Source organism: Oxyura jamaicensis, chromosome 14, assembly GCF_011077185.1.
Source record: "Oxyura jamaicensis isolate SHBP4307 breed ruddy duck chromosome 14, BPBGC_Ojam_1.0, whole genome shotgun sequence".
NCBI lineage: Eukaryota > Metazoa > Chordata > Aves > Anseriformes > Anatidae > Oxyura > Oxyura jamaicensis.
Genome location: NC_048906.1, coordinates 1,820,491 through 1,889,762, shown reverse-complemented (window position 1 = coordinate 1,889,762; position 69,272 = coordinate 1,820,491). Strand labels below are relative to the sequence as shown.

The 69,272-nt window shown below is 50.2% G+C and overlaps 2 protein-coding genes and 1 long non-coding RNA gene across 11 annotated transcripts in view; all 3 read left to right on the top strand.

Annotated features, from left to right (window-relative positions):
- The window catches only part of LMF1 (lipase maturation factor 1), a 181,113-nt gene extending 168,738 nt beyond the window's left edge, over positions 1-12,375 (top strand). For all 3 annotated transcript variants that reach the window (XM_035339731.1, XM_035339732.1, XM_035339733.1), the window contains one exon: positions 9,919-12,375. In XM_035339731.1, the coding sequence (XP_035195622.1) occupies positions 9,919-10,093 (175 nt within the window). In that variant the 3' untranslated portion in view covers positions 10,094-12,375. The remainder of the gene's footprint in view (positions 1-9,918) is intronic.
- Positions 12,376-30,889: 18,514 nt separating this feature from the next.
- LOC118174424 lies at positions 30,890-41,716 on the top strand. 3 transcript variants are annotated; one of them, XR_004754648.1, is made up of 5 exons: positions 30,890-32,335; positions 32,685-32,953; positions 33,413-33,529; positions 35,953-37,715; positions 38,139-41,716. It is a non-coding gene; the product is annotated as an uncharacterized LOC118174424 (long non-coding RNA). The 3 variants fall into 3 exon arrangements; XR_004754649.1 differs by having other exon boundaries at positions 32,581-32,953; positions 35,953-41,716; XR_004754647.1 differs by having other exon boundaries at positions 30,896-32,335; positions 35,953-41,716.
- A 1,736-nt stretch (positions 41,717-43,452) lies between these two features.
- LOC118174257 lies at positions 43,453-67,790 on the top strand. Of its 5 annotated transcripts, none has more exons than XM_035339490.1 (20): positions 43,453-43,457; positions 53,967-54,098; positions 54,342-54,471; positions 54,633-54,726; positions 55,577-55,727; positions 56,088-56,250; positions 56,696-56,821; positions 58,008-58,070; positions 59,149-59,271; positions 59,610-59,765; positions 60,454-60,507; positions 60,757-60,974; positions 61,268-61,344; positions 62,059-62,169; positions 62,494-62,580; positions 63,443-63,550; positions 63,734-63,855; positions 65,028-65,150; positions 66,522-66,564; positions 66,728-67,790. In XM_035339490.1, exons 2-20 carry the CDS (start codon positions 53,996-53,998, stop codon positions 66,803-66,805), a joined length of 2,130 nt encoding a protein of 709 aa, XP_035195381.1. In that variant the 5' UTR covers positions 43,453-43,457; positions 53,967-53,995; the 3' UTR covers positions 66,806-67,790. The 5 variants fall into 5 exon arrangements, with proteins under 5 accessions (XP_035195381.1, XP_035195376.1, XP_035195377.1 ...); XM_035339485.1 differs by lacking the exon at positions 43,453-43,457 and adding an exon at positions 53,440-53,543; XM_035339486.1 differs by lacking the exon at positions 43,453-43,457 and adding an exon at positions 53,446-53,543 and having other exon boundaries at positions 53,964-54,098.
- The last annotated feature ends 1,482 nt before the right edge of the window (positions 67,791-69,272 follow it).

Genomic DNA, 69,272 nt, shown 5'->3' with positions numbered 1-69,272 from the left:
CATTAAGAATTTCCACCTTTTACCAAGGTGCTTCCTTTAGGACATGCCATTCAGTGGCTGATACACTGAGGTGAATGTTTCTGCGTACATTCTGCAGAAAACCAGCAGGCTCACAGCTTGGGATGCAAACTCTGAAGTGACCTTCCCACCGTGGCATTTGAGTATTTCCTATAACCACGTTTCCGGGGTTCCCCAGGCATCCCAAATAGTCTTCTAGCGCACAGGTCACATATCGGAGTGCTGGTCCATGCTGATGGTAACGAGTTCCCTCCAAACACGGGAGCCAAGGCTGCAGGAACAGCAGAAATTTGGGGCCGCACGTATTCTCAGAGCCCGTTTCCCCTCGGCGCAGCCCTCCCGGTGCGTGGAGCAGGAGGCTGCCCCTAGCCCAGAGACTCCCCACCGCGCTGGCGTTCCCGTAAATCGGGGTTTATTGTGCAGCTTGGCTTATGGGGCTGTGCCGTGGCTTGTTGGGTCTGGTACACACAAATAATTACGTCTTGGCTCGGGTCCAGGAGGGACCTCAGGATCCTGTATTAATTACTGCTACAAAAAGGCGTGCTGGGAGATAGCAGCATGTCCCTTGCCACGGATGGATACGGCTTTAATAACGTTTATGGAGGGGTTTAGCTCTGCTTAGCTCTGCTTGCCTTGGTTAGGAGCAGAGCGGAGGTGCTGCGCGAGGGGGCTCGTGCCGGGACCTGCAGGGCCGCGTCTTTATGGAGCTTGTCATGGGATCGTGTCGGGCTATAATTTGTGAGGCTGAGCTGAAATAGCTGCTGGAGACCTGTACGATGCTGGCTCTGTGTCAAGTGGGGGGATTTACTGTCCGAGTCTCCCCAGACTTTGCTGATATCCCCGAGGCTCGGGGCTGTAAATTCACTGAGCGGCGTCCTTTGTGGGGAGTTCCCGTGCCTTGCTTTCTTTTTAAAGTCAGCCCTGAGTGCTGGCTGACCCCGGGGGGTTCAGCAGAACCCGGACCTTTAGACACCGAGTCACCAGTTTGAATTAGGTGTCCCCTGGTGCCAGCAACCAAAAGTCATTACCATCTGGTGGCTGCTGGCTGTAAACGGCTCTCGCGGTTCGCCGAGTGACAGAAGCATTTGATAATCCCAGAGCTGTTTATTACCGCCTGTCCCCCAGTGCCATAAACATCACTGCTGCTACTCACCACGACTGAAACTGAAAACAAGACATCATAGCAGATTAAAACTCAAGATGTGTATCGCATCTCGCCTTGCGAGGCTTTGCCATGGGTTGCATCTCTTGTATATTTTCTGGCATCGGTGGTGTTAAAAACATAAAGTAGATGAATACAGGAACTCATTTAAAAATGAAAATAATGCAGCAGGGGTAACACTACATAGTTCCGGGTGTGAATAGGTTTTTTGTCGTGTTCTGTAACAGGTAAGGAAATTGAATGTTCAGGAACTTAAAGCAAAAGCAAAAGAAATCTTCATCTTCGTAGCGTTTATAGGATAACGGTTGCCTAGAGGACAGAGGGGTACAAGCAGTTCCGATAGCTGTGGCGCAGCATGGATGCTGTGTTGAACACACAGCTATATATATTGTTGAACAGGGTCTTGATTCATGCGGTACCTTGGTTTTACCAAAGCACAGACTCTGTTTTCACTCTTTAGCAGCTAGTTTATAGTAGGAAAAGATCAGGATCCAGTGCTGGTTTTATGTGTCAGCTGCCTTTGCTCTGGCATTAGTTTTGCTTTAAAAGTGTTTCATGGGTCTAGTGTATTTTTGGGTGGCTTAAAATAAAAATAACAATTTACAAATGCTCATTTTGGCTCAAACCAAAGTCCAACACACCATTTAACCCTAGATCCCAGTTTGTTGGTCACGTTTCTGGTTTTAGCGAGCCAAACCCAAATACCTGGTACCTTGGCCCCATCTGTATTTTACCCAGGTGTGAAGGGAAGGGCTGCAAGGATGCAGGACCTGGACCACAGTGGGGTTGCCATTTAGTTACCAATTCCTGTTGTTATTTACACTTTTTTGGCTGTTGTTTGCTGGTAGCACTTCCCTTGCATAGCCTGCATATGGAAACTGGAGCAATCATTTACCTTTTTTTTTTTTTTTTCCCAGTTTTTATGCCCCATCCCAGTTCTGCTGAGTTGACACTTCTGGCATTTGCGGCTGGCACGTTCACAGCAGCTCTGTCAGCTCCTTTGGATCCAGCATTCGTTCTGCTCAGGCGGGCTCGCCTGCCTGGCTAGCTGTGGCTTTTTTCTTTAAATTTAAAAAAATTGCCATTTCTCTGCTGGATTTCAGGCAGTCCCTTGTTGCACTTGGAAGTGGGGTCCCTCCTGCGCCTGCTGAGCCCCATCTGCCCGGGAGAGCTGCCCACAGCCAGGGACACTTCCCTGGGCTCCTGGGCCTGGGAGGGAGCAGAGGCAGCGGTGGGAGATGAGCAGATGAGCAGGACACCCCTGTTTGGATTCAGACCCTGAGCAATATTTAGCGGCGCGCTGCATGCACAGATCCCCAGCACTGGCATTTGCCTTTTTGGTGTTACAATTTCATTTCGGTTGTAAGCAAAAACCTTAAATTTGGGTCCTAACAGTAGCATCTGGAAAGAAGAGCAAATTATAGGGGTGTGGAGCCGTGGTGGTGCCCGGAGGCTGCCCATGAGCCGGCTGCTGCGAGCCTCCAGCGCGGCGCGGTGCCACCTCCCAGCTCTCTGCCGCGCTCCCCTTCGGTAGCTGCCTGGAAAAAGGGCTAATTTTCCTACCAGATCCCCCCCTCCACTCTAAAGGGAATTTTGAGACTTAATTATTTTCATTCCCTGCTAGACTAAATAATTAGGGGAAGGGACTGTTTTCCATAAGAACATTACGCTCCATACTCCACGGAGTTTATTCTGTTAATGGAAACTCTACACCTTAAATAGCCAAGGGACTTTCAAAATGAGTTAATGCCTTCGAAATGAAATTTCTGAGACCAAAGTTTGTAGGTTTCTTTACAACTCTAGAAATTATAGTATTTTTTCAAGTGTGATAAACTTAAAATGAGAAACAGGTGACTGATTAAAAATGAGGGCATTGTTGAGCACCCAGCCTAGCTGAGTGTGAAGCTTTACTTCAAGCAAAGTGATGTTTGTGGAATGTAGATTTACAAAATATTATTGTGCAGCGGATAGTTCATAAAACACCCGCCATCATAAATCTGAATGGTAGGGCTTTGGCTGAGAAATTAATAAGTGTTTAACACACCGTCATGGAAACAGCCTGCAACAACGAAAGAAAACAAAAATCAGGTTTTGCCTACAGAGGGAGGAAAAAAAAAATCTATTTTATTTTTGACCTGAAGTGTTCAGTGTGTCTGATATTAAATCATGTTCACTTAAGGACTTTTATTCCAATTATAGTAGCACTCTGTTGAAAAAGCCCTAGCGTGCAGCTGAAGACCTGGATTTGTCGCTGTGGCGTTATTTACAGAGGCAGCGTTTCCAATTTGATGCTACCTGACCAGGAGGGGCCAGGCCTTAAAATATCTGTTTTTAGCAGCTCTGGCGGCCACAGAAGAGAACCAGAAATCCCCACAGAGCAGGGTGCAGGCGCTGCTCCCTTGGGTGCAGGAGCAAAGTCCTCCCTGCAAGTGTGGGTCAGGGCAGGGTGCCCGTGGGGAGAGGATGGCGTGGGAGGAGGAAGGCTCCGGGACTCAGCCCAGGGGGGTGGTTACAGGCACAGTGAGCATCTGAGGAACTTTTTTAGGGTAAAATACCAAAAGTTTCTTTAAGTTTGTTTTTTAAATAGAACAAACAAACAGGAGACCAACCCAGCACGGGTAGTGGTCATTCTGTAACTATGGAGAGCGATGCTGGAGGAAGGCAGGACATAAAGAATTAGAGAAAGATATGGGCCAGAGAGGGAATGGCATTTCTGCCCTGCAGGGGCTCTCCTCAGGAATCCCTAAGAGGCAGTGAGAGCAGCGCTCACAGGCAGGGGATGCTGCATGGGCACACGAGGCCTTCAAGGTGTGAGCGGAGCTGTGATGATCCCAGGCGGCCCCTCTCAGCCCAGACATTTTTCTCCCGGGACAAGTCTCCCTCCAAGCTCTGATCCCAAAGCCAAGAGAAGTGTTTGCCTTCCCGGCTGTTCAGACAAATGGGCAGGAGCCAACGAAAATTCAGTTTGTCCTCCCCTGGGTCCCTGCTGAGGGCGAGGGACTGCTGCAGGCCGGAGCTGTGCCCGTGCCGAGCCGCGGGAGGGCCCGTCCTGCAGCTCAGGGTTTGCTCGCCTACGTTCTGGGTTCCCGGGATAATCCTTTTGTTCTACATTGATTTGATGAACACTGTGATTTGGCAGAATATGGCTGTGAAAGATTTCTGGGTACCCGTGTGAGCCACGCAGCATCACAGCGTAAGGTGGCTGCAGAAAGCAGCAGGGCCCCAGAGCCTCTCCCACAAGCACTGGTGTCAACCGCACGGAGAAGTAAAACATTTTGTGTGTTTCCCACTGAAAAGATGTTTTGCCAGCATCGAGACCAGGAAGGTGATGGAGTTCTTAGGGGTGAGAAAGTCCAAACACGTTCCTTTGGCTTTCTCATTGGGTTTTATTGCAGTTCCTGTACTAAGAGCAGCACCTGTGCTAAGATAACACCTTTGATTTATCTTCAGCAATACACAGTCTAATATTATCAGAGTGAAATGATTCTGCTCTCCTGGAGGGAGACTTTAAGGAATTTTCTTTTGATTAAAAAAACGTCGTATTTCAGTACTGTCTAGGGGCAGCAGGGCAGAGTTAATGTCACAGCTCTGGGATCTCAGCAGGGCCAGGGCCAGCTTGTGTTTGCTCCATCCCCTGCCACCTGCCGCATACCGACCATTAACCCCTGGTGAAGGTAATGCCTGGCAGTGCTGTAAGCCCTGGGAATATCCGCGTTTCTTTCCCACCAGGTTCACCCTGCTGTCACTGTAGACACAGCCTCTGAGCATCAGTTTTCAACCTGTCAAATGGAGTGAAAAAAATTGTTGCCCTCTCCTGAGAGAGTTTTGCGGATGAGTTGCCCACGAGCTGCTCTGGCTCTGCAGGGCCAGACCTCACAACAGCCTTGCAGAAAAAGAGGTCAGTGACATGGAAAAAAACAAACCCATAGAACTACCCTCATTCTGCAGTGGTTCGTGGGCCAAAGATGAATTTATGGTCGTTGCTGCTAGTGGCAGTGGAATAAGCAAGAAAGGCAATGATGGAGGCTCTGCTAATTTAATGAATTTGTACTTTCCACTGCCACTTGCTCTCTGATTTACAATGAAGTGGGGAACCTCGAGATAAAAAAAAAAAAAAAAAAAAAAAAACACGTTGAAAAGACGACCCGTGTTTTGGTTTCTTTCTTCCCTCTCCCACCCCAGCTCGCCCTGTCAGGCCATTAATTCTAACAGAAAACACCGGGTCTGGTTTTTTCCCTCGAACCCCTCAGCTGTTGCAGGGAGACAGCTGCACCCTCTGGAACTAATTACAGCTGTCTGGGAGATTTAGCCCTCCATCGCAACAACTCCAATATTGCTGCTAATTTTTAACACGTACAGTTGGAAGATGTCATAATAGGCTGATATATGATCGAATCTTAAAAGTGCTACAGTGCAGCTGCTACCGGGCATCTGGTGGGATGAATATATTGATTTAAAAAATAACGCTGATTATTTTTAGCTTCCCTTCCCTCCCCAAGGCTGCAGTCTTGCCCGATGTGGGCGGTGATGGAGGGCACGTGCGTCCCTGGGGGGCGATGGCACATGTGTCCCTGTGCCGTGCCACGTGGGGCTGGCAGGCCTATCTGCCTGGCACGTGGTCCTCTCCTCCCCGCCATCTGCACCGAGATCTGTGGCTCCTCCGGGCACTGCCACCGTGGCTGGGAGGAGCTGGCAAAGGGACGCCCGTGTCGCTTGTCCTGCATCCCGACAGAGGCTGTTGTCATATCAGAGGCAGTTTTCTGTCTCCTGGAGGAGAAACGACTGGCTCGCTTTATCTGATCAAATCCCATTTCTTGCTTCTCAAGTAATTGTTTTGCTCTCGTGTGTCTCATAAGGGACCAAACCTGGACGTTGCTGGTTCAGCTGGATGCTTCCTCCAGGCTGGTCCCCACCTGGCTGTGGCAGTTGTACCCGCTGTGTCCCGCTGGGTCAGGGAGAGCTCCTAGCTTTTGTTCACTCAATAAATCCTGGGAAACTGCTTGCAGCAAGGAATGGCTTTCCTGACCTTCCTGACTGTCTCTGAAACATGAGCATTGCTCGTCCTTCCCCTGGTATGAGGGATCACCTGTGATGTTAGTCTCCTTTTAACATAGATGAAGTCAAGTAGCTTGCTCGTGACCTTCCTCAAGATGCTCACATTTCCCTAGAGCAGCAAGCCGGGTTCCCGCATGCTGGCAGTTTCCAGCAGCCAGAGGAGCCTCAGGGACCTTCGGATCCCTTCCACCACCCAGAAGGTCTTCGCGTGAGCCCTGAGGTTGCAAAAAACACAAGCCATTTTCGATAAGGCAAGCTGCAGCCCGTCCCTCGGTCTGCAGGCAGACACGTCTGTGTGGGTCCCACCTGAGTTACGAGCTGTCCAGGTCTCTGAGCACTGCTCGTAAACCTGCAAGCCCTGCCGGGACGGGCTGCAGGACATTCTGCTCCAGACACCTCTGTACAGGGGCACGCTCGCTCCCCCATGGGACGAGGAGGGAGCAGGTACAGCAAGCTCGCACCGGGAGAGGTTGCAAAAACTGTAACTTTGGAAGCGAGGTACCCTGGTAGATTATAAATGCTGGGATAGCTTGTAAACTCCATGAGCCCTGAAATGAAGGGCTCCAGTGAGTATTAAATTCAGAAACTTACATCAGAGAGGTTCAGAAGGCGAGATTCACGGAGGTCACAAGTCTTCTGCGCTTCTCCTGTAGCCTCCAGCCCTGGGAAGGCACAGAGAGGCCGGGCAGCGGAGGCTCTGCGGTGCCCTCCTTGTGTTTTGGTGCATTTCTGCTCCAGTTGCTCAGCTTTCACACACTGGGGTGAGTGGTTCAGAGCCCAGCAGAGCTCAGCACCACGAACCCCACAGCCCAGTAGCTGTGCAGGTTCCTCCTGCACGGGGCTGGGACCACGCAGCCCAGCAGCGCAGGTGGGATGGGGCTGGGACAGGAGGGTCGCTCAGGTTCGAGACTGGGGGCTCAGGGGGACCTCTCAGGTTTGCTTCGACTCCAAACACAAGGCCCTGAAGCATGCTCAGATAGAAAGGCAAACTTTTTGCCACAAAAATGCAGCTTCAGTTGCGTGTGGTTGCTTTAATGCTCACACGGTTCTAGTTTTACATGCCGATCCCTTTGATAGCAAACATTTTAATAGACAAAGAACATATGGGAAAAATCATACCAAATCAGATGATAGATATCGTTTAATCTGGGCAGGCAAGCCCAGTCAAAAGGGACAAGGAGCTTTTCGTTCCATGGGGTTACTGGGCAGTGCTTGGGTAGGGGAAGGCACTTTGGGGGCCGAGCAGAGTCCTGGGGTCTCCAAGCTGTGCCCAGGGCACTCAGAGAAGTCCTCTGCCCTCCATGCAGTGCACCCCCAACAAGCAAATGGGGCCATAGCCACACAGGGCTTGCAGGTAACTCCTTTGAGCATCCTGCTGGTTTTGTACCGTGGGTGCACGTGGACACTGGAGCACCTGGGAAGTGAAGAAAAGCCCCAAAAGTCCTGGTGGGGCAAGTGGAGTGGGAGAGGAATTGATGTAAAATCAGCCAGCGGCTCGGCCAGTTGTGTCCCATTACCAGGCTGCTTTTGGCAGCCAACTCCATGTCCCCTTCCCCATGTGTCCTGTGCCAGCAGCACAGGGGCTTCTATTTCGATGCCATTTCCCAGGTTTTGGGGAGGAGCTGCTTGTGTGGGTTGCTTCCCTGGTTGGTGCTGGCACCTGCAGATAAGGGCAGCCAAAGCTCTGCTGCTTGCCCCTCTCTAGGCATCCAGAGCTGTCTGGATGAAGCTTTTGGGGTGGTGGATTTGTTCTGTGAATTCAGGAAAGCAATCAAGCAGCACAGCTTTTAAACCTCCTAACTATCTCGGGCGGGAGCCTGCAGGCTGCCCAGACCTGCATAAACCGTGCTGCTCAGTAGTGCTCTAATTATGAACAGGAAATTTTGTGCTCCTGCGAAGTAAACACTGTGGGAGTAACACTTCAGCCCCCGTTTGACTTTTACCAGCCTCAGAAAAGCAGGGAGAGAGGGTATAAAACTGGCCCTGGCAGCAGGGAAGGCGGCAGCTGCAGGGCAGGGTTTGCAGCGCTGAGGTGCGGGTGGCCCTGAGCTGCGGGGGGCTCCCAGGCAGCATCCCCAGGACCCCAAAACCCCGGTGCCTGGATGCTAGATGGGACAAGGGGGCAGAGGAGCAGCCAGGGCCCCGTGGTGTCTGCCCCACCTGCAGCAGGGAAGTGGCTCCTGCTCTCTGGGCCGCTTTGTCAATCAGATTCCTCGGGCTCCTCTTCCCAGCACCTAACTGAGATCTTCCAGGCTGTCCTCAGCACCCCTTAGTTCCTGTACCAGCCACAGTTATGGGATCAGCCCCTTTTCCTGTTTGCCTTTCGTGTATTTGAGGCCCGTTACCTGCCCCCGTTCAGCAGGCAGTGAGGTGGGGTGCCAGGGAGCGTACGGCGTTGGGGGACGATGTTTAAATGCGAGCTGTCCCAGTGCAGCTCCACCTGCGTTAGTCTGGGCTCCCTTGGGGCACCCCGTTAGAGGAGGGTGAAACCCCGAGGTGTTTGCTCTGCTTTCCTTGCAGCCAGGAGACAATCCAGACGCGGATTGTGGCAGGAAGGCAGCAGCCGCCTTCGTGTCTTTTGTTAGCAGAATCGTTCCCGTAGTGCTCATCTGGGTCCCCGTCAAGATTTAAATTGAGATGTCAAGATGTGCTTGCAGCAGACCTTTTAATTGGGCTGCAGTTTTATCAGCCGTCTGCCATCTCTCCTGCTTCCCGTGAGTGCGTTACGAAGGTGAGTGCTAATGGCAGCCGTACAGGAGTCGTCCCTAATTATTTTAGCAGTAGGAGCCAACTCGACGGCGTCCCGAGGTGCAGCCCCAGGAGCGAGCAGCTGCGTGAGCGTGGTGCCCTGCTCAGTAGCAGGGTTTGTATTTTAGTAGTGAAGCAAAGCAGCTTTAAATGAGCATTGACATGACTTTGACATTTTTATATTGTGGGCTATTTTATGAACTTATCCAGCAAATGCGGCGATGCACTCCGCAAGCGGGGACCCCAACGCCGAAGGACCGGGGTGTTACTCCTGCTCTTGTCAGCATGCCCTACATCAAGCGGGACCAAACCTCCCGAACCGAGCGGCATGTTTAGCCTCCGAACGTGTTTGGCGAGGCTGATGAATGCTTCTTTCTGCACTGTTTTAAAATCTCCTTTTCTGTCAACTCCCAGGACGGCCAGAAAACAGATGCGCTCGGAGCCCTGCTAATAAGCGGCGGAGCGAAGGGAACAGCCGCCGGCTGGGGCAGCAGGGCATGGGGGGAGCTGGGGTTGGGCTGTGTACCCACAAGTGTCCTGGGCAGAAATACTCCGTAGTGCTCTCAGGAAAGGAAAAAAATAATTGTTTTATTATTCTCCTTTCAGCTAGGTTGTAGAGGGGTGTGGAGCACAGTGCGGTGGTGGGTAGTGCACGGGGTGGTGGTGGTGTGCCATAAAGGTCTCCTGCCTCACACGTCGCTCCTGAACGGCATTCAGAGGAGCCAGGAAGGCTCCAGCAGTGACAGCCAGCACCGCTGCTGGTGATACAGGGGCTGGGGCTGGAGAAGGCAACAGGGAGGGCGAGCCAGGCTGAGCACGCTGTGGCTCGCTGCTCCGCTTCCCGTGCACTACAAATACGGTCCGACGCCGTCCTGCAGGGCGAGGAGCCCAGCGCCGGTCCCGTCCTGACCACCCTGTGCTTTGTTTCTCCAAAGGTGGATCCGAGGGGAACACTTCAAGTACAAATTCAGCCGACCTGGGGGAACGCACGCCGGCGAGGGGAAGTGGTGGATTCGGAAGAGGATCGGCGCCTACTTCCCCCCCGTCAACCTCCAGGGCCTGAAGAAGTTCTACGAAGACAGGAGCTGGCCGTACCCCGTGCGGGACTGACGGAGCCAGGTCAAGAGAGACTGCCTGGGGAAGAGCGAGAGCCGTCAGCTCCCTTATAAAGCACACTTCTTGCCTCTCTCTGTATTTTTTTACAAATCTTTGTTTACACATATTTTACAGTAGGTTCCCAGCCAACCTGTCCACCTGCTGTTGTGGTCTGGTTTTTCTCATCTTTCTGTTTCTGTCTGTTTGTCTTTCTCTTCATAGCCTTGCCTGATGATGGATTTCTTTTGTCAGGCTGCTCCATTAGAAAATCATCAGCTCTGGAGTGAAGAAAAAGGTGAACAAATACGGAGTCAAGTTAATCTGTCCAATTTGGCACATTCCAGGTTTGCAACAAGTATTTGTGAAGAGGGTTTTTATACCTCTGCCGATGCTGGAATTTCACTTCATTAGATGAAGTTTTGCAGATAAAATTCAAAATGGACCAAAAATTATGAAATGTACTTTTGGGGGAAAGGTTCAGTAAAGGCAAAGTTCCTTTCCCTTTCTCACTGCTGTCTACTTTGCAAACTCTCAGGGCCACATTCAGGTCTCGTGCAGATTTAATTCTGTGCGATTTAAGACACTAGCACAGACGGGGCTCAGCTGAATTTTCTCTGTCCAGCTGAAAGGAGGCTCGGAACACCTTGCTGCTTTCTCTGTCCTTTGCACCAGAGCCCAGTGCTTCTGCCTGTCCACCTTCTGTATTGCTGCTGCTGGAATCACCTTGCAAAATGGGACGTGAAGCTCAGAAATGGCTGGTTGGTGTTCTGCGGCCTGGGCTGTCCGGATCAGTAAGTCGCAGCGGAGGGCAGAAATCCCTGCCCTGCAGTGCAGCGCCACTCGTGGCAGCCCGGCCAACTCGCTGAGCCATCAAAGCTGCTTTATTCCCAATGTACCTGCCCTTACGCTACCCCCTGCACCGCCCTGGCAAGGGCCTGCCCAGCACCACCTGACTGCAGGGCAGTGACCAGGGTGCACCGTGTGTCCCGTGCCCAGAGCTGCTGATCCCTGCAGTGAGCAGGGAGCTGGCTCCAGGGCTAGGAACCCCCCTGAATCCCTCCATCCCCCTCTTTGCTCCAGCACTGATGTTCAGCATCACCCCACAAGGTCCCACCACGTGGGTGTTGCTCGGTGAGCCCCGATCACAGACACAGGAGGAAAATGAGAATATGCAGAGCCTGGATGGCTTCTGGGCGCAGCGGGCAGCTGGCCCAGGTTGGTGCTAAGAACCGATTGCTTGTTAGCACATTTTGCTACAGACATTTCTTCTTGAAGGGAAAAAAAAAGTTCAAAGCAACCTGCATAACGCATAAAATCCCCTCGCCTCGGGGTTGCCTGCAGAAAGCCACAGGTTTGCTGAGGGTCCCAAAATAGCTCACGGCGGAGCTGCCGTGTGGGCTCCGTGCATCGCCAGCGCGGCCCCGAGGACAAGCGCAGCCCTGTGCGGCCCCGCGGTGCCCAGCACACAGCACCCGCGCGCCTGGCCGCTGCTCGGGGCTCAGCCGGGGACAGGGGCTGCTTTCAGGAGGCGGCTGGAGTCACCGAGTCTGCCGCCGGCCCCACCAAGCTCAAACAGGTTTTGTTTTATCGGGCCCTGGCCTGGCCGCGCAGACGCGCTGGGCTTTTTCCTGTTTGCTTAACCTGGGGTTTTATAACTGGCTCTTTCTCTCGGCCCAGAGCCGTGTGTTTGGAGAGCTGGCGGGGTTTGGTGCTGCGGGCGGCTGTGCTCAGGGGGCGGCGAGCATCCTGCGGGGCACGGACACCCGGGGCAGGAGAGGAGCAGCCGCGGGCCGGTCCCACGGGGTCCATGCGGTGCCGTTGGCCTCAGTCCCCCCAGGGGACAGCGGTGGCTTGAGAGCGCACAAAGAGGCGTTCAGCCTTCCAGCTCGGGGTCAGCACAAGCCACAAGTGAAGGGATGAGCATTGATCTGTGCTGAGCCATGAAACGGGTCGGTGCTCGGGGCAGAAACAGCATCCCTCGGTGCCACCGACCACCTGGGAGCTGATGCTGGCCTTGTCCCTGCCCTGTCCCCAGGGCTCATCTGAGCCTGTCCCTTCCCAGCATGAGATGCTCAGCAGCGTGGCCATTTGCAGTTTTGAAGGAAAAATGTGAGAAAGCAGCAGGTAAACCTGTCCTAAATGCCAGCGTGTGGGGGTGACCACACGGGAGGGAGGATGCGGGCACACAAACGCCGTGTCACACGTTCCTCCCTGCCTTCAGACCACATGTACCAAACGGGCACCACCAAGAGTGTATTTCTGGAAGGGGATTAAAGAAAGCAGCTCGTGAATAACCACAGAGAGCCTCACTCATCTTGAATTTTTTCCTAAAAGTGTAAAAAAGGAAGCAGCCACGCCGGTGCAGGCAGCCTGCTGTGGTGTATGCCCTGACGTGGGTGCCCGCCCGCTGGGGACACCGTGGCTCCGGGGACTCACCACGATAATTCCGGTGAGTTCTGGGTGTCACACCACTCGTTTGGTGGCTTTCCTGAGCATCTGAGGCAGGGGTTCCTGCGGGACCATGGGTGCTAAGAGGTGTCTGCCTTTGCCAGAGATTCTCCAGGGTCAGCATGGCCGAGCCCCGTGAGGGCGCACAGATGAGCCACCCCCACGCTCCCCTCTCCCCATGCCAGCACCAGCGGGGAGCTGAGCGTTGCAGCAGGTAAAATCCTGCCCCAGTGCCCGCTGGCTGTTGGCACCAGTGAAAGCTGTGGCCACGGCGGTGCACAGCCCCAGCCTCAGCACCACTGCAACGTGTTGGTGCTCCTGGGCAGCGGCCGGGCGAGTCCCGTGTGTGAGCTGCGTTCGAACCCTGACAAATAGCTTAACTGCAGGGCTTGGAGCAACCTATAGTGCTCTCTGAACCGTAAGTAATGTTTATGACTCAATTGTGTTTCCCTAAATATTTGCCATAATTCAAAACCGATATTCTTAGCGCGTCTTCCTGCAAACAATAGAACATTTTGTTCCCATTACCGTGCGGAAGGACGGGGGTGAGCGCTGCGATGCCGCGACTCGCTCCCAGCATCTCCCTTCCTGGCGTGGCCAGGGGACAGCAAGCAGGCTCTGCCTCAGGGTGATGTAGGGCACTTTGTGCCCATCGAGGTCTGCTGTAGTTAAGGGACCCCCAAAAAGCACCAAGCAGAGGTTAAGGGGCGAAGCTCGGCTGCTGGGGGCTGCCGGAACAGCTGCTGCCTTTGGGGATTCAGCAGCGGAGCCTCCCGTGGAGCATCCCTGTCTGTGCGAGCACAGGAGCTGCCGGCTCTCACCTCACTGCCAGATGTTATCTGAAGCATTTCATGATTTTTTTATCCCGGTTCTCACACAGCTGAAGTTCAGCCCTGGGGCTGGATGCTCTTGCGGGGCCATGGGCAGCCCCAGCTGCTGGGCTCTTGGCAGGGTGCTGGGGCGGGGAGCTCTGTTCTCTCGGGCTTGGCAGGACGATGGAGCCTCCTGTGGATGGGGAACCCGGGGCCTTTGCACCTGCAGCCTGTGGTGGTTGAGCCTGCCCCGTCCCCCTCTGTGCCCCACGGGGGACCAGGCTCCCACCTCGTGCATCTCCCCACAAAGCTGCCTGAGTTAACTCTCCGTTAAAGCTCCGCCAGCCTCGCCGGCTGCTTCCCATCCACGTTCGGCTCTAATGCAAACAAGCTGTCCGGGGCAGGATCCCTGCCGGCCCCGTCCGTCCCGGTGAGTGACGGTGCGAGGGCGCAGCGGGGCCGGGGGAGCGCGGCCGCGTGTCCCGCGGGGACGGAGCCCCTCTGCGCCGCGGCCGCTCGCGGGCTGCTCACCGGCAGCTCACGGGGTGCCTCCCCCCCGCCCCGCTTTAATTAATTTCTTTTGGTTTCCAACCTCTGGGTCAGGGATAATGGAACCCAGACCGTCATTTACATTCCTGTTTGTTGTGCGTGGGGCTGCTTAAGCTTTTTTCTTTTCCCTTTTTTTTTAAATCTGAAATTCTCGCTCCACTCCGGAGCGCTGGCTGGAAGATAATATACATTCAAAGGCAGCGAGGAAGGTGCACGCAGGGAATTCAATTAGAAACGTTTCCCTGGGACAAAAATTTTAAAAAGAAAAGGAACAATTATTTTGAGGGGGTTAGGAAATCAGAACCACATTGTGTTATCTGTTGACTGGAAGTTTTCTTGGAGAGGTTTTTGTTTTGTTTTTTTTTTTTCTCTGAGCTATGCACTGGACATAAAACTTTGTGGCGTTCCCAAATCAATGCCCCATAAATCCATTTGAAAGATAACTCTGTCTGAGGCCTGCTCCTGCCAAGTCCCTCTCCCTCGGATGTTGCTGAGGATGGGAAGGGGACACCCACCGCGCACCAGCGGGGGGAATTAGGGTCTGGACATAAACCACGGCAGCTCCCCGGCGCAGGGTGTGGGTCTGTCAGTCAGAACAGCCCCTGGCTTCCCCCCTGTGACAACTTTGTTATGTTTTCTGTGCTCTCCCAGCCCACGCCCTGATCCGGAGTCAGATCTAATCCCACTCCTTCCTCCTGTTCCTTCTTGATGTCCAAAGAGGTCTCAAAGCCGCTGGTGACGAGGTCAGGGTGCTGCTGCGTGCCTGCCCCGTCCCGGGACTCCCAGGCTCCCACTGCAGCCACAGCCATCCCAGCAGACACAGGCAGGTCAAAGTACGCAGCTTTTCTTTTTCTTTTTTTTAAAAAAAAAAAAAAAAAAAAAAAAAAGTGTCTGACTTGTGGGTTATTAGGAACGCATCTTCCACAGAGGCAATCCTGTGTGCGTGCACCCTGCGTGGAGCACTGGGGAGCCGCGCACCTCCTGCCCTCCCTGGCCCAGCTGCATTGCTGTGCCAGGGCTGTCTGTCTGCCTGTCTGTCTGTCTGCCTGTCTGCCTGCCTGTCTGCCTGTCTGCCTGTCTGTCTGTCTGCCTGTCTGCCTGTCTGTCTGCCTGTCTGTCTGCCTGTCTGCCTGTCTGTCTGCCTGTCTGTCTGTCTGCCTGTCTGTCTGTCTGCCTGTCTGTGAGGACAGGTGGCACTCTTGGACCCCGAGGAGATGGGTGAGTGCCATCAGGAGGGCTGGGGCAGGTGAGCGCTGTGTCCAGCACCCCCTCCGTGGGTGACACGAGCCTGCTGACATGCTGGTGGTGTTTTTTAGGATTGGATCAGCTTTTTTTTTTTTTTTTTTTTTTCCTTTTTGCCAAAATTACAGAGTTTTGAAAGCACAAGACCCCCGGCAAGCACAGCTGGGCTTCTATTTCCACCCATTGGCGGTGTTGGGTCCTGCAGCCTTGTCCAGGCTGCTCACCCCAAAAAGGGAACCGGGCTGTTCTCATCCCACTGTAAATGCCTGTTCCTGTTGTGGCTGCTGGAGAACACAAGTTGAATACACACGGGCAGGTGGAATTTAGTTCCCTCTTGTACACAGGGAAAGGCTAAATCAATCCGTACTTGGGTAATTTGGGAAAACCCAGCAGTGGGCTTTCAGAGCAAGCTGAAGGTGTCCGGGCCAAGGGGACAGTGGGGTAGGAGGCTGCATCAGGCCACTCAGGATCCCCAGAGGGGCCGAGCCCTTTGGTTGCGTTATTGCTTTCCCTGCCCTGTGAGGCTTTGGCTTGGACTTCACTGAATATAAAGTTGCAAGGGCTTTCAAGTTTTTATAGGTATCTCCCTGTCTCCAAGCCCTGCAGGAGAGCTGTCTTCTGGAGGCAAGATGAAAACCTGCGCCGTGTGTTAACACGCAGCATTTCGCCTCCCACAGGAATTTAAGACAGCTGGAAAATCTTTAGTGATGGATTTATATTTTGAAGTTGTTTCCAAACATAGGAAGGGTCGCTGTAAGAGAGCTGAGCTTTCTGCGGGGATTAGCGGTAGCAAGGTGATGTGAAATAGAAATGCTTTGTGCTGCCCGTGAAGGCAGGGTGGGTTCTGTTGCAGGAGCGCGGGGAGGCTCCTGACTCCATCACCCTTACGGTGCTCGGTGGACCCTTGGAGAACTTCTGCCCCCCTCCAAAGCCCCTCAAACTAACACCCTTCCTTTAAAAAGGACCTCCAGGGTTGGTCTAAAACTAGGACTGGGGCAAGAAGTCCTTCCTCTCGTTTGATTTTTCAGGATTCCTCCGGGTCGTACTTGGAGATCTTGCTCTGCGTGCGCTCGAGCAGCGCGTGGGGCCGCGGCTCGGCAGCAGGGCCGGCAGCGAGTGCTCGTGCGGGATTCACCGGGCAGCCCTGCTCATACCTGGCCTAGCAGCACCGTGCACCAGCCGGGGACCTCCTCGCCCCTGGAGCATTCCTAAGCTGTGCTTGTTTGTCGCGAAGTAGCCAAGCTTCAGTCTGTGAGTTCCCGTAGATGTCTCGGTGTGCCGTCCCCACCTGGAGCTGCTTTGAGAAGCTGGCTTCGCTTTAACACATATTAAAGGAAAGAGCTTTTTTCCTTCCCAGTAGATTAAGTTTGGCTAAACAATTCAGTGTGAACTGCTGGGCATGAGGCAGAAACCTGTAGGCTAAATTACCCAGCTGCTATAAGTTTAGGCCAGCATGGGATGAATTTCAGGATCGTATATTAGTTTTCATTTAATCTGATTATTCTGGGCTGGAGTTCCTGGAGGGTCTTCAGGTTATTGTCAGTCAAAAGAATCTTTAAAAGCTTCCATTTGCACTAAACTTTTCCCATTAGAAGTCTATTTTCATTATGGATCAATTTTTATTTTAATGAAAAAATTATTCCCCTCCTTTTTTTTCCCTTTTTTTTTTTTTTTTCCAGATGGGTTAAAAATGAAGCGGTTGCTTCACTGCTTTGTGTCAGATGTGCAGCCAGGGGGGGACTGGCGAGGTCCAGGCACGGAGGGGTTGGCGGGGTCTTGCCAATCAAAATGCCATTTTCCTCTTCGGGCGAGGATCTGGCGTGGCTGAAGGACCTGGGGCGGGCGAGGCAGAAAACCCAGAGCCCCCCCGCAGCCCCCGGGAGGGCAGCCCCATCCCTGCGTGCAGGGCGAGTGGATCCCTCACCGCTTCGTGGAGAGAACCCACTCAGGGCTTGCCCTTGGGATTTTAGTTAAAAAAGCAACGTGGAGGTTTCCAGAAATAAACCCCAAAGCCGTGTCCTCTGTTTATGCGGGATTTCGCATTGGAGGTGCCAGCCCAAACCCTGTGTCCCCGCGCTGCTCCAGGTGGCAGTCCCTGCACTGAGCCGTTTGGGGCCAGGGCCACGTGAGGCTCTGTGGGGACACGATGCTGTCTCCATGTCCTGGTGCCAGAACCACTCAGCCGTGGCACACTTTGCAGGGGGGCGATGGGGAGGAGGGAGCTGAGCTGCCGAGCCGCACGTCCCAGCCAGGCACCCTGCAGGTCCCCCCGTGGTGCTGGGGTTTTGTGCCCCCTCCGCCTCCTGCACCTGGGCAGCCCTTGCTTGCTGGGGACAGCCCCGAGCATGTGGCATTGGCACTGCCGGAGATGGACCGTGCTCCAGCCGTGCCTCAGTTTCCCTTTATACAACAGAGGAGACTTCGTGCTCCCCAGAAATAATGCAGATGCAGGTCTGGTTCTGTCTGGGGGAATTTCTGGGCTGCTCTCTTAGCAGCAGAGCCTTCCTCCAGCCAACCACCCTCTCCAGCCGACAGCCCCCAACTCCCCCATCCTCCACAGCCTCCCGTTTCTTCCTCCCCAGAGCAGGCATTTGGGAGCAGCTCTGCAGCAGCCAGGGGATGCTGCCATGCCCTGCACGGCGTTTAGTCGGGGGGCTTTCCCCTCTCCCCCTGCACGGAGGAGCCTGCTTCCTCCGCGGTAGCTGCTCTGGATAGGATTGCACGTTGCTGAGCTTTTCCGTGTGTGTAACTGTTGCTGAGACAATTACGTTAAAATCACACCACCTGCAAGCAGTTAGTTAGAATAATAAATAAGTGATAGATTATCAAATAAAGTGTTCGCTTCAGATGAGGTCATCCTAGCACCATGTCGCGGGTCTCGGAGGGTTTGCAGGCTGCTTTCCTGCCGCTGATCAGCTAACTAGCTCTTGTATCAGTCAATAAAAAACTTGTAGAGATTAAAGAATCAATTAGGCATTAGCCAAAGGGGCAAAAGCATAACCCAAACATGCTGATAAAATCCAGTAGGTGATTATGGGAACGGTTCCTATTTCATTTTACTTTAGGAAGAAATAATTGCTCGTTATAGAGCATGGAGCGGCCTGGCCTGGATTCTTTTCCAGCTTTATAGGGAAGCAGGAGGAAATCCCGGTGCTGGGCTGACAAACGCGGAGGCATGCCATGCGCTGGGGCTCAATGCGTGGCTTTTGGTGCGTGCTTTGAGGAATGGCATTTTAGCCCCAAAAAGGGAGATGGGGGAGCCTGAGCTGTTGTTTGCCACAGCCTCACCTGGGGAGATTTCTGCCCCAGCCAGAAAATTGCCTGCTGAAGACAAAGGGCCATGGGCACACGTTTGCAAATGCATTTCTGGACCCAAGCAGTGCTGACGCCCACCAATGGGCTGCACCCTGCAAGGCACAGGAGCAGGTACGTTCACAGGTACCACACCTGGCAGATGTCTGCTGTGGGTACACGCACAAACTTGGACTGGCCAACTAAAATCTGATCAGCTGAAAAAGCATTTAGGGCTGCATATATTCCAGCCCTTTCCAATATTTCCCACGTGGCCTTCCATTTTCCATCGAAACGCATCTGCAGCGCCAGCTCTGGTCTGGGCGGCTCGTGGGGCGACCCGGGCTGTCTCGCAGCGGGGCTGTGCAATGTCACGTTTTACTAATTCCTGCTAACATTTATTAACTGTTAGTCCAGTGCAAAGCCTTACCTCATTCTAGGGCTCTGCGTACCGGCCAAGGATAGGGAGCAAAGGCGTGGGGATGCAAAGGCGATGGGCTGCTCCCATCAAGGGCAGCCTTCCGTTTGAAGCGGTGCAGCTTCCCGGACAGGGGCTGCTCTGCCCTCCTGCTCTGCCCTCCCCTGCTCTTCCAGGATCTTGCTCCGCATGGCTCCGGGTTTCACGCCGCAGGAATCCCCAAGGAACCCAGCTGGCTGCCTGCCCAACCACCCTGCTCTCCCAGCACAGGTGAGCGTGGGGACAGCCGGTGAGGCTGTCGCATTTCATCTCTCCGCACACCTGTGTGGCAGGTGAGACGGGGAATTTGTTTTTCCCTTTTTTTCCCCCCTGTTTTACAGTTCATGTACCACCAGGCCATGCTGTGGCTGCAGGCAGATTGCTTCAGGTCACTTTGTTTTAGGAACATGGGGGACTTTACCCCAGCTTTGTTGGGGAGCTTGGGGCAGAGCTGTGCCATGGGGCACGTGCACGAGGCTAGGGCATTGCCTGGCCTGCATTCTTCCACATTCACAATCAATAAATAAATAAAGCCCGGAGCTGCAGGGCTGGCTCCCCAGCCGGTGCAATGCTGTGCGGCTCGTGCTGGAGCTCGTCTTGCCCGGCTGCAGGGCGGCCGCTGCCGCCCAGGGTTGGGTTTCCACTGCAGGGGAAAAAAGAGCCCGATCCTTGCTCGGGGGCTGCGTGGCTAATCCCCTGTTTATTCTCCGTCTAGCCCAGACGCCCACGCTGTCCCGAGCTTTTGTGTTCCGTAACAAGGTCCAGAGTAAAAAGATACCTCTGCGGCAGCTGCCTGCTGCTCCTGGGGCCGGCGCTGCTCCGCTTGGCCGCAACGCTGAGCTTTTATTTCACCTACGGTGCTGCACGGACAGCGAAAGGAGTGCAGGAAGGCTCGGTGGCTGCTGACCTTACCTATGCTGCGTGGGCAGTCCCCTGTGCTGTCCCTGAGCTGGTGCATTTCAGTGCTAAACTGGTCTTTGTCTCCTGGGGCAACTTCAGTGCCAAGTGCTGTTCTGGAGCTGGGGAAAGTGGGGTGTAAGGGGGAAAGTGGGACCTCCACGCTGCAGCTTATAGACCCCGTTACGCTGCCAAGAAAGTGTTGAAAGATGCAAAACTCTAATAAAAATAATAATAATAATGATAAAAGCTATCAGTGCTGACATCCTAAGGGAGATAAATATACTTTGGAAATAAAATCAGTAAGTGTTCTCATCACTTGGAATAAAATAACCATTTAAAAGGCTGAGATGATTTTGAAACCTTTAAATAAATTCAGAGGGGACTGAATGAATTTAAATGACTTCAGTCTCTGAGATGGTTTTGCAAGACCCCAGATGCTGTGTGAGGGCCCTGGGCACCGTGTCCTGTGGGTACCCCCCTGCTTCAAGGCAAAACGTGCCCATAGCCCGCGTGGCAGAGCCACCCAATGCCACCCAGGCAGGGCAACAGGGGGACTTTTCAAATAGGTGTTTTTCCAATTAATAATTTGCTTTGAGGGTGTTTTCTGCAGCTATGCTGGACACCGTGCTGGGCTCACAGCACCCTCCCGACACAGCCCTGCTCATAGGGCACGCATCAGCCACCGGGGTTTGCTTCTTGAGCTGGAACCAGAGGCTAAGAGCTGACGCTGGAAAAGACAGAAAGGATATCAGAGGGATTCTCATCCTTGAAAAAGTTGCTGCTTTTCATAAGCAGCTTCTCCCCGTCTCCAGGAAGGCCTTTGGTGAGCCCACGCCATGCGAGCCCTCTGCAAACCTGCCCGTTTGTGGGGCGGGAGGTGCCCGTCGCAAGGCCAGCGCGGACAGCTGGGTCGGCTCCTTGGGAGACCCCAGCACCCCTTCCCACTCGCTCCCCTCCTCTCATTAATTGCGTTTTCTGTCCCTTTGTGGCGCGGGCGCGGCGGCTCGAGCGTGCAGCTGTGCGCCCGGCGCGGAGCAGCCATCTGCAGCGCCCGCGCCCGCCCTGGAAGAAAGCCTCGCAGCTGCGCTCGCCTGGTACCGGCGGTACCCGGACGAGGTCATTCATCACCAGGAGCCCGGGCAAGGAAGCTTGGCAGGGAAGAGGAGGACAGCAACCACAGGAGGCAAATTTTAAAAATACTGAGCGGACGGCAGTTGTATCCGCAGCCTGAGCTCGTTTCCTCTCGCTGTTCGAGACGGGCGGCGATGCTCCCCGCCGGGGCTGGAAGCGCCCTTTGTGTCCTGCCTGGGATGGAGCAGCCCCGGCGCGGCTCCGTGGAGGAGCAACGAGCCAAGGCTGGGGCCAGCTGTGCCCTGAGAGGTGGCAGTGGGTGGTGGGATGGGTGTCCCCTCCCCACGAGAAGCGTGGAAATGGGGAATGAACAGCTCGGTCCCAAGGGCAGCACATTGGGTTATGCTGGGAGGGTGCCTTCCTTGGTGCCCTCACTGACATCCTTCCTTGATGCCTTGCCCCGGTCTCTAGACAAACATACTGTAACAGGAGAGAGCAAAATGTGTGAGCTGAGCCCCGCATGTACTCAGGTGCACCAGTCCCACTGGCTCTGGCTGGGTGAAATGCTGCAGAAGGCTCCGAGCCCTGAGGCTCTCCCGCAGCAGCTGCAGGTCCCCCCCCAGCACCCGTTAGCAGCACGGCTGGCTGGGAGAGCGACACGGCGATGAGCCGAGGTCCTGGGCTGGGGAGCTCACGGCCACCCCCTGGGCTTCCTCCCTGGCCACTACTCGGCCTAGCAGGGGAGCCCACAGACACCCAGCGGTGATGCCCACTGCAGCTCTGATGTTGTTTCTGGTCTTCTTGGCCCCCAGGTCACTGGAGAGGAGGGTTGGTATCAGGAGCTGTGTGAGAACCGTGAGTGACCACCCCAAAAGAGCATCTGCAGGACCCTGATGTGCTCCGATGGACACGGGGTGCCACTGCTGGACCCTTCGGTGGCGACGGCTTCACTCGGGTAAGATGGGACACGGTCACCTTCCTAGCAGAAAGAGGTGAGACCAGGGGAGCACGGTGCTTGTCCCCAAGGGGGACCAGGGGACGGGGTGCTCGGGGGCACCCACGGAGCAGAGAGAGCAGCAAGACCTTGTCCAGCAATGCGCATCACAACTGGTTGTCTCTCTGTGGGATGCCCTGTTCTTTCCTGTTTACTTGTTATTTTGGAAATGGAACAATAAATAATTTATCGCTGATCGGTTGGCACGCATCCGACTTGTCAGTTAAGTTGATTTTAACTGGCCAAGTGTCAGGGCAAAAGGCCAGGAACGCTGTGTTAGGGAACAGTCAACAGCACAATTATAAGATTAACACCTTGTTTAGTGGTCAGATACTGTCGAGTGGTAAAAGATTGCTCCGGTTCGTCTCTATAGAGCATCGCTCACAAATTACCTTATTAAGCAGGATCTTGCTCGCGGTCGGCTCCCTGCACCTGTGTCCTCAGATATTTCCATTCATGCTGGAGAGGAGGCCAGCACTGCCGGGGCTGCTGGGGGCTGCGCAGCTGCGGCAGCATTATTCGCTCTTAGCATATTTGCATATCAATGAGACCCTGATTAATATTTAAAGAGCCAGCTGTCCGAGCCACCTATGAAAGAAAAAAAGCTCTGTTAGTGTTTTATCTATTTTTTTTTTTTAGGGATAACACTTACTGCCCTTTATCAAGTACGCTTCATTTTTAACCCCCCCCCCTTTTTTTTTTATTAAAAAAAAAAAAATGCCAGGGGAAAAAAAATATATGAAACGCCATTAAGGAGTTATCAGTGAATTAGTTGTGCTGCTCTCAATGCGTCTCAGTGCCTTTGTGCCGCGGTTGCAGCTGCATGGCGCAGGTTTGCAGGGGCCGCGGGGCCGCGGGGCGCCCATGGGAACTGCGGCTGGGGGCAGCTCCGGGCGAGCGCGGGGGCTCGGTAGCGGGTGGCAGGGCAGGGGCTGCCTGGCCTTGCCGGGTGCCTTTTCTCACCCTGGGTTCCCCTCGCTGCCGTGGCAGAGCCATCGCTGGCGTCGCCGCGCCCCAGCCGTCCTCACCTGCGGGCACTCGAAATGCTCCTGCCACTGGGGACTCGTTGGGGCGGGCTGGGGGATCCTTGGGGTGGGCTGGGGGCTCACGGGGGTGGGCTGGGAGCACAGAGCCATCCTGTTCATGCCACGTGCACCTCGTGCTCACTGTGGCCACGTGGCTGATGGCAGCCGGTGCGGGCACGGTGAGCGCGGTGACGGGCGCTGGTTTGCGCTCCACCAAAAATCGGCTACGGGAAAGGAGCAGGACACAAAGGAACGGCCCGAGCAGGCTAATCAGTTGAAATGCCAGCGAAAAACTGAGGCTTGGTATTTTCTGTGCCTTCTCAGCGCTGTTAATCGTCAGGCCTTTTTGTTTCCCTGCTTAAAAAGCTGTCATTTTAATAGGCTATTCTCTTGCCATTTTTTTCCTTGCGCGTTTGTCAATAATCCTCAAACAGCGGAAGCTTTGTTATCCCAACTAATTGGAGTCAAGTAGGGCTCTGATAAAAGATTTTTCGTGACCGAGCCCTGGGAAAAATGCAAAAGGATTTTAATTTTCAATAAAATATGCAGATAAGTAGAAATTAGCAGTGGGGAAGGGGGTCTGGAGGCTGCGTGAATAATGGTGCTGCTCAGACGGTCGCGGCTCGAGGGACTTAATGAGGACTTCAGCAGGTTGTTTGCATTGCTGCCGGCTCCGCAGGGCAGGCAGGGACCGGGGGGATCAGTATGTGGACCCCGTCGGGATGGCAGCGTCTCCCCGCACCTGCCCGGCAGCCACCACCCTCCTGGCTGCACTTCCCGAGGGAAATGGATGGCTCGGGAACTTTTTTATTTTTTGCAGTATTTTTTGCAGAGGTGGAGCTTATCTGGCAGGTTGCATCCAGCTGCAGCTGGTGTAGAAATATTTCAGGTCGTGCTTTGTTATTTTTGCACACGAATGAGGGAAATTGGGGCCTCTCATAGGATGGCATCGCGGCGGGACATGGGCAGCTCCCCATACAGGCACGCGTTCAGCCGTGGCCATTTCCCACCGCAGGCACAGGCTTTGGGTGGGATGCACGGGGGCTCACTGCTCACTGCCTCCCCCCTGCAAGCACCATGTGAGGGCTCCGTCCCGCCTCTCCCAGAAGCTCAGAGCACTTTTTAGGATGATTTGGCACAACTGATGCCTCCCAGCAGATGCGCCCCATCCCGCTGGGATGTGCTCAGCCCGGGGCAGGAGGCAGCCGCACGCAGCCGCTGGGGAGAGCAGGAAGGAGCCGGTGGCCCCGTGGCCGGCTGAGGACGCGGGGAGCAGCCCCCCCGCTGCCAGCAGCCCGCGCGGGGGGCTCACAGAGGGCCCTGGGGGGAGCACAGCTGAGCCGTCACCTGTTGGAGCTCAGACGGCTGCAGCTGCACCCGGCCGCTTTGAACCCGCTGGATTAGGCAGACAAGAGTGCCCCGCACGCACTTGTGCTCCGCATGCCAATGCCTTCCTCCTCCTCCTCCTCCTCCTCCTCCTCCTCCTCCTCCCAGTACCAGCATGCTGCTGGAGCTGGCGCACGCCCACAGCCTCCCCGACCCAAAGTCTCGTCCGTGTCAGAGCAGCAGCAGTGTCTGTAGTTGAGATGATTTCACAAAATGCACTGTGCCTGGGGAGCACATCATGCAGACATCACGTCCAGCGTCCGCATCGAGCCTCTCTTTTGTTTTTGGCCCCAAAGCGAGCAAAACGCGGTGTTTCCAGGAAAGGCTGATGGCTCAGCTGGCCGGGAACCCACCGCCACTGTCTGCATGGTACGTAGGTAAAATCATGGGAAAACTGGGAGAAAGAAAAATGAACATTTTAACTTTGGGAGAGCCAGCATCTAGCCCAGTGCTCAACTGCAGTTTTTCACTCCTTTCCCATCACCTTCCCACCCCCGTTGTGGTGGGACTCACACGACATCTGCACCCTCCTTCCCCTGTTCTGTCTCCCCCTCCTCCACTGGGCATCCAAACCCACAGAGGTGGTCCAGGTGGACAGCAGCAACCTGAGTTCCCCTGTGTCCTGGCGGAGCTCAGCACAGCTTTGTGAGGACACGGAGGCCACCAGCATGGCTTTGCTGCCCCAGCCGTGCCCCTCTGCTCCCCACGAGCTGCCCCTCCTTCTCGTTCCCTGGTTGAACGTTGCGGTGCTGCTCCAGCTTCGGACAAACCCAAAGCCCGCCAGGTCGGTGGAAGAGGGTCTCAGGATGGCCTCGGTCCCCAGGTGTGTTGCTCAGGATATGCCCTCTGCCAGTAAAAGCAGAGAGGGATCGGTTTGGTCTGGGTTGCTGGCTTTTTGTGTTTTTCAAGCTTTCTTCCCCACGCTGTACTTTTAAAATTGACGAGTTTTGCTATCTGTTCCCCATGCTCATGCTTTTGGTCTATTTAAGAGCAAGACTGTAACATTAAGGTGATTTATAGCAAGCTCCGGAGTGGAAGGGCAGAGAGCTGGGTATTTTTTTCCTTTTCCTCAGGTGAAAGAAAACCTCGAATGTTAACTCATGAGACATTACAATGACTGCTCCTTCAATCCGTGATTTACGAGCTCAAATTTATGAGTTAAAAATTATTATTCCACTCGCATATATTTTTTCCCCTGGCCGTTTTAGTGCTTGTGAAAGGTGAGGGTTTTGACAGCTCCTGGAAACAAAAGCCTTTAATATCTCCCCGAGCGAGGCTCTCCCAGGCAAGAGGAGAGCTGCCAGGAGGGCTTTCCCTCGCTGCTGCAGATATTGGTCACTCCAGCCCCAGCTTATCCAAGCAGAGCTTTGCTCACTAATGAGCAAAGTCTGGTTTTTGTGCCTCCGGGATCATCCTCCGCACCCAGGGAAGATGGGCAGGAGAGCACGGCTGGCACAAGGATGCCCATCGCTGCCCAGCTCCTGGACACCTCCAGGCTTTTTGGCAGGGGATGTGCAGGGCACTGTGCTTTGAAAACTCTTTATGTAGTGCAAATCTTACAAAGCACTGCGAGAGCACAGAAAGATTCATCATGTTACCCATGATGTGAGATATCTGCAGCCCTCAGCCCAGGTCTGAGGGGATAACCCAGCCCTGCAGTATCGCCGGGAGGTCTAAGGGCACGTTGCTGCAGGCTGGGGGAGCCCTGCCTGTGTCGCTTACAGCAAGCAGAGAAAACCAGGCGCAGAGCTGAGTTTTCAGTAAAGAAGCCATTTGTTTCCAGACCATTCCCATCGCTCCGCAGTGGCCGGGCTGTGCCGGTTCACCCTCCTCTCCCCAGGTGGCTGCAGGATTTTTCTGATCACTTTGGTGAAGAACCTACCCCAGCCCCGACTGACACCAGCGTCTTGGGCTAACCTAAGCTGGCAGCAGCCTTTAAAACATAACATCCCTGAAATACCAGGGAGCAAAAAATATCCTCTTTAAAGCATATGTCGCACAGTGGCTTAGGGAGCCGGGGGATTAAAACCTTCGTGGTGCTTGGGAAGTAGTGCCACTGCCCCTGCTGCACTTCATTAAAGTACATTTTTGACGCAGCTTGCCTTACTCAATAACAATTTAGTTGACCAGAAACTGAATCAAAAGGGACAGACAACTGCGTGGTGTTTTGTTGCATTTGCATTTTCAGCATTTTTTTGTGTGTCAATTTGCCATTCGCTGCCGCAGCACTGGAGATGCAGCTCTGCTATCCAAAATGCACATCTGCTATCCAAAATGTAATTCTGCTGGGCTGGAGGGGAAGCCGGGGCTGTGGCAGAGTGGAGGAGGACTTTTTCTGTCCCCCAAAACCAGCCCCAGCTTGGGGCAGCAGTGCTTGTCCCATGCGTGGTGGCTGCCTGTCCCAAGGTCACCATGCCTCAGAAAACACTTCTGGTTTTACTGGCCACGAAAATGAGAAGTTGGGGTTTGGGCGGTTTGAGTGCCAGAGCAGAAAGGAAAAGTTGTGCTGACCTTGGCTGCTTCCTGTGGAAATTTCCATTTTGAGGGAAAAGGCATTTTTCTGTTGAAAAACACGCTCTTGGAGAGAAGGAGAAGGATGGCTGACACGAACGTCTGCAGATGTTCCTGGTGTGGATCTGTCCCTGAGGACAAGTCAAGACCCAGGTGGCTTTACGGACACCTGGGACTCTGGAAGCCCTGAACATCTCTTCCACCTTATGGAAAGTCATTGCAAGTGAGCCAATTTCAGAGTGTGAAATGGCAGCTCGTATGGCATCGAGTTATTTACATCTCTTTCACCAACCTGCTCCTACAGTCAGATTTTCTTACCCGCAAATTTGCTGAAAAAGAACAAAAAATCCCAGGTGGAGAGTTTGTATTTCAGGTATATGGGGTGATTTTATTTCCTTCCTGCAGCCAGGGCAGCTGAGGGCATTGGCTGTGCCGTGTTTGAGCCACTTGATGTGGGGAGTGGAATATTTGGGAATATTTGGAAGTTTAATATTTGGGAAGGGACATTGCACGGGCAGACTGCAGGCACTTCTCCACATGAGTCTGTACAGAGCTGATTTGCCCTAGGGTGTGTTTTTGTGGGTGCAGAGCCCCTTTTCTGTCCTTGTTACCTGCCCATGGGCAGAGCAGGTGCTACGCTCACTGCAAGCTACCTCCTGCAGGGTGGGCACAAGGAGCTCGAGGTGGAACAAGCACCGAGTGCTGTTAAGGGGCATTCTCCATCTTCTGGCATCTCTGACCCTGCCTGTTCCCTCCTGGTGCACCAAAGACCAGACGGAGGGATCCCTGGGATCCAGCAAAGCCTTTGTGTTCTCCATCCATGCACCACAAGCATCGCATGGACCCCTCTCTGCTCCCTTGTGCTGGGCGAGCAGGACGAGGCTGCGGATGACGTGAAGCCGTGAGCGATGCTCCTGAGGTCAAGTGCGGGCAAGAAGGGGTCCCAGGGGAGCCGGGCAGCCAGGTCCAAGCGTGGCCCCACCACGTGCATCTTCTCCAGGAGCAGCCAGCCAATGTTCCCACAGCGTGTGTCACGGTTCCCTGAATAACCAAGGCGTTCATACAAACAAAACAAAGAAACCCTCCGTCTCTCCGGAGACAAGTCACAAACAGAAAGCCAGGCCAAGCTCATTGATAGAGCTGTGCGCGGTGAATCACTCAACCAGCTGTAGTTGAAGCAATTTGGGTCAAATATGCACCCTGGCGCAACTCCACTGGCTTATCTTGCCTTTCACTTGTTGTACCTCAGCTGAGAGCTTGCTGTGCGGGGCTGTCTGTTAACTGGCAAGTCCTCGGTGCTGAGGGTGGGTACCCGAGTGTGCAAAGTTACCTGAGGAACGTGCTCTGATGCTTTCCTTCATATCTACGGGGATGGCACTTTTATTCCTGGCTCGTTTTCACTGCAGCCTAACACAGAGGACGGCAAGAACTGCATGAGCAAGGAGTTGCGCCGAGCTACACAGGTCCCCATGGGTGCAGGGTGCACTCAGACCCTCAGAGGTGTACCAACGGGTCCGTAACATGCCCCGTGGTGCAGCACCGGGGCACCGGGCATCGACCCACCTCTGTGAGCCAGCACGGGGCTGCAGCGAGGTCTCGGCGCAGCTCCCGATCAGCGAGCGTGGGCCCAGGGGACCTTTCTCCAAGATTACATCAGTAGCATGAGGATGCTGAGCGTACTGTCTGGGAATCTAGAAGACGAGTTTTTTTTTCTTCAAGATTATGTATATGATAAAATATGTTCTTCTGACTCTCTCTTTTGGGCCGCCTGCAAGCAGGGATGTGCTGCAATTGTGCATTGCCTGCTCGCCCCCTACCTGGGGCAGTTTTGTTTGCTGAGATGGGGCAGGGCTGGGCTCGGGGCTCGGTTCCCCTTCACTGAGCTTGTACCCAGTTTGGTACTGGTGGCTGGAAATGGTGTGGGTGGTGAGCCAGGCAGGAGGGGTGCGCACAGCACCGGGCTCTCGGCAGGGGCTGGGCGCGATGGAGATGTTGTTCAGCAGCCCTCGGTGTGGGTACCACCATCAGGGTGCTCCGAGCAGGGAGCAGCTCGGCCAGGGCAGCTTTATCGGTGCTGTCCTTGGAGCTGTTAGCTGCCTGGGTGAGGATTTCCGTACGTGCAGGGTGCAGCATTGTGTGGCAATAGAAGCTGGTGTTTCCAGCCTCCTAGCAGGGGATTTTACCCCAAAAAAAGGGGGTGAGGTGGGAGAAGGACCAGAGGAAGTGCAGCTGGGAGCCTGCCTGAGGCATGGCACACACGGAGCTCAGCCCAGCTCTACACGGGGTCCTGGTGCAATGCGGGACCAAGAGCGGGGGGACAAGGGCAGCCCCGGGGCTCTCCGTGCGGGGACAAGCTGCTCTGCACAAGTGTTTGCCGGCAGCAGGGGGGAGGCAACGAGGATCCAGTTCCTCGACTTGGGGCTAGCTGGAAAATGGAGGTCTGCCCCCGGGCAGCTGGGGATTAGCTGGGGGGAACTGCAGAAGGGGGCAAAACGCGGGGCTTCCTTCGGCCAGGATCACAGGAGCATACTTGAGCAGCGGCCAAGGCCTCTCGCAGCCCAGCGCCCCGCAGACAGACTCCACCTCCCGCAACAAGCGCCTCGCGCCGGCTTGGCAGCGCCGCTGCTTCTGGCAGCCCCCTCCCAAACAGGCTCAAAACGTGTCTGACAGATCCAGGGTGAGCTCTGGTCCCAGAAAGGGACGAGAGGAGGGGGCCGGCAGGACCCACATCAGCTCTGTGCCCTTCCCGTGGGTGCAGCCTGGCCAGGAACTGGTGGGAGAAGGGGATGGGGCTGAGCGTTGCGCTCAGTGCTGCGTTAGAGAGACCCAACTTGTGCTCTTCGAGCCCTCCTGGATGGAGGAGGGAGGTCAGGACATGTCCTTGTCCTCACTGGTAGCCCAGCAAGCTGCCCCGGTGCCCACCGAGCCTGCCCAGGGCTCCTGGCTGGTGCGAGGGATGCTCGGAGGGACAGTGCTGGCTTGCCAAGCCCTTGTGTGCTGTGGAGCGAAGCATCTTTAAAACATAAAAATAAATTGCTCCCTTTCAACATTTCAGCAGGGAACTGAAATTTTAGCAGGGAAAAATGGAAGAAAAAATGTCATTGGGGACGTCAGTAAGGCACTCGGCTCCTCTGTCCTCCCCCAGTACAGAGCAAGCAGGGATTGCTCCACAACTGCAGTTTTCACCCAAAGAAATTAAAACAAACAAACAAACAAAAAGGGAAAAGAAAGAAAGAACACTTGGCCGTGTTTTTCATGGTTCCCTTCCCCCTCCTTTTCTGATCGTCTCTGTCTTGTCCAAGCCTGGTAGGGGCCGACAAGTGAGGATCTCACCCGGCCTTTCAAAGTAGCGGGGAGGAAGAAAGCAGCCTTTGTGAAGGGGTTTCTGAACTTCTCTGTTCTGGGAAGGTTGGAAATAGCACAAAAACATCCTTTCTCACTATATTGTGTCGCTTCCAGCTCTAAGCTCCACCATGACCCAGATGTTTAGATGCTGATGCTGAAAAGGAAGAATAAGAGCTACGAGAGAAAGCCAAGAGAGCGGGACGCTGTGCGAAATTCGCTTCTAGAAACCTGCTCTGGGCTGGGTAGGATGCTTTGTTTTACAGTCAGGGAAAAGAATTAGGGAAGGAGATTGAGACGCTGTGAATCAGTCTGAACTCAGTGGGTACTGCGGTGACTGTTAGGCCAACTGCACATCTCCTTCCATGCAGCTGTGCAGGTTGCTGTAGGACACTGCATATTCGGCCTTGAATGTGTTCGGGGTTTGTTTCTATCAGGAATTTTTGCTGCCTTTTGATCCGATTCTCCTCATTTCACCTCTCTGTTTTAAAGTACCGTTTTCCTGCCCTTGGTGCGAGTTCATCATTTTGCATTTAAAGTTATCTTTATTCAGAAGGAGGAGGGAGCTCCTTAGGCCGATGTAGGGAATAGCAGTTATTGTACACTTGGTTGGACAAGGAAAGTGTGAAACTCTTCTGTATTGTCTGTTTCCTCTCTCTAGGGCAGCGAAGCCTGTGTTGGGGCAGCAGTAGGAGCAGGAGATGGGCACCGCGCTCACCTGCAGGCCAGGCACGTACCAGGCGGGTGTCCCCGTGTCCCCCACAGGAGCCATCCCTGCCCCACGGCTCAGGGTCTGTCCCCAGGGTGTGAGTGATGCTTGTTGCTTTGGGGTGATGCCTGGTGGCTGGGAAAACCCCGCGCTTTGCTCCTGTGCAGGCTGCTGGGGGCAGGGAGGTCGGTGCAGCAGGGCAGGCGACATGGTCAGCACCCAATGTGGGCCATGTGGGGACAGGGAGGAACCATGGACATGAGGGTGACCCCACTTTTCTCCAGTGATGTGCCCTGCCTTATGCTGCTCTTTTGCCCGTCCCTAAGCTTGCACAGGTGTGAGCTTGTGCTCGTGCTCACTGCGGGTCCCTGCTGTCACAGCGACCCCACACACCCCCCTTGCCGTTCCCCGACCTCTTCCCTTGCTGGCCAGAAGAGCGGTCACAGACCCGGCTCCCACCCTCCCTTTCCCCCAGTTGTGCTTAATTCAATTTGCTTCTCCCTGAACGGCTTCCCATAGTTTGACCATTAACAAATGGATTTGGCCAGAGGCCCCGGGGACCATTTGCATGATAAACCTTCTGCCGCAGCGCGCGCGCCAGCCCCGGGCACCAGCGAGCCGCGGGCTCTGCCAGCAGCCCCGCGATCGGCACGCCGCGGAGAGGTGCCAAATCTCAGCCAGCCCGTGCCAATTTGGAGAGAAAGGGGCGAGGGAGCTGCACACAAAGAGCGGTTTATAGCCCGGCCGGGCACCTGACACTGGGAGGAGGGAGGGCTGGGACGTGCTTAGCCCTGATAATCCCTGGGTTGAGTTTAATATATATATATATATATTTAATCAAAAGCACAGCAACAGCTGGGGCTGAGGCTTTCCAGGAGATGAACTCATGAACAACTGTTCAAAATAACTTTATTCGTACTGCTATTAGATCAGCCCACTGGGGAGCAACCAATTATTTTTGATTACTCGAGGCAGATAAGGCTGGGGTAGAGCCGAGAACCACGTGCTGCAAGGGAGAGGGGCTGGAGGGAGGCACCTCCTGGTTCGCACACGCTGGCTGTGCTGCTCCATGGCTCAGCCCCTGTGAGAGCCCCCAGCACCCATGTGAGCCCCCAGTGCCCTTGTGAGCCCCCTCAGCACAGTGGGTTTGAGGGTTTTGCACAGGGCTTTGCAGGCATGCATGGAGTGGGCACGAAGGAGGCAGGTGTGTGCCACAGGCAGGCTGGTGGGGATGTTTGCAGGCAGGTGTGTGCTGTTTCCACCTAAAAACCAATTAACGGTGATGCTGCCGAGCTCATTAGCCTGCCTGTGGCTGGTCCATCCATCTTGTTTGCCAGCCCCCAGCATGGAGTCAGCCCAGGGGAGCACAGGGGCTGAGCAGGACAGGTCCCATCCCAACATCTGAGACGAGCCGTGCCTGGTCTCAGCGCAGCAGTGCCGGCAGGAGTCAGCATGGGCAAGGAAACGAGAAACTTCCAAGTGATTTACCACCCTCTGCTTGCACCAAATCCATTTGCATGGTAGGTGAGGAATAGAAAAGGGGGTTGGGGTCCCTTTGTGCTGCTCCAAGGCACGGAGCTGGGCTGTTTGGGTGCGGAGCTGGGCTCTTTGGGGTGCAGGATCTGCACAAGCCCTGTGCTGCCTTGGGGCTGGTTCCCTTACCGGGCCGAGGCCGCAGTGGTGCCCATCACACTGTGGGCACCAGTGTGGGGTGGCTGGGCTGGCAGCACCCTGCTGTCCCTGCACAAAGCTTTTGACCTTCGAGATTTTGCTGTGCTTGGTCGCTTGCCCTGCCTTCATCCCTCGGGCACTCGGGGTTAAAGTGTGTTCAGTCAGCTGAGGCCAGTGCCGGCCATTTCTGCTTTCCAGCATGACATCAAGCAAACCTGAGCGTGCGAGCTGTTAGCCAGCAGAATGGTCTCCCAGGGGAAGGAAAGGTGGAAGCTGAAACGCTGAAAACTGGGCTGCAGGGAACAGCCTGCACTGGCCAGGAGACAGACTGCATGATCTAATAGGTCTTTTCCATTTCTCGCTCCTGTGATTCAAGAAGTCCTGTCACTAGGGATTTTTTAAAAATAGACTGGATGAAACACAAGACGGTGGATGGACAGATCGGTCCTGCCTTGGCCGGGGGACAGGTTGGTCTAACAGGACTTTTCCATCGCTCTGTTCCATGATTAGTCAAGACAAGAGGAGAAAAAGGAAACTGATAAACACAATAGTAATTCCATCCAGCGTTTGCCTTAGTCGGGTTATTACAATCCTGACATCATGTCTTGAAAAGAAGACTGGAAATAAATCTCCAGCAGATAGGATCTGCTCGCGGGGGACGAGAGGTGTGTGGGGCTGCAGGGAGGCAGGAGCTAACCACTGCCGAGTCCCCCTGCCCAAAAAGCCACCTCTCGGCCCCCAGCTGTGGTGTAAATCAGGGGTTTTAAGGCCCTCTGCTGCTGCAGGTGGGCGCGAGCCACAGGGTGAGGCTGCCCCGAGCTGTGTCCGAGCCCACAGAGCCCCAGCCCTTACAGACCACAAATGTCCTGGTGGAAATGGCTGTTTTGGGGAGACAAATGAAATATTCTCCCTTTTTCCCCTTGCAGATCTCCACGAATGGAAGGTCTCAGTCTGGAACTGATTTGACTCCAGTCACCAGAGCCGCTGCTACCAGGGATTTTGTAAGATTCTGCAAGGCCTTTAATCTCTTCCCCTACAAATAGGTATGATGTAAAACCCAAATCCTGACCACCTCGTGGTTACAAGTCCTGCGGCACTTCCTGCAAGAGCCAGGAGCGTGAGCCCCGGGGTCCTGGCCAAATTCCAGCGTGGGAATTTGCCTCTGCCCCTGGGTTCCTGCAGCGTCAGCTGTGCAGCTCAGCACTGCTCGCTGCCAGGGCCGGGCTGAATCCTCACAGCAGCCCCCATGCTGTGGTGCTGTGCCCTGAGAACGATGCATTTCATTTTTTTTTTTTTTTTTGGTATTTGTTTTGTTTTTCTCATTTAGTTTTGTCTAGTCTGTGGAAACACACACCACTGCTTTCCATCAGCCCTTCATGGAGCTGCCTTCCCGTGCTCCCAGGGCTGCTTCTCATCGTTCTGATGCAAAATCCCAAGCCAACTCACACCTGCAAAAGAGAAATCCAGAGCAGGACACGCAGCCCTGCTGCACCCTCCGGAGGTTCTGGCCACCTCCAGCCCAGGAACTGTCCTGGCTAATTCCAACATGACACAGGGCCGAGTGTTTATGGGTTGAAATGTGAAAAAGCTAGGTTTTTTTTAAATTATTTTATTTTTAATTTAACTTTTTAATTCAGTTCTGCCTATTACTCGAGGATGAGCACTGCGGCCTGCACCCAGCACCATGGGAAGCTGCAGCCTGTACAGGGAGAGCCTCACTCCTCCGCCAGCTTTTGGCTCCTGGCGGGCAGCAGTGCCCTCTAGTGCGGCTGCACCTGCTAGGCTTTGGGCTTTTTTCTTGGATTTTGGGGTTTTTGTAGTTGCTGTGGTGGTGGTAGTTTTTTGTTTGTTTTAGTAAGGGTCATCAGCACATCTCATTTTAAATTTTTTCCCTCCTGACCCACTGAACCTCTGCAAACGCCTCTCCCGCCACCGTGCCCCGGGGAGCTGTGAGCATCCTGCACCACGCCACGACCTCACGGGCACCCAGCTGCACCCCACGGGAGGGTTACCTGCCTCGTGCCCCTTCTCTAGCTCAGAAACATGCCTGGGGATGAGAGGGATGTGGCAAATGCTGGGCTCACGGTCCCTGTGCTCTCCTGCCTGGGGTGACGGGGAGGTCTCCGTGAGGAATTTAGGTGCAGATGTTTAATAACACCGGGACACGTGAAGTCTTGTTCGCCTCCATGGCTATCGGTGCTGCTCAGCCACGCACACGGTTGTTTTCCTTGGCTCTGATGGAGAAATGCGCTCCTCGAGGACTTTTCATTAAGCAAAAATTTATGAGAGAGGATGAAAATTATGTTTTACTGTCTGAGGGCTCAGTCAGTGCTGTTTCTTCAGACGTTTTAGTAATTCGTCTTGGCAAGGACCTAGAAAATGTCTCCAGTGGAACAGAAATTTCACTTGGATGCTTGGAGTCGCTCGCATCGGCCGGTCCCATCCTTAGCATGGACCGCTGCCCGGATTAACGACCTGCCCCCCCGGGAGCTGAAACAAAAGCGAAACACCTCGCAATTTATGTCCAGTGAAAAATAACGTGTACATGATGTAAAGCGTTATTGGAATTTGATGCTAATTTTAGTGGTCACCTTGGCTGTGTTTGAGGAAGTTGCCGGCGCTGCCAAGAGCAAATTTACCTGATGATGAATGAGGAATCAGAGCATAAAATAAATAAATATCAGCAACACCTCTTTTTTTTCCTGCTTTTTTGGCAGGTCGGTGTCATCCAAGGTCACACATTTGTGCATTAGGAGAACTACTGCCAGAGCGTAGCGCTTTAAAGTCATTTCTAAGTGAAGAGCAGCATCTTTAAGAGCTGAGTTAAAAAATATATCCAAAATAGAGTCTCCCAAAAATTCTTGCCATTGGCTAGGTTTGCACATAAGGTGTTAATCTTCTTCCCTCCTTGTGCTCCTTCTTAGGCTTGGAAGCAGCTTGCTGTGAATTTCTGCAAAAATTCCTTGTTTTCCTCCTTGAATCTAGGTTTGAAAGCACCCATGGCAGCCCCATCCTGGAGAGGGGCAGGGCAGGGTGTCCTGCAAGGGACGTCAGGCTACGGGGCGCTCTGGGGTGCCCCTTGTTCTCCTCTCCATGGGAAGACCTCTTGAAATGCTGGTTTTCTGTGCTCTAAATGGAGAAAAGGAGGATTTTCTGTTTGTTTTTCAACAAAATGCAACAAATTGTGACAAGCAGGAAAACTTTTTGTTTCCATCAGCACTTTTCTCAGACAGAGCCCGCGTCCCAGCCAGCTCCAAGAACAAACTCAGGGCTGGAGCCAGGTCCGCCGGAGCGAGGCAGCAGCTCCCACCGAGCGGCACATCCCAGGGCTGCCTGAGGCACCCTGAGATACTCCAGCTTCCCGCTGAGGTGCCCTGCCACTGTCGGAGGACAGACCCTGGAACTGAGGGAAATACAGCCATCCCAGCGTTTTTATGATCTCTTTTATTACTTTGTCTTCCCAAAGCAAACCAGGAGGGAGGACAGGAAGAACAAGCATTTTCAGGCTCCTGGCTCTACGATGGCAGAAAGCAGACCTCTGAACGCTCGTTCCTCTGAGAGCTTCCAGTGCAAACCCCGTGCAAGTCACAGCAACAAAAGTGCTTGTGAGCAAAACCAACGCGAGCCCTCCTGAATGACCTCCGCTCCTGGGGATCAGAGGGCAGCAAGTGTCGGGGCCCTGGCTCCCAAGCTGTTGCTAATTACTGAAAGCATCTCTAACAAAGCAGGAAGCTCCCCATTAGAACCAGGAGCCTTATTTGCATGTAGTACCAAGCATTCTGTGCTTTTGGAGGTGGCCTTTCAAGATTTGTTTTTTTTTTATTTATTTTGTTTTGTGTTTTTTAATTATTATTATTGTTTTTTCCTCCTGAAGAGGATGCGGGAAGGACATGTGTAAGGCTGCCGAACTAACGCAGCCTAGGCAGGGAGGCAGAGGGGAAGTTTGCGTTGCGTTAAGCAGGTTCCTCGGTGGAGATGAGGCACGGCTGAATTTATAGCAACCCTCAGAAGAAAATGATAAATGGAAGCTGTAATTTTTATCAGGGAGGGGGGCAGATCATGGGTGAGGGAACAAAATAATAAAAAAAGCATAAATTAGAAGCGCGGCTTGACAGCTGGGAGCCGAAAGCGGTTGGCTCGTATATAATATGCGTTTCTTGTGGAACATGATCCAGCACAGCGCATGGAAATTACCTGCAAAAAGACTTTCTATTAAGTCATATTACAGTGAACTCTCTCTACAAGGGCTCCGAGGACGGGTGCCCCGAGAGGCGCTGCTGGTCCTTTGCTTCCTACTGCTCCTGACCCGCGTCCTACAACAACCGCCACCCTCGGCTGGCCCGCGCGGCACTGCTCCGGTTTGGCACGTCCATATATTTAAAATAGACAGAATGAAAGTCATAGTGCAGGGCCAGCGCACCTTTTAAGCCCAATACAAGCCCAGCGGGGCACCCTGTGTTTCTCCTCTCTCTCCTTAGGAGAGGTTTGGATGGTTTGGGGGCAGCTGCTTGTTCTTGCACCCATCCTGCACAGCTGGGCACTGGTCCCTGTCCTATTCCAAGTGCCCTGGGCTATGGGGCAATGCGCTGCCTCTCGGAGGCACTGTTTTTTAACCAGGAAAAGATACAATGTGCCATGAAGCAGCACTGTGGATGGCTCCAGGTCCCTCCATCACCAGGAGAGTGGAGGAATATCATTGCCAGGACATGGGAACATCACTGCTGGGACACAGGAACATCACAGCCAGGTGCGCGGCTCAGAGGACGTGGTGCATGCCCCTGCCCATCCCAGTGCCAGCAGGAGTTTGGCTGCTCACAGACCTCTCACATCTGGGTGCTGCTGGGATGTGCACAACCTTCAGCAAAGTCATCTGCAAAGCCTTGCCTCGGAGAGAAGCGTTAAACCAGGACAGCTCCTCTGTGCAGGGAGGGTGGCAGGGGGCAGCCTGGAGGAAGGCAGGAACCAGACACGTTGGGGGACCCACAGGAGAAACGGCAATGGCACAGAAAGAGGCTGCACACGAGTGGGAAGGGGCCGAGCATCTTTCCATGACATATTTCCACCCTCCGCATGTTCTCAAGGAGCAGCAGCCTCACAGCACCCCAGACTTCCCAAGTCTTGTCCTGACGGCCAAGTTTGTCTCTAAACCTGACCGCTTTCTTTGGGTTTGAGTCCATCTACCGATCCCTTTTTGATGCCAGAAGTGCTTCCCTGAGCCAAATTTCCCTGGTAATTGTCCTTTGGATTAGTTTGGAAAATTACATAAGCCCTGGGTTAGAGCTGGCTGCGTCTCTCATCCGAGTGCCTAAGGCTTCATGGGGCAAAGACTAAAGAGCTGTGAAATGCAGAGATATAACAGATGTTGACATGTAGTGAAAATACTAGACGCAGGAGCCTAAGATAATAAATCTGAAAAATTAACACGTAGGAGAACGAAAAAAGGAGCAATATGTTTTGGTAATCATTCTGAACTGCTGAACCCTTCTCCTGCAGTTCAAAAATCTCTGGTATTAAGCAGATGTCATTCAACCAATGATTAACACATTACCGAATTTCTCCAGTCGTTTAATAAAAGTTTTACATAACATGCAGGTAATTGCTTCCAAATGTCAAGGTAACAATGCGGGCTTCTATGGATGGCATTGTTTCCAGCGTCAGGTGAAAACCCCTCTTGGTGCCGTGCTATCAGGCGAGGTCCCACTGCGAAGACCCCGCGCCTGGCCAGCTGCTTTTCCCGTCGCTCCTCCTAAAGCAGAAACAAAGAAACAGTCGGGGAAGATTAAAAGCCTTCGATCTGGTAATGTTTCTTCCCTTTGAATGTCTGTGCAGGCAGCAAACAGGCCTCATGCTCCAAAAATGGGCCACAGGCATATGTCTTCTCCGTGATTTTATTATTTTTTTTCCTTTTCTTGCTAGATTTCATTGCTGCTGGATGCAGGTAGGTAGTGGAGAAGAGCAGGGTGCATGGATGTCCTGGCAGCAGGGATGGGTGATGCTTCTAGGCAGCCCACAGGCTCGCAGCCACCCAGCCCATTTCTGCAGGAGCTCTCTCCCCAGCCCTGAGCCTACCCCGAGCTCAAAGCCTAAATTTATCCACCGTGGGAGCAGGAAAATGTTCATCCCAACCAGGCTGTTTTCTGGAGAGCTGTCCCCATGTACAGCTGGGGGATTCAGCGCCACGGCAGGGTCTCGCTTGTTATTTCAGCATCACTCACAGCGAGGTGTGAGAGTGATGGATGCCCAGGGATGGGGGAGCCTGACAGGCTGCAAACTGTGTGCAGACTCTGCGAATTGCTGGCCGGTGGCTTTCCAGGCTGCAAATTAACTTCCCAAATTACAGCTGGAGACCAGGATACTGCTAAAACAACCGATCTGTCGTGACACGTATCCTGGGTTTGTCAGAGGCCTGTGTAACTCTGTTGAGAACAGCTAGGGGTGGCTGTCCAAAGTGCATGTCGATGCCACAGCTTTGATGTGACGCTTGCTTTTAGGAAACTTTTAAGTGATTTGTCCTGCCATGGCAGGTGGCACACGATCGTTCTGCTAACCAGTGTCTGCACTACAGATCTCTCTGCTGCTGAGATAGGTAGGCCTGAGAAAGCAGGATTGTCTCTGGTCGTGTGAGCAGAGGAGTCCTGTCCCAGGTGCAGACGCTGTCGGTGCAGTGCTCTGTGCCAGACCTGCGGGAATAGGGCCACTTATCTCCATCTCTACATACTTCAGCTGCCCAGCTGCTCCTCCAGCAGGCTCAGGTGTCCTGCGGCCCCCCGAGCACCTCGCAAGGCACAGCTCACCAGAAGGCAACCCCCCTTTGCCCACCCCACCCCACGGCCTTCATCTGATCTAACTCATCCCAGCCCACAGCCCCCGACCTCTGGGGAGCAAGGACAGGCCAGGTGGTCCCAGCGATGGGAGCAGGACAGGAAGAAGGAGGCAAAGGTAGGGTCGAGCTGAAGGAAAGGGCTGGTTTGCTGCCCTGACCCTCTGGGGGTGCTGGTATTGCTGACACGGGCACGAGATGGGCGCAGTGCAGCCCCTACCTGGCTGCAGAGCGGCGTTGGCTTTTCTGCCAGCCATCGGGGAGCAGGGTGGGAAGGCCTGGCAGGAGGTCTTTACATCTCCCGATGTCTCTGTACTGAAAAGCAATACCTGCTGAGATTAAACTGCTTGGCCTCCTTCCCCTGGTCTCCAAGGCAAACATAGACGGTTCTATTCATACCCACAAGAAATACATATTTCAGCATTTGGTTCTTTTTTTGTGTGCTTTGTTTTATCTAGCGCCACGGAGCTTGGATGTCTTTTTCAACTCATATTGTGCTTTGGATGCGGCCTCTCGTATTCAGCCCTCTTGCTGCCTTCATAAAGAATAACAGCAGCAGTTGTTTTTCCCCCTGCAGCATGGGCTGCTGTAAACCAAAGGGAACCTTCTTGCTGAAAGGGGACAGAGCGGCCAGGACGCTGCCATGGCCATTTCCACTGCTGCCCTGCAGCCCAGGCAGTTTGGCTTTCCCAAATCTGCATGGAAAGCAACAAATTGTCCTGTAAAAAATCTTTTCTTGATTTCTGTTTGTCTAAGGAGACAGGCCTAGCTTGTAAACTTGGGACTGACATTTCCTCCTCCTCAAATGGGCAGCCAAGTCCACGATAGACGCCGTGGCACTGACATCTCACAGGGGTCTTCGGATTCTGCCCCTCTCCCTCCCTAAATACACACTTGAAGCCTCCTTTCCTGGCTGTGAGAAGTCCATCTGGGGGCTTACCTAAGCGCCCATTTTGTGCAACCCCTCTGCAGCTGTCAGAAAGCAGAAAACCACGCAAGGCCATTTCTGCTGATCTTCCAGCTGAGAAGGGACAAGAGCTGCGGGCCCAAGTGCCAGCACTGAGTCACACCGTCCTTCCCCCTTCGTCCTGCTGCTGTGGTGGTTTCCAGTGACCATCAGTGATGCTGGGAGCAAGAACATCTTGTGGCAATATGTTGCCTTTGAACTTTGGGCTGGGAATTACGGGTTTTAAGGCATTTGAAAATTGTGTCTGAAATCTGTGACTCGTCTCATGCCCTGACCTTAGAGAAGGGACATTTTGGGGTGGGGTGGCCACGTGAGTGAACCAGAGCAGCTGCATGGGACCCGCATCACTGTCTGGGGACAGCTCCTGGGCTCCATGCCCGAAAATGCCCACCCCAGCTCCAGCTCCCACCAGCTGTCAGTAGGGTCAGTTGATGCCGATGCACCCAATGTCTGAGACAGCTGAAGGTCTGGTTCTTCGTGCCCAGGTGAGCACCCAAACCCCTTTTTTTTTCAGATACACCCACTTCTGTTTGTCTGGGGCTGCATGCCTGCACAAAAGTGTGTCCAAGGCTGCTCTGATTCTTGCCACCTGCTTGCACAGGGCCAGCTGAGGGATGGCTGGTGCCATTCCCACCAACAGGCTGCCAGTCCTGCCCTCCGGGCAGCCAGGGAGGAGGCAGATGGGGCAATGGCGCTCCGACCCCATGTGTCTCAGCTGTGCAGAGCATCGAAGACAAATGAACTGCAGGAAGCATTTCCTCTGCCGAAGGCTCGCGCTCGGGAGGTTTCTGTTCACAGCGTAGGTCAAGAGTTGAAAAACGAAGAAGAAAGGAAAACAGATAGGAAGATCCATCTTCCCCTGTAAAATCCCCAGAGCAGGGGGCACTGGGAAGTCATTTTTCACCGAGCTGAGAGCTGTTTCTGGCCCTTTAGCAGACATTCTCTGCTCAAACCTCATGTTTTGGGACATCCTCATGGGTGTGGGAAGAGCTGGCTCTGGGGTGAACATGGTGACTAGAGCAGCTCAGGTCAAGCAAGACTGGTCGGGTCCAGCCCCAAAATGGGCCTTATAAAACGTTCCTTGTGGCGCCTTGGGATGAGGGAGGAATTTTCCCTGCAGGAGGATTGTCCTGGGCTCGCCAGGTGCAGGACACTTTGCACCTTTCTCTGCACCGTGCTGCTGTGGGATTTGGGGCACCTTGGGGCCACGGCCCCACACACAAGCTGGCAGTGGCTCAGTTCCTTGACGTGCAAACATTTTAAACCACCTCGGGCTGAAATGCAAGGAGAAATTAGGGGCTTGGATTCGTCAGCATTAATGCACAGGTTAAGAGGGACAGCTTTTAACAGGGAAAAAGCTCCACAACAAGAGGAAGGAGAATTTCAGTATGGTTGAAGAAAATCTAAATAAAATTCCTTTCTGGAAGGAATTCAAGAAAATTATTTTCCTTCTGTGTTTCTGTCTCTCTTCTTCTGGCTTATAAAAACACCTTGGCTTGGATATTACATCAGCCCTGCCTCTTATTAAAAACCCCTGCTCCAGTTGTGCAGATATCATGCTGTTACATGAAAGTAAAACTTTATGACCAGAAGCTGAAATTAGGAAGGAAACTTTTTGTTGTTGTCGTGGGCTGGATGCTGTGAGTAGTCACGGGGCCTGTTTATTTTTGTTGTTTCTGAAAGGCAGCCAGCCCTGGGGCTCAGCTCTCCAGGCTTTTTGAGGTGTTTGCTCCAAGCAGGTGCTGGCAGGGGGCAGCTGCGCCCTGGGCCGTGCGAGGGGCTGGGTGCTGGCCTCCATCGTGGCTGTTGTTGCCTTCCATTTTTTTTTGTTTTGTTTTGTTTTTTGCCATCTCTCACCTTAAAAGTGGTACTTCTGGTCACCCATAAATTCCTCCCTCTCCTGCTAAAAATGTAATATGGATATAAGGGCCAAAATAATGTTTTGAAGGTCATCCTGCAGCCTGAGGCCACTCCACCGGCCTGGTGGTGGCCCAGAGCAGGGGACCTTTGGCAACACAGCTTCAGCCGCAGCACCCCAGGGATGAGGGGAAACCTCGGGGGTCTTCAGGCCTTGAGGACAGTCCCTGCATGTGGCCAGCTGGGAGCGGGGCTGGGCTGTCCGGAGACACCATGGCGGGGATGGGGGATGCAGGGCAGGCCCAGCGGCCCCTCTGTTTCCTTCCAGCCCCAACGTCTGCGCAGCCGACTGCTGCCCTGGGAAGATTTACGGAGCAGCAGTAAGTATTTCACCAGCTCTTTATTAATAACGCGGCAATAAAAAAGGTGCAGCCTTTCTTCCCAAGGACTCGCAGAGCCCCTAATAATCCAAGGAGGGATTTGGCTCCCCCCGGTAGATGGCTCACCGGTGGGCATGCTTTACGGCCCCTTTGTTGGAGAGGGGCTGTCCCCCAGCATCAAAGTGCGAACTGAGGCTCGGTGATGGGCTACCCCATAAATCTCTCCTCCCTAATCCTTTCCTTTCTACCATTTGCAAACTAGGGGAGGTGGGGGTGGACTGGACGAGGCAGGCCAGTTTTAACCCTTCGTGCTTTTGAGGATCTTCTCCTCTGGAGCAGAAGGAGCGGGTGTGTGAGGGGAAGACTGGTTTGTAGCCACCTTGTAGCAGCAGGTAGTTGTGTTCTGCAATTAAACCCCAAATGACAGCTTAAAGAGCTCTGTTGGAAGTTTAATAAGCCCACCACTGTATATAAGAAATAAATCTGGCTGCATTACAATCACCTCCAACTACTTAAGCAATAAATGCAGAGCTCTGCTCCTATTCACCCATTACATGGGTAAGGTTGCTTTGCTCCTTGCTTGGTTTTCAGGGCTGGGATGCCCAAGGAGGGCCCAGCCCCAAATTCAGAGACAAATCAACGCTGCAGAGACTACAGGCCTGTGGTAGGGAGGTGGGGTAATCCAGGGCTTTGGTTTGGGGCCACCTTGGATCTGGGGCCAAAACTAAACCCTTGTGGGCCCTGTGGAGGAGAGGAAACCCTCCGAGTCAAACCCCAAAATCTCCTTTTGCTTTGTGGCTGGTGATGTGTCGGGCTCTGGAAAGATGTGTGGCATCCTGGCTTCTCGGTGCTGATCCCAGATGTGGAGGTGGTGGAGGACCTAGGTGAAGAGCAAGAGGAAGGATGGCGGTTTTGGTCTGCAGGTGTTTGTGCAAGTGTTTGTGCAGGTGTTTCTTCAAGGGCAGGTTTTACAGACGGGACTGTCACTGTCATGTTGTGACACCAAACCACTTCTTGGTGGCTTTCTGCCCTCCCCATGCCCACTGGAGGTGGAATCAGGTACGAGGGCTATCAGTGGTCACCCAAGACTCACGCAGAGTCTGGCAGCAGATCTTGCGCAGCACTCAAGCTGCTTCCCAACCTCTCCTGGCCCTGTTACCCAAAATCTACCCAGCAAGGGACACCTCCATGCCCAAGAGAAGTGGAAACCATCCCAGACCAGTATGCGGCCAGCAAGGGGCTGATGCAAGCACCTCGTCCCCTGCTCCCTGCAGCTGCCGACGTCTCCATCCTCTGGGCGCTGCAACAGTTGAAAAATGAACTTTGTGTCCGCTTTATCATAAAAGATCCTGGGCTTTTTAAGCCCAGCCTTATAAACAGTGATGAAAGGTCCTGCAACGGGCAGAGGTCTGCTTTTGAAATTGAACAAATTGTCGTTTTATGGTTCCCGTGTGGTGGGGGGGCTGTAAATCTCCCAGCATTTAACGCATCTGTTCTTTTCCAACCACGCTACCAGCATCTCGAGGAGGAGAGGGAGAAATATCTGACATTTCCTGACATCGGCTGCTCTCACGGCCCCTGGGAGCTCCTCGGGAAAGTTTTTAAAGTAATATTTATGGATGATCATGGTGAATCAGGGCCTGAAAGGTACGGAGACAGGACTGGTGTTCATTAACATTTGGAAACTGTGCACTGAGGATTTCCCTGTGGAGGGGCAAAAGGAATGGAGTGAAAGTGAAATAGCTCTCGAGGTAATCCAGGTCTTTCTGAAAATTATTGTTGTTGGTAAAAATCAGAACCGTATTTTGGATGAAGAAAAAAAATACATTTTGGGGCTGGCTTCCCTTAAAATGGTTTTCTTTCTTGAAGTCCATAATGAGTTCCTTAGCAAAGACATTTGTTCTTACTGATATATGGATACACGGTTGGTTTTGGTCTTTGTTTCATACACATCTCCTTATTAAAACAACAATATATCTGCTCCAGCTAATTACCTAGGAATAACTTCCATTTGATATTTTTAGATATCCCTCGTTGCCACAAACCATTTAGTTTCCACTTGATAAAAACATCCCTAAAGCGTTGCTCTCGCACCGGCTTTCATGTGATGTTGTCCGAGGTGAACTTCCACGTCTCGGTAAATAACAGATCTTTGACAGAGACTTGTAAAACCCCTCAGCGGTTACTCAGCATTAATTACTTGGGTTTTATGAACAGGAAAACTATGCACCGGAGGACGGCTGGTTTGGTAGAGCGTGAGTAGAATCAGGTCCGGGGGTTTCGGCTTTCAGTGCATTTTCCTAAGGGCAACGGCGGTGCCCTTGTAAGTCAGTTAAAAGCCTCCCACAGCCCTGACTGATAACGTGGAGTCCCTAGAGGTGAGCCCAGGTTTGTCCTTAATGTATTTATGTAAAGTATCTTTGGAAGGATTTATTCAAATGAATGCAGGGAGGAGATAAGGCCACACGTGTCCTTTGAGCTAGCTGTTTCTTTCAGCACAATGTCTTGGGGCTTATCTGAGTGTACCTAAGATCACAATTAGCCAGAGAGGGACAAAATTAGGGGATGTTGGCAAAACAACATACAGATTGCTCCGTAATCCCCAGGGTTTGAATTTCTTGGGACTCCTGCTGTGCCCCTACACATCGGCTCCCAGCTGGGCTCGGCTCTGTGAGCTTGGCGCGAGGTGAGTGCTGTGCCCGGTGCATGGAGCTGCAGCTGCTCTGCCCCGTCCCCTGGGAGCAGGGTGGCTTTGGGACACAAAACCACAATGAGATCAGCAGCAGCACAATGGTGGGGCCATGCCCAGCCGACCCTTGCAAAATGCCACCGAGCGCCCCGGCTCCCAGCGTGCCGTGCCGCTCATAGCCCAGTGCTGGATTGTTACCACAGGCAGAAAAAAAAAAAAAAAAAAAAAAAAAAAAAAAAAAAGTTTTTTTTTGTGCTTTTCAGTGACTTCATGAATCCAAGACACTGCCAATTCTCTATCATCCGCGGCATTTAAAATGTCAACACTTCCCTCCCAAATGGAAATGGAGTTAAAGGTCCTGTGCTAGCCTGTGCCCCTTGCTCCGCTCCTCCTGAAGGACGTTATAGCAAGCGGCCAAATCCTGCCCCTCTCTGTCTCTGCTGAGCTGAATTGTGTTTGCAGAGTGCTGGGGCCTTGCCGAACCGCAGCCAGGTTTGGGCTGCCCCTGGCCTGTCCATCCCCGAGGTATTCAACCCCATGGTAGGTGCCGTAGCTCTTTGCCCATTGCTTCCATGTCTTCTTCCTTACATGTCTTCCCAGCACCTCCCTGTTAAAAAGAAGCCTCCATCTTCCCCCCTTGCTTTCTTTTTGCTGAGACTCTGCTTGGAACTTGCGTAAAGCTTGCCCAAAAATAACACTGGCCGCTCTCCCAGCTGTGGGCGTCGTGACTTCTGTGCAGGGAAGGCTGCACTCTCATTCGCTTCGTGGCAGATTTCGGTCAGCTTTGGCCCCCCTCCATCCTTGCTGGTACCAAATTTACAAGGTTCCTCCTTCCAAGCCTTTCACTCTTCTCTTGGGCTTACCTTTGCCTTGCTGAGGCCTCGTCTCTGGGAAGCCGCAGTGTTTTCTTGGCACGGCCGCCTGCGAAACGTGGCACAGACAAACCAATAAAACCAGCCAATAAACCCCGCGACGTTTCTTTCCTCTGCTGCAAGTGGCCAAGGCAGCGCCGCTTCCTTTGGGATGACATTACAGCGCAGCAGAGAGGATGAGACTCGGATCCTTTCCTATTTGGTTCCCGGCCACTGGATGATTTTTCCACCGGTGCAAGAAAAGGAATTTTTTTAAAGGGAAAATAGTTACAGAGACAGCTGCCGTGGGTGCTGGGGGGTCAGCCTGGGGTCCCTGCTCTGGTGCCAGCCTCGGGCAGTGGTTGCTCATCAAAACTGGAGTGAGAGCCACAGTCCTGATGCCCAGCTGATGCTAATTAGTCAAACTTTTATCATTTTAATGACATGCAGAGATCACCTGCGATGGTAGCTCACTCGAATGCTCCTGTGGAGAGGTGTAATAAAGAAAAGAAGGGTGCTTTGGCCCTCTCAGAAATCCTTCCTCCTTCTCAAAAAGCACAGACAGTGCTTTTTGGGGAGGGGGGAAGCCTGCTGCCAGCCGCAGCCCTGCTGGGAACAGGGGACATCCCCCGAGTGATGCAGGCAGAGGTGGCAGGGGACCAGCCCTGTGCCCTGGTCCAGTCCTTGGCTCTGCCCTGCATTACTTTAAAATGCTGTGAAGTGAGAGGGGTGGGGAATGCTGTCTAAAACTTGTTTGGAGCCTTTGCTGGATAAATCCCCATGGAATTTAACTTAAAGGAGCTGACACCAGTATGAACCGTGCCAGCACCACCAGCACTTGAACACGTCCTACCAACTGCCCACAGGGCTCTTGCTTTCTTATTTAAAGCAAAGACTAAAAGCAGCTACAACTGCTTAAAACCTTTGTGCAAAAAGAACACTTTTTTTTTCATCTTTTCACTGCAGAATTAAATAGTATCTGCTACAAGAATCTGGGAGGGACAGCACTTCTCCCAGCCTGGCTGCAGCAGAAGCAGCCCATGAACCAACGCGGAGCCTCATCTGCCGGCCCCACAGGCTGCAGAGAGCCAGGGCAGAGGGAGAAGGGAAATAAAGGAAAGACTTCCAGGAAAGGGAAGAAGACGACCCTGTATTTACAAGTGTGTACCTGTGATTAAGCAAAGCCCCCGAAATGCTACTGGAACGCAGCGTCAGGCTGCTTTATACTAAAGCGAGCTCTGTGAGGTTGTGTGTCTGCTCCTGAGCTTCAGCTGACGAGTGACAGCTCTGAAGAGGCAGGAAAGTGGTCAGGAGTAAGCATGAAACATGTAAGATTGCAGAATTCAAAAGGATAAACATTATTTGATACCTTATTTATAGGGCACCACAGGGGAAAGGTAAAGGTTTCAGAAAAGAAAGAAGCACTTTAATTTTATCTGGAGATTTTCCAACAATAAAATCTAATCCATCATTCTCTCAGTGTGACTGCTCTTAATGAAAATTTAGAGGCTGTGACTGAAATTTAGAATTCACAGGGGATACTATTAGGAAGATGTCTAGCAGCTATGCAAAACCTGTTATATCATAGCCCCTGCCAAAGGCCGGGGGAAGAGTGGGGTGTGAAGCGGACAGCTTTGAATTCGGCATGCCGAGGCCGAGGTGGCGGCGGGGCTCATCCCGGGGCTCAGCTCAGCGGGGCTGTGCCAGCAGCCAAGCCTTGCCAGTGCTGGGCAGGGTGGGTTTCCTATGCACCACTTGGGCTGAGACCCTCCAGGTTCGTTTCGTGCCGCGCAGCCTGGCTTGGTGGTGGTTGTTTAAGACGTGCACTGCCCGGGAAGCACGAGGACTGGAAGGAGCCCGAGGGGAAGGCTGGCCGTCTCTAATCGTTCCCAATCCTCTGCACTTTATTTTTAATCAAAGCAGATCACTAGGCTGTTTCCAATAGTTTTTAATGGGCAAAAAGGAGCTTCGATTATAAAGACAATAATGGTTAAATTATTTAAGGGCCTGGATGTACATCATGAATCAGTTTAATACCAAAGTCACTGCCAATTACTCAACTGATTCAAAATGAGACTCCATCACAAAATGTTAAATCACAGGATAAATCTGTCCTAGGAAGGGCTTTAGTAATCAAAATTCTCTCAAAGCAGAAAAACCTTTTCTAAAAGCAGGGGGAAAAAAGGGTTACAGCTTAAGCCAGACATTATATAGTAATGCCAGATGTTAAACAGTTGACTTAAATTATTGGCAGCTATCAAATGCAAGATACTAATACTACTGGTTGCAGAGCTATGCCACCAAGTTTGCAATCTGTGGAATGGGCTTAAATATTCCTTTAATTTTCTGCCTATGGATAATAAGCAATTTGGATTAGCTTCCGCAGAATAATAACCTCCTAATTCTCAGCAGATGAGTCTGAGCCTTCTGCAGCATCAAAAAACCAAGGCTGTGCTTAATATATAACCTTTAATGGCATATGTCTTTAAATTATACAACTCCAATGGACGTGTGTAATTAAGCACAAGAAAGGCCTATAACCACTCTGCTTGCCTTGCAGACAGGAGAAGGCACCTACATTGTCCCAGATGCAGAACAAAACTAAAAATCTGTTCGTGGATTGGCACTCGAAGGAAAACACTTATCTGCACCCCAAATTGGCCATTGAAACACCCCTGTATGCAGTCCCATACGTCCTGGGCATCCTGCAGCAGCCCCCACCGTGGCATCCATCCCTGGCTGAAGGGATGGGGACCTGGGGATGGCCTCATCTCCCTTGCTGCTTGGGCTCACATCCTTGTCCTGTGTTTTGTTCTCACCCTGCACTGGGCTCCAGGATGCGTTACAAATAATTGAAGCAGCCATAGCCGGACCTGTTCTCCAGCTGTTTGCTCATCAGTGTGCGTTTTGTAAATTATAAAAGCTCCCCACAGGCCTACATGTCCCGTGAGCTTTTGTTTTGCCTTAATTTATTCTTTTTTTTTTTTTTTTTTTTTTTTTTCCTTGCTGCAGGCACTTGTGAGCTGGGCACGCTCCTGGTGCTGCACCACGGGAAGGTCCCTGCGGGGGGCTGGAGGTGGGTGGGACGGCGGCGAGGAAAGGGTCAAAACATCCTCCTGGCTGCGAGCAAAGGAGGAATGTTGGCTGGGGAAGCCTTGCCACAGGAATAAGAGGTTGTCCTGGCTGTTCAGATTACTCCACATGGGGTGAGTAAAACTGTCGGTCGGCCTGAAGCGTCTGATATACAAAGGGGAATAAAAACTCATTAAAGGTCTAAACGAAAGCCCTATTAAAATACCAAATATAAAACGGAGGAGACTCGATCACCCCAGTGCTAGAGAAGTGTCAGAGCTTGAACGATCCTGGCTTTTTTTTTTTTTTTTTTTTTTTCCTGAAAGCAGAGGAAATGTGTTTTGTGGAAAGCCAGGTGGGATGAGGGGCAGGTAGGGTGTCAAAGAGCACTGATAATATTTCAGGGTCTCGCTAGGAGCCTGAAATACGAAGGGGATTTATTCAGTTTTCGGCAGGGAGGAGAGTGCTAGCAGATTTTTGAAGGCATTCCAACGTGGTTCGTGTTCATCTGTTTCTTAAATCGCGAGCTGCTGGCTGTGGCCGGGCGCGGAGGGGAACATCTCCACCTCCCCTGTCCCCACCCTGCCACCGGCAGCGACTCAGCACCAGAGTGTCCCCACGGTGCTCCTGCTCTGGCCTGCTGGGGTCCCCCAAAAAGCCAACAAACCAGACCACTTTTAGAGGGCCCGAAATACCCTGGGAGCTGGCCTTCTCACGGCATCTCATTTCTACTTTATTTGATCTTGGGGAAGGGAAGAACTTATGATGCGAAGGAGCTAACCGAACCGTTTTGTTCCATGCATGAAACAAATGGGGTCATCCTGTCAGTGCTGGAAGCAAGGGAGCCTGGTTTCCAACAGACTCGTTCCTCGTGGCTGATGGGTTTAAAAACCAAACGGTATTAGGGCTGTGCCTCTTTGTAGGGGACACTACTTCTCCGCTGGCTTCTGTGTGGGGACACCGGTGGCGCACAGGCATGAACGCTCCATGGATGGGGAATTTTTGTCCCACCTCTCTTCCCAGATTTGAAGGTTTTGGATCATGGTTAAATTCGGGAAAGGCATAAACTGGAGGTTCCTCTCTCACACATGCACGTCTCTTATCGCGACATTTTTGGGACTTCTACCTGCCGTCCATTTGGTTGAAATCGGCACCAGAGTTCACTAATTAGCAGGGCTGCACTCGTATGTGGGCTGTTTTACCACATGAATCTCATTTCCCCACAAAACCAGGGTTCAAGGAAAAGCTTGGTCTGCTTTAGACAGAAGTACAGAGCAGCTAACGCTCGTTTTCCTTGCTCTGGTACCATTCTTTTCCCCCTGCACAGTGAGGCTTGTTTTTTTTCAGCCCTCCCTCTTGGATCCTAGCTTTTGGAGAGCAAGGATGGCTCCCTCCCTCCTCGGTGCCTTTTGGACACAAGCAGGGCCCGTCATTCACTCACGCACACATTATAACCACGTAAGCCTTGTTTCCGTACGAAACCCGAGCAGAGCTGCTGCCACGCAGCAGACGACACTTCGTCAGCCCATTGCAATGCGCTCGGAGGCACTTCAAAGATCAAGGGGAGGGGGGGACCGCCTTCAAGTCACCGTGGAAAGCTTGCCCGTAACAGAGGCGACGGCTCTGCCGAGACGCCAAAGGTAGCTGGAAATGACCGCAAGCCTCTTCCCAGCAGCTCCGTTAGGAGAATCTCTTTCGCAGCTCTAGCACTGAACATCCTTCTCGGGGCCAACAAGCACGAGGGGGAGTTGGCTCACAGTGCCGGGACAGATCTGCAGCACCTTGCTCGGGCGCAGCGGGCTGATGGATTAGCACTCGTCCAAGGGGAATTGTAGGTTTCAATCCTCTGAGCCTTTTCCAGCTGTCTGATCTATCCCAAGCCTTTCATCGGATACAAATGGGCCTTTGACTTCCAACAGAATGAAGCAGCAGTAAATATAAATGGGACGTGAATATATACTTTTTTTTTTGAATGGATGTTTTAATGGTCTGTTTGCTCTACAGCTCTGCTGTTGTGGTCAGAGAGGAATTCCACCTCTACTTCAGGAGCTGGTGGTAGAAATCCATTCTCCTGGTCCCCAGCAGCTCACTCCCACTCAGCTGAAGTCTTCTGCATCTTCAGTTATACCTCGACCTGGTCCAGACTGGTCCATTCCTCCTTTAAGGTTTCACTTCCCAGCCTGCTGCTAATTACTGCCTATATTCCACTTCTTTATTTTGAGGCTACCAGTTGTCCCCAGATATACCCCATATAAATCTTTATTCCCATTCCAGGCACCTGACAAACACAAGCCCACGCCGTGCCAAGCCCCAGCAAGCAGCAGAACAAGGTTCCTGCTGCCTTTGCACAGAAAGGGCAGGGGCAAGTGCACAGCAAAGCAGTGCTCTGAGGTGATGGGGAAGCTGCTGCTCTTGTGCTACAATAAGAAGAGAATATGTTTGCATTTCCAGGTGTGTTGGAACTGAAATGCATTGAATGCCAGCCTAAATCAGTGGTATTATACTGTCCTCTCGCTGTGGCTGAGGGAGTTCACCAGATGCTTTCTCATTGTTCTGTCTTGACAGAGGATGGGGAGTTGTGTCCGGCTTATGGGCTCAAGGAGCAGGAGAGCTGTCCCTTCACCCCAAACACAAAAGTCACTGACCTACGGGATGAAGACCGTGAAGCAGAAACCTGTGGTGTCAGTCCCAGACCTCGAGCTTTGCTAGGTCTGGGCACAAAACGCTGCGTGGCAGAGCAGACTGAGCTGAGGCGATACAAAATTTAACCAACATACTTTACACCCACACCACTAAAAATAGGACGCCGACGCCAACTCTTCATCTGGAAGGAGAGGAAACACCAGTGTTGCTGTGTTTTGGATGAAACACAGCGCTGAGTCCTGACCATATTTGGCCATAAGATCATCTCCCAGGACTCCTGCATGAGAGCGGAGTTTTCAAAAAATTCTGCTGGCCAAGTGCCAGTGCTGCCTTTATTATTTCTCCTTGCTATCTCAATACTTCATTTCATCACCTAAATTGCTGTGTTGAGTTACTCCGGGCTGTTAAAATGCTGTCATGCTACAGAGGCAACTACGCGAAGGAAACGATGGCTCCGCAGAAAGTGCTCCACACAGCTGAAATCGGGCCACCTATTTAGGTGTCGGGTTTAAATTTTTCATTGTAAGCACAGAAACTTGAAACACTTTGCCCAAATGTGTTGAAAGCTATGAAGGCATTAAAGATTATTCATGGAATAAATATTCATTTGCAGGAAGGCATTTTTTTAATGCATTAATATTTCAAGCAGCGTGTTGCAGTATGTGCAGCCTCTTACAGAAAAAGGTAATCGTATTCCACGTGTGGTTTCCATAGTTTTTATTATTAACAATACCAGAAAAGTACCACATCTGTATGAATTAATGGCAGTTTCAGCTTAAATTAAAATACTTCCTAGATTTTCCTTGTACTATTAACTACTAGTAATGAAAAAATTCCATCCCATGGGTATTAGTCCTTAAATGCTCTCCTGACAGGTTCTGTAACACCTTCAGTTTGCTGATAATTTTTAACCAACAGTACTATGTTACGCTTGTCCTGGAAACATGAAAAGTGTCCTTATTTCACTCACAACTACCCTGTCTGCTTTTTCCCATAGAAAAGGCGATTATTTTGCCAGCAGCTTATGAATGTATTACAGCTTTACATCTTCAGCTTTCCGCGTATCAGAATTTCCACTTTTGAGGCACTTTCGGTCCCACCGGCTGATGCTTGCCGGGGCCTCAGCGTGGAGCTCTGGTACCACCTAGTGTTACTGGGAAATCCCCAACAGCTGCTGGACGTGGGCCTTAAGTCGCCGATCACCTGCTGGGTTTGCGGCAGGAGAAATAAGATGTCGTGGGATTTTTCCAGAAACCTGGCGACGGCCGAAGCAGCGAAGCTCCGCGAGCGGCTGCCAGCGGATGCTGGGCCTGGCTGGAAGGGAAGCGAGGCTTTCCCTGTGTTTGGGGCCACGTCTGTGGGCTTCAGTCACGGAGACTCCCAAAAGGAGACGCTACGAGGGGTCTTTAAATATAAAGCAATTAAATGAGAACCAAAAGGAGGCTGCCACGAGGGGCAGCCTCCCCTTCTCGTCCCACAGAGCCTCGCACGCCACGGGGCCCTGCAGCAGCACGCCCTGCCCGCTGCCTGTTCCCCCCCCCTTGCTGTGAAGGACGAGGGCTTTATTTCCACCCGGGGGCCAGCCATGCCCCCACGCGCGAGGCACACGCACCCCCCCGCCCCCGTGCCCACACCAAAGATGGCGGCCCCTGCCTGCCCTCCCAGCCCGCTGCCAGGGCGGAAGTAAGGCGGGAGGCTTCACGGCGGGCCGCCCGAACAGGGTCGCCGCCTCGGAAGCGGTTGTAGGTTCAAAGAGTGGCGGGGCGCTGAGGAGCGCGGTGCGGAGCGGGGGGACGGGGACGGGGACGGGGACCGGGACGGGGACGGGGACCGGGACCGGACCGGGCCGGGCCGGGCCGTGAGGAGGGGGTGGCCGGGGTCGGCCTGCGGGGGGCGTCTGGGGCCTGCGGGGGTCGGGGGCGGTGAGCGGTGGTTCCGACGGCCGTCTCACCAAAGGGGGGCAGGTCCCGCCCTTGTGTGCTTCTCCCCCCCCCTTTTTTTTTGACCTTCCCCTCCTTGTTTTTGGCGTTCTTTAAAATTCGGGTGGAAAACTGGAAGTTTTGGGAGCTGCTGGTCGTGATAAGGGGTGGGTGTTGCTGTCCCTAGGGTGGCTCGGAGGGTTTGGGGCTTGGGGGGAGGCGTTTTGGGGCCTTGCTGAGGGCGGTGGGAGCTAGCTTGCTGTCCTGCTCGCAGCCAAACAGCGTGGTGCTTCCTTCAAGCCTCGGTAACCATGGGGTCCTCAAAAGGAGAGGAGGAGCAGGGCGTGATCCTGATCAGCGACGACGAAACTGAGAGCACGCTTGGGAGTTCAGTTCTGTTAGTAGACCCATCAGGTAAGCACTGGGTTTACCGGTGAAGTTCTCCTTACAGGATGTCTGTGAAAACCTCGCCTACCCCTCTTTGGATAGTGTGTTCAAGTCTTTTGTCCCAGGCCCATGTGCCATTTGTACCATAGGAAATTACAAGACAACTTGTATCTTAAAGTGTTTTAAAGACTAATTGTCAGTAGCTGATGGCTTTGTTATGGAGTTCTCGTTACCATTCTACTAAGTTAGACTTTTTTCTCTTTTATACAGAAAAGACCGCCGTGGAAGAGGAGAAAACTGAAGAGGTTGTAGATGAGGAATGTGACCTCGTGGTTACGTTCTGTAAGCAAGCAAATGTGATGCCCCACGCCAGATACGACTGTATGATACACCCGTTTGAGTATGTTCGCTGATGTGGAGGACGATATGGGGGTTTCCTTTCCTACATTTAACCCACCTTGTCAAGTAACCTTGTTAGCATTTTAACAGCTAACAAGCAGAAAGAGTTGGATAAGGGCACAACCAGCTTTGTAAGTAAGGTTCTGCTTTTTAACTCTGCAGGAGAATGGAATGTGATACGTGCTCGCCCCTTGAAAAAAATGCTGATTTTTGCAGTCAGTGCTACTGCTACATTTGTGATAAACTAGCTTCTGAGGTAAGGAAGAACTGTAGTAAAAAAAATGCACAACTTTGAGTAAACTGAATTCCTTAAGTCTTTAAAAGACATCACTCTTACGCACACAAAAACAATAATCAAAACTTAGAATTTGATTATTTTAACAGTTCCTTTCCTAAATGTTCATCTCATCAGCTTCACAGCACTACTGACACGTGGCCAGTGTCTGGATTTATTTCTAGTAGTCCAGTAAGTTGTTGGAGTAGATGTTCATTTGATTAAAAAACAAATGTACCTCCTGTTTTCCTTGGGCATATGGTGTATTTCACGGAATCATTGCATTAAATCGGACTGTTACTGCCCTAGGAAAATGTCATACTGCAGATATTCCAGACCAAAGTAGGGTGCGAAGCAGGGGGAGCATTGCTTTGGGTTGGTTTGTTGTTTGTTTCTCTGGTGTGGTTTTTTGTTTTGTTTTAGGGGGAGGGATTTTTTTGTGTATCTTTTGTTTGTTTCGATTTTGTTTTTTAGAATTCAGCGAACTTTACTTTGTGAGTAAAGTTGGGGTAATATGCAAAAACAATGCTCTGTTACCAGTTTACAATGGGGAGGGTGTGAACCCTAACTGCCTGTAAAGTATTCACTAATGAGGGTAAAACTAGGGGGAAGGGGGAGAGTCTGTATTTTTCTCCTTTTAAAGTCACAGTAGCAAGCTGTCGCTGTATTGGTCTCTTGCCTCAGCTCTCAGAATACCTCTCTGTGGCTTTGACTAGCTGTGTAAAGCATGAAATGAATTTGAGTCCTTCACTAAGGTAGGGGAACAACTTTTCCTCTGCTTAACTTGAGAGGAGAAAAAAAAAATCCCTGTCTTTCCCTTTTCATGAAATAGTGCCAGAATTGGACAACGCCTTCCCTCTGTCACTGCAATGCACATAACAAAAGCAAGTTCTGGAAGGACCAGCGCGATATTGCCTTGGCTGGTATTCTTGTAATGTTCAAATTGGAGCTCACAGAAATAGATGCAGACCTTCGGCATGGTGGTAAGCATAGTGCACTTCTACTGTCCTGGGAGACCCGTGGCTCGATGATACTTAAAATCTATGAGGACCGATTGTCTGGACTGCAGCTGTCCTTGCAAAGGCTTGGTGAATTATTTAGGTAGCAATTTTTCTCTGCTATCCCCTTCCTGGGCCATACACGGACCAGACAGGTCTATTTTTTTCTTCCTGCTTTCCTCCCCCTGGAAGAAGCACCAAAGCATCTTCCAGGGGCCATGAAGGTTGCATGCAGGGGATTTGACAAATATTTTGCACAGGGTACTTCTGAATGTCTTGCTGTTTCTTTTAGTTTTGAGGAGAATGGATGCACTAACATTTTCACATCTCTGCCTGCCCTCTTAGGAAGTCTGCTAATAAATTTTATCCAGGAACTTTCTGTGGAATATAATAAGTATTTGATTGGAGAAAAAATACCTCCCATACAACACGAATGCTTTTGTCTCCCAAAGTTACCTCCTGGCCAATGCAATATCTGCAGATCACGCAACCCGGAGGTTGTATACAAGTAAGTGACAACAGAACTAGCAGTACGGATTGGTCAGTGCAGGTTTGCTCTCCTTTAGTTACATGACAGTTAGAATCATGGCACCTGAGATAGCAGAAACCTAACTGAGGGAACTGAACTGGTCGGTTGGCAATTAAGCTACATCCAAGTTCAATTTTTAAATATGTCTCTTGTGCTATGTGAAGACAGTTGCAAATATTCCTCGTTATAACAATTTGGGAAAGCATGAAACTGAAGTCGGTAGTTTTACTAATTTGTCAGGATTTTACTCAGTGGTAAATGCATTTAAAATACCGAAAGTAGTGCTTTGCAAATGCCATGTCATAGATTCTCAAGGAAAGGCAAGTTAGTTTGCTTTCTAGCTGTAGGATGCTCATAATTGCCATTTGTTTACAAAGTATGTCATTTCAGACACTCCATCTTACAGACTGCTTAACTTTCTTAGGTATTCTGGAGTTTTTGCACTGGTAACAAGGTTTTTAAATCAGGCAGAAAGAGAGAATCCTAAAGCTACTGCTGTCATGTTTCTGGGAGCAGCTAAAGAGCTAGCCCTTCATAAAGACCCTGCTTTGTAAGTATCTGGTTCCATATCTAGTGTGTAATCTTTGTTTGCTCCTCAAAAGGAAGAGATTAAGTGAGAGAGTTCTGGTTTTCCGTTTGTTAAGGGTAGGAACAGTGTAAAGGTCATAGCCCTGGTGGCAGCACAGCGAGAGGAAAATGAGTATGCGTGAAGAAGAAATGAGCCTGACTGCAGGGAGGGATTCTGGGGAACTGAGAATGATGAAGGTTGCACGTGGGAGGAAGAAGTTGCATGGGATTGAGTCTTGAGGGAGAGAGATGATCTCCGATGAAAGGATTTGAGATGGGAACTGGAAGCGGGGAGGGTAACAGGCAGCAGATGGTGGCAGGTGGGAATCGGTTCTAAGGGAGAAGGTAAAGGGCAGGGGAGCCTTCCTGAAAGAAACGTGTGCAAGTTGCATTAGGTGAGGAAACATCTGCTTCTGAACTGGAAGGGAGGACGTGATGTTTTTCGGGTAGTAAGTCTTAGTGCTGTCCCATAAGTCTGGTGGAAACTGACCTGTTTCACTGGGAGGACTGAACAATAAACAAACAGCACAGTGTTTAAAGTCTGTCTTTTATTTTCATGTTTATATTATGGCTGGTTCATACTTGATTGCTGTCTGGCTTGAGCAAGGTCCCAGAACTTTGCTTAACAGAATCTCAATATTTTGGGGCTAGAATTGAAGGCTTCTTAAAAAGCACCAGTAAATGTGGTCTGGATTAGTTCAACAGGCCAGAAACAGCAGCTCCTCTGCAGTTATTTTTGAAGAGTTGGAACCATTGTTTGGGTAGGTTTCTCTGTACACTTACTGTGAGTCCCACTGCATTCACCGTAGTCACATGGGATGTGGTTTGGCCCTCCTGGGGGCCGACACAGCCCTGTGCATGCACAGATGTGCCTACAGTGATCTAATACAACAGGTTAGAAGGTTAGGTACTGCATTCCTGTGACTGGGCGGGAGGGTTTGTGCTTTAGATGGTTAGGTACTGCTGAAAAACTTAATTCTAGAATGTTTTACACTTGGATCACTTGTTGTTCCGATTTGGAGTGATTATTAGCATGATAGCTCCCAATGCTTTTCAAGAAAAAAGTGTTGTCTAAAACATTTGTGTACAGAGAAGGTGAAAAGGCAGGAAAAACAAGAAAAAATTAATTAGTGCTTTTCTTTCCCCCACCCTCTCTGTGCCCCTCTTAGAAGCTGGCAGAACCTTGGTCATAGTGATTCACTAAAGCTTGCTGTCCCGTATTTGTTGCAAAGGTAAGACTTACCACATAATGCTGAGATGGCAATGAGATGATTGTTTTCATTCTACGGTTGTATGCAAACAAAACAGGGGTTTTAGCATCTCTGCATATTAATCCCTTCCCTGTGAAGGACAAGAGCAGTGTCTGCCTTAGAACCGCATATAGACTCAACCCTTCTTTGTTGCCTCAGAGGAGGCTAACTCGATAGTGAATTCAAAGCCAAGAAGATGGATTACTTTTAGACTGTAATCTAGGAGTGTTCTGTAGGGCCAGACCAGAAGATGGTGTTGGGGAGCTACTTGTGGTTAGTAAGCCTAAGAGTAAATAGCATCTGTTCAGAATCAAAACAGCAGCCTTGTAGTCCTCCACTGGGATGGAGTAGTCGGGGATGTAACATAGTAAAGTTCCCCCAGAGGTTAACGAATGAGGACATCTTGCTCACTTGGCTTAATTCATTTCTCATTTTAGCTTTTCACCTTTAACCTGAAACTCACTTGCAACAGAAGGTTAATGAATTAAGAATTAACTTTTTTTAGGAGCACTCAAAAACAATTAATATTCTCACCTCTGTGATAGGTATAACCTAAATCCTGTATCACTTTTCATTTTAAATGACTATTCTTGAATTTATTAATTTTTTACTTTAAAAGAACAGCAAAAGGATTTTCTTTGCCTCCCTCCCCCAGTTTCAAAAGAATTAAGCTCTTCTTTGTGTCAGTGTGTTATCTTCAGTTTTCAGTTAAGACAAAAATGGTTTCACAAGCTTTGCAGCTGCCAGGAGCTCAGGTTGATCAGCTTCCTTACCGAGCTTACAGTATGTTGCTGCAGTGTTTCTTGCGCACTCAGCAGGGATCTTCTTTAAAACATAAGACCACAGAATAAATGCTTTGATTGATGTTTAATAACCTAAAAGCAATATCCGTATTCACTGCAAACCTTAAAGCACAAACTTATAGATCCATACTGTCTGACACTTAACCAAAGAAATCTATACATACTCTCTGTAGTTTCCCACTGGATTTTTTTTTTACAAATTTACATAGCAATTTTATTTAACTAACATTTTATTCCTGTTTTTCTATTTAAAACAGGATCACAACACAACTTCAGAGGATGCTGGTGTTGTGTGACTTCCCCAAAAATTTATATGAGAAGTTTATTAATTTTTTCCAGTCCATTTCACTTCCATGTCACTGTTTTGGCTTCTCAAATAGGTATGTTCTTTGCTTGTTTACAAAATACATTTTCATACAGTTGGCTGATTTGAAAACAGCTATGTAGAATGGTTCTTTCATTGATGGTGCTGGAGATGTCTGCCTTTTATTGGAAGATTTCAGTATTAGCTACTTCATATCCTGTCCTTACCATAGCAGGAAAAGCAGGAAATTGTTTGATGCTGTGGCTAAGTGCTTATTGATAATTTTGTGTTTCTTTCCCTCAAATTGAACTGTAAACTTCATATGTTTTATTAGTAAGTCTTCACATTACTTAAGGGAAACATGTTGTGACACACCAACAAAATAAGACTTAACATTTCTTTTTGTGCTTCTAGCCTGAATGTTGTGCCGTGGGATCATGGTTTACTCACCACTGTTCTGAAAGGCCAGAACACCACTGGACAAAGAACACAGAAGGGAAGAAAAATATTTCTGTGGGAAGCGCTTCCTGTCATACAGGCTCGAGTGGAGAAATTAGTAGACAAAATGAAGTGAGATTGGTTCAGTCGTGTTTTTCTTTCATTTTATAAATTCAACTTTGTTATTAACTGCAATGTAGTCTCCTAACATCTGTAGCAGTTCTGCGCTATGGGGAAACATACCAAAAATATATGTATTTATTTGAAGCGGCTCATTCCTATTACTTCTTATCAAGAAAGCCATTACATTTTGAAGTAGTTTGTAATAGAATCAAGCCCTTGTAACACTTCAGGACCTGAAAGGAATGTTGAAGTGGAAAATTTCATTGCTTCTATGATCTCACTAAGTTTTAGATGTTGATGTTCAAAACATGTTCTGTTTGTCAAAGGCTGACTAGATGGAAGACAGAAAAAAGAAAGAAAAAAAAAGTGTGTTCTGGTCTCTGAGTCTTCTGAAGTTTCTGTTCAAAAGAATATAGTCCACTTAGAGACATTCCTGTTATCAGCCTCCTGTGCTATTTTCCTAGAGTACAGAGATGATCTGTGGATAGTTCCTTAACTCAGATATCTGCTGTGTTCAGTAGTGGCTTTATGGAGCTTATTTCCAACAGTTGTATTGCCAGTTGTATTTCCATCCTATTTTTGCAATATTTCTTATGTGGGAAGAACTACTGTTTTGCTTCATGAATTGTAGTGTTTGACATGTACACAGCATAACACTTCCTTTCTTTGCCTACCCACTTGTTTTTTCTCTCCCCAGCTATAAAGAAGTTGTTCGCTACCTGAGAGCTGTGAAATGCAATGATACCAAAGGGTAAATAGCTCTTTCTGTTTCTTTGCCTTATGTTTGTGTCTCAGGCTGTCCTTTTATTCAATGTCTAATCAAATGGCAGAATGAAAAGCAGGATTTTGGCAGCTGTTTACCAAGTGAAAATAATACTGTCCTGCAGCTAAATTTTGCCTTATTGGATGTAATTTATTAGTTTTCAAACTTAATCGGGTATGTACATACACAATGCAAATCTTCCAGTGAACAAAAATCAAGTATTCATTTTCTTTCCAGGTTAAGAGACCTTCGAGATAAAATCCCATTCTATTTGTGTAAAAACGGAGACTTCCTTGATGCTGCACATTCTCTGTTGTTTCCCGTCAATAGCCTCGCGTGCTGCACTGCCTGTCGGCTAACACCTTTTCAGTTTGAGGCCTACCTGAAGATGTTCAGAACAGGCAGTGTCCCCACTGGAAAGGATATTCAAGACCCTGCGCCCTGGATTACAACTGGCAAGTGTAACTTCTTGCTTTCAAACGTTTAGAATCTTAATTACAGCTTTTATTTTAATAACATTCTAAAGTCTAAACTTCATTCAGTTTTTTTTTACAGTTTTCTAGGATAGCATGTAGGTTCTGAACAGAAAAACTACAGCAAAATATTCTAAAAAATAACTGTAGGCATGTTTTTTTTCTCTCGGTTTCAGTAGAAACCTATCTGTAACTAAATTGTTATCTTGGCTTTATCCATGCTCTGTAGTTATTCGGGCAGTAAAAAAAAGTCTTGGATTTTTTTCTTCTTGCAGGGTCTCCGTTGAAGGATGGTGTTCTAATTAAGCAGGCACTCAAACTCCTTTACAGCAATCTGTCACTATACAGGAATGTGAGTCTGTATTAAAACTCTTTCTATGCCCCCACTGAGTGGTTTTGTACGTGATCTGTTTTGTCTAGTTACTTCTCCAATGAAAGGATTTACTGTAAGGACCCTTTTCTCTGAATAGTTCATACCTTTGTGAGACTTTTGTTTTACTTGTGGGGTTTTTGATCATTTTAAGTCTTGTTTGGGGGAGGGGAGAAAAACTATTTTCTCAGATAAAAGTTCTGTGCTCTGTCACAAAACATGCCAAGTTTTGTAAATGGTCCATTGATTTAGCTGGAACCTTTCTGATAAAGTTATGGCAAATGTATAAATGCAGCTCTTGTAAATGTTGTGAGTTTAGCAGTGTGCCAGTGTAATGATAATCAAACTTGCTGTATGTATACGTTCCCACTGCTATGATTATTTACAGTGGGGATGTAATGATCACACCAGCAGCAGGTCTGCTGATGGGTCATAGAATAAAAATAAAACAGGTGAAAAAAGCCTCACTTTACTACTGGTCAGGCAAAATAGGCGGGCTGTCTCGCAGCCTGACAAATGAGATTGGGAAACCCCAAGCGTTAACATGTAATTTGGGTGTAGTTTTGCCTGGGTGTTCCATTAGAGGGAGGAAGAAGAGTGAATGCAAGTCAGCATGTCAAGGGGACTTACTCTGATTGCTAAGGCTTGCTAAACGTGGATTTGACTCTGTAAAACAAATGTTCTGCTGCATTTCAGCCTAAATGCTGGAGTTCCCTCATCATGATCTTGGGTAGTAGCTGTTTGCTGGAAAAAAGCGGGCACCTACATCCTCTGTCCCTGAAAGAGCCACCGCTTGACTTCCAAGAGGTAACTGAAATGGGGCCTTGAGATGGAAGAATCTGTTGTCTTTGCTTTATACAAGACGTAACGGGATGTGGGCATTGCCTCGTCCTTTTAAATACTAAGGTTAATGTTACATTGCCTCATCAAACACTCCTGTGGTATGTGCCAAAATTACTTTGCAAAAATTGTGATTCGGGAGTATTAAATGCAACAAGGAATAGATGAACTGTTTGTTTGCAGCTCAGCGCTGAATACTAATTCTATATTGTTTAATGCTCTTGGGCAGTTTGATGTTTATAGAGTAGCTAGGCATCCTCTTCGACTTGTGACTCATTCCTTCTTTTGCAGGGGGTGCTGGCTGCCAGCGGCAGTCTCTTGCAGGAACTGAAGGCAAAAGTTAATGTTTCTTTACCACCTGCTATTTTCTCTCCTCAGGTAAGTGTGCGTCTGGCAATAAGGAAATTGACAACTTGGTTTATAGCTCTCAAAGATACTGCAGTTGTATTATTATGAAAAGCTTTTAAGAGGGGGCTTGAGGATTTTTGGGAAATGGCATAAGACTGTTGTTCCTCACATAGTCTAAAGGTTAGAGCAGGAATCTTGGAAGGTAAGGAAATTATTAGAGCCTGTTTTGGTGTGACTCTAAGAAAATCTTCAATCCAGGAGAAGTTTAAATTCATTGCTGTCTGAATTTATGCATCTATAAAGTGAGGGTTGGTAATCACTGGTTCTGTATCAACCTCTCACATAGAATAATCTTGTATTGTTTGATTCAAATTAAAAGCTATCCTTTGATACTAACAGTGTGTTTGTCTCAAAACTCAGAATAGCACGGAATTTCCCAATTTGTTATGAACAATGATTTCAGGTGTGGAGCATATTTAAAAGTGTCTTGAAATGGGTTACTTTATTAAATACAACCACCTATCTAAGGAGCAATCTTACTCTTCTACCTCTCTTGAGGAAACTGCATCTAGGTTATTCTCCAAGTACGTGCTCCTGGGCCAGAGATTTTCTCCCCTTAATTCTTCCACTTCTGCTTGACTTTGATGGTGTGAGACTTCATGTCTCTGTGAGGACTTCGAAAGCCCCAGGCGAAACGTGCTATAGAAACAGACAAACCTGTTTTATTCCCCATCTTTTGGTCACTAAGATTCTTCTGGATGTCGTGTCTATCATCCAGCTTGTGTGCTTGGAATGGTAGTAACATAGTGCTGATTTGATTGGATGTGATGTGAACGTAGTGGGGAAGTGGACTTGTAAATACGTCTTTTCTTGTGGATATCTCTTCCTGCAGTTACACCATGAGGCTTGTCTTATTCTCGCAGTGCAAGCAGTACAACAGATGCTTTTCTGTGATCTCCCATACTTGACTTCCTTCCTAGAGATTGCCCTGGCTTTTGGGGTGAGTCCTAGATACTGACTTCTATTCCAAGAGATTAAAGCAGATTATATTTAAAATCTGTGTAGCACCAACCTGGTGGTGTTCCCCTTAAGCTTTTCTGACCTTTAATTTCTTTTGTGTATTTTTTTTAAGTAATGATAGACAATTAAGTTAAATCAGTGCCCTTATTTTGTCTTTTCCTAGAATAACTTCTGGGCTCTCAGGCTGTTACTGGATCATCTTTCCTATCAGGAGCATGTTCTCCATGGCACTGTCAATCTGATTTTGAGAGATCTGAGTCGTCAGAAAGCAACAATGCTAAAACTGTGAGTAAACACTTGATTCCTGAAATCTCTTTATGAAAAGTTTAACAGAAATTTGTTGATGAGAACATGAACAGCAGTCTCGAAGCAGTAGCTTTTAGCAAAGATACAGTCCTTAGCTCTTTGAAAATGGCCAGCCTAGTGTTCTAAGTCGAGAATGCAAATAAGATTCTAGGAATCAATGGGAAATAATGGACAATAGAACACTTGCATGAATGATGCATCTGTTTTGAATATTGTCCACGCTCCTGATTCATTTTCTCAAGGTACAGAATGACCTCTGTGAGAGGAATTGGTTAACCTGACTCAGCCATCTGAGCCTGGGCTTATGATAATGGTCCATAAACTCATGCCTTCTGTGCTGAAGGTGACCAGGGAATAATTGTTTGCAGATAAGAACCAGGGGGCTTAAAGGAAATCTAACAAGGCAAAACAAGATGGATTAAGGTTGTATCACTTGGAGGTATGAATTTGGATGACAGAGAATGTTGTGGAAACAAAGTATATACAGACTGAGAAGCAACTAAGCAAATTGCTGTAAGACTCAAGTACAACCAGCATGAAAATAGCGCTCCAGACCTAAGGAGGTGATTCTTGAACTGTTGATAATAAGAGTGTACTTAGACAACAATTAATTTCCTTCAGATCTGTATGAGCTACCGCTACTCCTTATCCGTTCCTTTAAACAAAAGGTATCTAGGGCATCTCCTTCTGTGTGGCTGCTTTGCAGAAGACCAAAATAAATATCGCGGTTGTTGTAAAGGGAGGATGCTGAGCTGGATGGGCCATTGACCTGACTGGTGCAGCCATTCACATAGCAATAAAGCTTTGTAGTATTTCTTAAGCAGTAACACTTAATGGCCAAGTGAAGGTATGTCTGGAATAGCGGCAGCAATCTGAAGTCTCTTTCCTTGATGGGAACTCCTATCATGGTGAAATAGTTCCAGCTGGAAAAAGAATGCCTGGTTGTGGTATTGCTATGTCTACCTAATAGATATATTGTTAATCAGAAGGTCTGAAGTGGAAATTGTGATTTTTGCATTCCTATAATGAGATGCTACTACTTTTTAAAGCAGATTGAAGTATGAGAAAGTAAGAGAGAAGCATCGCAGATATTGCCAATTGTCTTTGTTGTTGATCAGATATGTTCTGTTTCTTGGTTTTATGTTGTTTAGGTGGCAAAACCTTGGTCCCCAGTATGTGGGTGAATTCCTCTGCCTGTTCCTGACGTGCAGACATAAGAAGATGCAATCTATCGGTCTGTTCGCTCTGAATATAATTACAGAAAACCTGCATATGTAAGTGTTAATCTTCATCATAGCCAAACGGCTAATCATTATACATTGCAACAGTGCTGGTAGCTTTCTCTTAATTAACAGGCTTAACTCAAAATTAATTACTGTTTTATAATATATTTCCTTATTATTAGCAATGGTAAAGACACCGAATGTGATAGTTCAAGTAGATTTGAAATTTTTCTATGTTCCTGTTCACCCAAATGGTCTTCTAACTTCCCAGTGCCCTATGTTGTGTCTGCTCTGTGCAACCGTAACCAGTATGCTGCAGTCTAGATCTGTTAGTTTAATGTCATTGTCATCTCCCTGCATTCCATTTAGGTTTATAAAAACAACAACAAAAACCTTAGTTGGAACTGGACTCTAGGGAGGTATAATCCTGCATATGACTTCATTTAGAGAAAATAGTTCAAATTAGCTCCAAATATATATTGTTGTATGTCTGCCAGAGTGCGATGGGTATACAGATGTCAATGTTTCTTTTCAACTCGTAAAAGATGTTTCACATGGTGGTAAGGGGGTAAATCCCTATTAAAAACTAGACTCAGGAACATCTGGGCACTGTAATGCAAACTGAGGACAGGATTAAGTTTGTGCTTGTCGGTCTTACCCTGTTTAAAAAAAAAAAAAAAAAAGACTATTTGATGAGCAGCACAAAGCTGCTGGAGCAGAAAACAGCTCTGAAAATGTCTGAGTGCTATGTTTAGATTACAAATGATGATAAAACACTGATAAGTCACTATGGAGACCACTAGATATTCCTAAATATAATCCTTGCTCTCCTGGGTTGTGCAGGAAAGCATTAACTTCTATCACCTTACATCCTATGATGTATCGACATAATAGTTTTAAAAAGAAATGACTCGATGCTTATATACCAGAAGGCAGAATAACTGCCTGCTCTGGCACTTTTAATTCACACGTAGCAGATGGCGGCAGAGTAATGTTGAAAATTCACTTTTTAGTAACTCTTTTAAGTAGAAATCACAAATATGTGAGTTAACTTACCTTGTAAAATGCTTCCCCCCTCCCCCCCAAGCCTTTGTTGTATGTATCTTAGAAAATAAGTCTTAACTTCACTCAGTTGTTAAATATAACTCAGCTCACATAAAAACTTGCGGTTCTAATAAATGCCTCTTTTTATCTCAGATTCTGTGAGGTTTTACAGTACGCTCTAGCAGTAATCCAAGAGAACCTGATTAGATCCTTTTTGTTATGGCCTATCTTTGTCTTATGTTTTTTTACTGTACATCTGATGCTGGAGTCCTCTCCATTTGGAAGCTGCATTGAATTGTTAGTGTGGCTGAAACTGGGGGGTAGGTCTGTCCCTATGGAAAACGGATTAAGAATTACATACCTAGATCTGTTTTTCAGGTGTCCGTGGGCAAAGCACCTTTGCAGATTCTTTCACAATGTAGTAAGTATCTCTATATCTTAGAATTAACAATAAAGCATATAAATGACAAATACCTCATTGATATATGACGTATTTGTGTGATAAATATTTCAATTATTTATGAATGTCATTTATTGTAAAATTGACAAATTACTGATGTGTACAATCTTTTTTGTCTGCACAGGGATTAAGGTATCTGCCCCTTGGCACTGCAGCTCATCATGAAGTCTCAAAGTTCATAAGCATTTTTGAAAAACTGTAATTTGCCAAGACTTTGAAACGTATTTTTCAACTTGTATTCACGGGACATATCTCTTGCTGGGTTCTTCGTTTTCTGTTTTGTCATCTCTTCCCTCACTTAAAAACGTTCACCTAAGAACTGAACAGACAAATCCAAAAATTTTAGATTTAGGTGGTGAATAGTGGCTGCATTTCAGCAGATATGTTCTGGAAATGTCCTTTTTTCAGGCACGTGTATTAAGCCGTCATTTAAAGAGGCAAGAGCTATACACTGTAGGAAAAGCTGGCCTACAGAGGGATGGTGATCCGAGGCAGCGGATGCAAGAGGTATGAGAGGAGAGAAACGCGGACAAAACAAAGCACCAGAAGTTTTTGCTTTTGAGTTGCACGGATGTGTAGTTGTGTTCTGGGAGAGAAAGCTGCAGCAGAGCAACTGCTAAGAGAACAGTTAGAAAGGCTCCTCCAGTGAGGAAAATTGCCTCTCCACAGGCATACAACAGTATACGTTAATGCTGTTTGCACTCCTTGTTTTTTTTTAGTGCATAATTATAAGAATAAACCACTCTTCAGTTAGTGTGGTTCAGCCTCAAGCTTTCTTACTTGCTGCAAGAAATCAGAATCAAGAAAGCCATTGCAGTTTTTTGTACTTAAAAAAAAATAATAAATCTAGTTTTCGAGGTTTTCTAACTGTGGGGCTTTTTTATATTCTACAGTAGGTGACAAACTGGTGCTGATGGCTGTCTTTTTTGAAGTCTGATTACAAGTTTTTTGAACTTCTTAACTTTTTTGAACTGTGAAGGTAGAAATAGAAATATTTCTAGCCTTGTTGTACTGTTCTTTGCCCCCCCGCCCCACCCGCTACCTGTCTGCATTGGTTTGGCAGTTGGGATAAAGTTGTTATACTGTATTTTGTTACCAAAGTGAGTTAGGCTATTCCAGTCTTCCACAAAAAAGTTACATGCATCTAAAATTACTTGAGGTTTAATAAAACTTTTGTAGAAATTGCATCATGTTGTCAGTTCTGTGAGTTTTGTTGTTTGTTTCTTTGTTGTGTTTTTAAGCAGTTGCTGTGCCTTCATCTCGTGCTGTCAGGGGTCAGTGAAGTCCCCTGCTGCAGGTGAATGTGGTTCTGTTGGATGGCAGGAGGGGTGGCCACATGGTGTTCTCTTCTGGCCTGGGCCCGTGCAGCGTGATCTTTTATCCTGGTTTCCAAGAGAGGTGGTTTTTTTGCATGTTCCTATTGCTGTGATCTTTCTCACCCCCATCTACGTGAGTAGAAGGCTTCCATTCCTTGTGTAACAGAGGTGGGGAAGGAGACTGCAACCACCAAGCTTCTTGTAGTCCTCATGCAAGGTGTCTGGGCTCTCTGCAGTGCCCTGCTCTACAAGCCTTCCTTTCCAGCCTGTGGGGGGGCTGGGCAGCCTGCATGGTGTTGCTCACACTTTGTTCCACTTCTCTGGGGATGTAAAAAGACAACTGCAAAGCCAAGTAAGCCACTGCAGCCTGAAGTGTGTGGGCTCCTCGGTGCCATCCTGTTGGCGCCTGGAGCAGGGCCGGGCGGGGGGGGAGCAGGAGCAGGTGAGGGCAGTGCTTCCTTGCCCTGCACAGTCTGCATTTACCATCACGAGGAAGGGCAGGAACTGCTTCCACTGCAGTAAGTAAATAGCATGTCTATTCATTATTTATCTGCAGCTGAATTTTAATGAATTATAGCAGCAATGAGTAAAGCCCTTATAGTGAGGATTATACTACAGATAATGATATAATCTTTTATGTATGAGAAAATGACTTTCTCTGCAGATTAGCACTTGACTTTGTAATAACTCTACCTGTCTATGCAACCCATGCCCAATCAACCACAGCAGAAAACATCTTCCCAGTACCCTGAGACTGACTAGCGTAACCTCAAAGGTAAATTGAAGGCCTTTTTTTTTCCTCCCTGCTTTGCTCCAGGTATAACTGAGATGAACAGAGCTCATTAAAAATTGAAATCTATAGTTTGGAGTAGGAAATGTGCATCTAAAGCTGTCTGATCCAGATACTGTATTTTAGCAACCAGAACTCTGCTGTTTTAGCAAGAGTACATACAGCTGATACTGCCAAGCACTAAGTAGAACACTTGCAAGTAAGTACATGCATTGAAAACAAAACTTGGTCTGGAACTAATGAAATTGTTTGAGATTCATAATGTCTGGGAAGCGAAGGCCAGCGTTCAGCCCAGGAGAGTACAGTGCATGTGTGCTTGGTTGTGATCAGCAGACCTACATTGAGTTTGTCAGGGTAAGATTTCTAAAATAGGTGGCTAATAAACTAATTGTTTAAAAACTTGTCCTCTAGTGTAATATTTAGGGGGAGGAAAAAAAAAATTACCTTGTGCTAGCCATAAACTTCTGTCGTTCTTACTTGTGCTCTGGGGCAGTGGTGCTGCAACTCCCAGCACCGTAAGCTCCCACAGCATGGATGAGATATTTCTAGATCTGAATAGAAAA

What these genes read in the sequence shown, in the direction of transcription:
- LOC118174257 (XM_035339490.1), top strand. Translation starts at nt 53,996, where the DNA reads ATGGGGTCCTCAAAAGGAGAGGAGGAGCAGGGCGTGATCCTGATCAGC. An exon ending in CACCGCTTGACTTCCAAGAG is followed by an intron (nt 62,170 to 62,493) that starts GTAACTGAAATG and finishes CTTCTTTTGCAG; the next exon opens with GGGGTGCTGGCTGCCAGCGG. An exon ending in GCAGATTCTTTCACAATGTA is followed by an intron (nt 66,565 to 66,727) that starts GTAAGTATCTCT and finishes TTGTCTGCACAG; the next exon opens with GGATTAAGGTATCTGCCCCT.